Source organism: Carassius gibelio, chromosome B3 (genome assembly GCF_023724105.1).
Source record: "Carassius gibelio isolate Cgi1373 ecotype wild population from Czech Republic chromosome B3, carGib1.2-hapl.c, whole genome shotgun sequence".
Lineage (NCBI taxonomy): Eukaryota > Metazoa > Chordata > Actinopteri > Cypriniformes > Cyprinidae > Carassius > Carassius gibelio.
In genome coordinates this window covers 5,157,986-5,229,802 of record NC_068398.1, presented here as the reverse complement: position 1 = coordinate 5,229,802, position 71,817 = coordinate 5,157,986, and the positions used below count along the sequence as shown (strand labels likewise).

At 40.3% G+C, this 71,817-nt stretch overlaps 4 protein-coding genes and 1 long non-coding RNA gene across 5 annotated transcripts in view; 4 read left to right on the top strand and 1 right to left on the bottom strand.

Moving 5' to 3' along the window:
• The window catches only part of LOC127952505 (trinucleotide repeat-containing gene 6B protein-like), a 14,570-nt gene extending 3,704 nt beyond the window's left edge, over positions 1-10,866 (top strand). The window contains exons 5-20 of the mRNA XM_052550996.1: positions 1-603; positions 683-838; positions 1,898-2,073; positions 2,161-2,235; positions 2,318-2,470; positions 2,600-2,731; positions 2,819-2,941; positions 4,662-4,769; positions 5,569-5,752; positions 6,031-6,150; positions 6,529-6,663; positions 7,492-7,578; positions 7,677-7,880; positions 7,965-8,029; positions 8,230-8,369; positions 8,515-10,866. The exon at positions 1-603 is cut by the window's left edge and continues 1,269 nt beyond it. Coding sequence (XP_052406956.1) covers positions 1-603; positions 683-838; positions 1,898-2,073; positions 2,161-2,235; positions 2,318-2,470; positions 2,600-2,731; positions 2,819-2,941; positions 4,662-4,769; positions 5,569-5,752; positions 6,031-6,150; positions 6,529-6,663; positions 7,492-7,578; positions 7,677-7,880; positions 7,965-8,029; positions 8,230-8,369; positions 8,515-8,926 — 2,873 coding nt within the window. The 3' untranslated portion in view covers positions 8,927-10,866. The remainder of the gene's footprint in view (positions 604-682; positions 839-1,897; positions 2,074-2,160; positions 2,236-2,317; positions 2,471-2,599; positions 2,732-2,818; positions 2,942-4,661; positions 4,770-5,568; positions 5,753-6,030; positions 6,151-6,528; positions 6,664-7,491; positions 7,579-7,676; positions 7,881-7,964; positions 8,030-8,229; positions 8,370-8,514) is intronic.
• A 928-nt stretch (positions 10,867-11,794) lies between these two features.
• Positions 11,795-26,112, top strand: LOC127952574 (transmembrane protein 184B-like). Its single transcript, XM_052551206.1, has 10 exons — positions 11,795-11,951; positions 12,970-13,179; positions 14,055-14,220; positions 15,257-15,347; positions 15,437-15,512; positions 16,294-16,385; positions 16,476-16,645; positions 16,731-16,925; positions 17,262-17,288; positions 24,491-26,112. Exons 2-10 carry the CDS (start codon positions 12,970-12,972, stop codon positions 24,685-24,687), a joined length of 1,224 nt encoding a protein of 407 aa, XP_052407166.1. The 5' UTR covers positions 11,795-11,951; the 3' UTR covers positions 24,688-26,112.
• Positions 17,454-23,488, bottom strand: LOC127952626 (uncharacterized). Its single transcript, XR_008152988.1, has 2 exons — positions 23,094-23,488; positions 17,454-19,107 (listed from the first exon to the last, which is right to left on the bottom strand). It is a non-coding gene; the product is annotated as an uncharacterized LOC127952626 (long non-coding RNA).
• An 8,408-nt stretch (positions 26,113-34,520) lies between the features above and the next one.
• LOC127952070 (interferon-induced very large GTPase 1-like) lies at positions 34,521-49,856 on the top strand. Its single transcript, XM_052550334.1, has 4 exons — positions 34,521-34,620; positions 41,875-41,955; positions 43,273-44,963; positions 45,174-49,856. The coding sequence occupies exons 1-4, from the start codon at positions 34,521-34,523 to the stop codon at positions 49,854-49,856; spliced, it is 6,555 nt and encodes a 2,184-aa protein (XP_052406294.1).
• A 2,782-nt stretch (positions 49,857-52,638) lies between these two features.
• Positions 52,639-58,978, top strand: LOC127952605 (uncharacterized). The gene is made up of 5 exons (XM_052551251.1): positions 52,639-52,753; positions 53,145-53,465; positions 57,560-57,880; positions 58,017-58,139; positions 58,346-58,978. The coding sequence occupies exons 1-4, from the start codon at positions 52,699-52,701 to the stop codon at positions 58,136-58,138; spliced, it is 819 nt and encodes a 272-aa protein (XP_052407211.1). The 5' UTR covers positions 52,639-52,698; the 3' UTR covers position 58,139; positions 58,346-58,978.
• Positions 58,979-71,817: the final 12,839 nt, after the last annotated feature.

Here is a 71,817-nt window from a genome sequence, read left to right as displayed (position 1 = left end):
ACCAGGAGGTTGATGATACTTGCAAGAAGGAGGAAATGGGGTGGAACCAAGGTGGTGGAAGTGAGTGGACTCCATTACCTGAGGGTGGAGGCTGGAATGAAGAAAGAGGCCGTGACTGCAAGAATCAGGATGAAGGGTCATGGGGCAGCCCAGAAGAGTCGGGACAGCGGAGTGGTGGCTGGGGAGGCAGCAGTGTCAAAACACAACAGGGATGGGGCGAGAAGCTTCTTCCATCACAGATACCAAACAAACAACCAGCTCTTAAAACCCAAAATCAAAAACCACAGCAGCAAATGCCGGGATATCCAAAGGACTTGCAGGAACAGGGTCGTCCAGGAGACACCAATGATCAAAGTAAAGGGTCTGGCTGGACCTGTGGGCCCATTCCTCAGGTGCCTTCAGTTGAAGAGCCAAGTGGGTGGGAGGAACCCTCGCCACAGTCCATCAGACGGATAACGGAAATTGACGATGGCACAGCTGCATGGGGCGATCCGTCATGTTACAACAGCAGGAACGTCAATCTGTGGGATAAGAAGACCAACAGCTCACAAGACCAAAATCAGTCGTCTGGAAGACAGGCTGGAGCTCTATCTAAAAAGTCTGGTAAGCAGGCAGCAGTGCATATTAAATTAGTTAAACGGTTTCAAACCAGAAACATCATATTCATTAACACACATTGCAGCTCCTGCAACATGGGCACGGAGCAGTGGTCCCCCCGATCCTTCTGTGGACAGCGATGCATCTACCTGGGGGAAATCGTTTGATGGTTGGGGTGAGTCCAGTGAACAAGGCAAAGGAGGAGAATGGAGAAACTCGCATTCCCATTCTACTAAATCTGGTAAGAGCCTAACTAATTGTACATGCTCTAGGGTTACCAAGACTGCTGTACCAAATGAGAAAAACTATGGAGAATTATGTGAAACCTTTCATGAAAACACATAATTTGTTCATAATCACCATGCATTGTTTATGGTTAAGGCTAGAAGGGATGGGTATGGCACTATTGGGCCCGAGTGTAAACAAGGCACAGCACTTGTATTCAATGTCATCTTGCTGGATCTGAGTCAGCGTCATGGCACTGTCATGAGCGTGTGTCTGCAAGTGATTCAGTAGAGACGAAATGTGCAATAAAGTCGTTATTTTTGTTTTCTTTACACAAAACATATTATGTAATGCTTACTATTATAGTAGTAACCTTGCTGTCTATGGGAGGATCAGAGAGCATATACATCAGAGAATATAAATTTTTGGGGGAACTAACCCTTTAATATACTATAACTTCTGTATACATGACCGTTCTCAAGTGTAAGGTGCTTTCCTTGTTTTTAATGCTTGGATTATTTACCCTGCACATGTCTGCGGTGCATTATGGATCCGACATGGCCACTCTAGTCAATGATTGTGTTTATATCATCTGCACTGCAGCACGTTTTAGAAGCGGCTCAGAAGTGGCTTTCCATACTGCTTTGCTAAAGATACACGCATCTGTGTCCTTTGGATAACAGTAATGGCTAATGCAGTGGCTGCGTTAATCATACTCCTACAAGTATCCTCTACCTTGACTTCTCGCGAGAGAAAAAAAATTACGCTTTAGTCACATAACATTGGTTAATAGAAAAGCCGTCATTTTGCAATAGTTTTTTATTTTGTTTTATCGACATTGATGAAATACCGCAAAAGTTTTGCATACGTCTGTAATGGGAATGCAGCTTGTGATTGGTTACAATGTTGAACAGAAACTTTAATGGCAACGTTTGATGCAATGAAGTAAAGTAAAATATAGGCCTAATGCTGTGTAAGACTTTTTACAATTAATTAACTGACAAAATAATCACGATTATGGATGCCAACTCTTCGAGTGTGCCACTTGAGCTGATCTTTTATATTTACTCTTAAGGCTCAAAGTCTATGCAAGAGGGGTGGGGTGACGAAGGCTCCAATGTATCGCGCCACTCCAGCTGGGAGGATGAGGACAGTGGCACTGGTGTTTGGGGCAGTCGGGGATCTCAAAGCAACACATACAACTCTGGGGGCTGGGGCCAAGGCCAGGGTGCCAGGAGACTCAACACTAAGGTATATTGGGGGCTTTTTTGACCTCGCCAAGACTTTATGACTTGGGGAAACGATCAGCTCCTAAGTAACCTTTGGTTTGTCTCTTAGAGCCCTCTTAAAGGAAACAGTGGGGACTCATGGGTGTCTCCTGTGAATCGGCAGTTTTCCAACATGAACGTTACGGTAAGCTAGTTGTTACCACTGTGCTGGTCTGCTCTTGTGTGTTGCTGCAGCTCTGTAGAAATATGCTCAATATTTGTGTCAGGATGAAGACTCCAGTATGGGTCACGACAGTAGGCAAGACAGGAGAGGAATGAATGATGGTGAGATGCGGAGAGGCGGCAGGACTGGGGGAGCTTTCCGCTCACAGCCTTCCAAAGAGATGCCATGTGGGGAGACCGGACCTTACCTGGACAAGGTACTGAGACACTCAGCTTATTAAGCAGCTTTACCTTATGGAATCCCGTTGCATCTTCCATTTTATGCTGGTTAAGTACTCTTTACTCTGGTTAAGTAACTGTTGCTCCTCTTTGCTGTTGTTTTGAAGGTTGGAGGTCATGGTATGTTTGGTGGTGGTGGGATACCTCCAATGAGAGGTATGCACCAGGCTGGTGTGCACCCCTTAAACCCTTCTCCTGGGATAAGAGCACAAGTGCCTCACCAGTTCCTGCCTCCTCAGGTCAGTTTGTGTTCTTGGATTTAACTCTGGGATAAATGGATGTTTATTAGTGCATAGTCATATCATGGATCCTCTGTCGTTCTTCAGGTTCCTGGGCCAATGTTAAAGCCAATGGCACCACCTAGTGGAGGCATGTTTCCCCCACAGCTTTCCCCCCAACACCTCGCCATGCTTAGTGGCATTCATCCACACATGCAACAGTTTCAACTAGTACGTATCACATTGATTTACTAAACAAGGCAAGGTAGCATTAGAGCGCAATTCCATAAATCCACCGACCGGAGGGGGAAATTCTGCAAGGGATTTACTAACAATGTGCACATAAAAAACACAGACACAGCCAGATAATTTCCATAATGACCAGTGCAGTCTACCTAGAGCAGTGCAAATTAATGTTTGCTTTAAGACATGCTTTTTTTTGTGCATTAAATGATGGCGCAAATACCAGTGATTTATCAAATGTTAGTAAATTGTGTTGCATGATTAATTTCTAAGGGTTATTTCACCTCAAAATGAAAACTATGTCATTACTTACTCACCCTCAAGTCATTCCAAACCCGTTATACCTTTGTCATCTTCGGAACCCAAATTAAGATATCTTTGATGAAATCTGACCCTCCACAGACAGCTATGCAACTGAAATGTTCCCAGGTCCAGAATAGGAGTAAATACATCTGTAAAACAGTCTATGTGACATCAGTGGCTCGATTTCAGTTTTGTGATTCTACAAAAATACTTTTTTTTTTCAAAAATTTGAAGAGTTCCAAACTATTGCACCTTTTTTCACTGTATCAAGTACACATGCTGAGTCACGCAAACAAACCATGTTGCATGCACGCACAGACTTTCAGCAACACACTTTTTAGTGCTGCCCTTGATTTTATAAATTTAATCGCTCATGCGCTACATTATCTTTCTCAACAAGGAGCTGGAAACATCATTGTTTCTAATGGAATTTAAGCCACAGCTTCACTGTGAATAGAGTTAATAGGGAAACACGGCCAGATGGTGGTAATTTATATAATACACAGTCTCTCTCTCTCTCTCTATCTCTCGATCTCGTGTAAATAAACACTTGATAAATGTAACTTTTCTGAAAATAGAATATTGTAGATGAGATCGTCAAACTGCAAGTTAATTGGTGTTTTCAGAAAAAAGTGCGTTTATCCACAGTGGAGAGAGAGCGTGTGCACATGGTTGCCAGGTTGACATAAATAAGTTACATACTTGCAGATATTTCCTTGTTGCTAAATGTTAACTGCAGTTTACTGCTGCACACATGCCAAAATATAGATACAGGGCTGGCATCATCAAATCTCTGCGATGATACGTCGTTGTATTGATGTATCAAATGTACACTAACTAGCACTAATGCATTGTGATACTCTCAAAAATGGTGGAAGACGTAACTCGGGGGAGAAGAATGGGTGAGTAAATAGTTATTTTTGTTTTCTTTGTGCAAAAAAAAAGTTTTATCGTAACTGAAATTGAGCCACTGGTGTCACAAGGACTGTTTTACCGATGTATTTACTATGGACCTGGGAACATTTCAGTTGAGTTTCTGTCTATGGAGGGTCAGAGAGCTCTTCGATTTCATCAAAAATATCTTTATTTGTGCTCCGAAGATGAACAAAGGTGTAATGGGTTTGGAACGACATGAGCGTGAGTAAATAAATAATTTTCATTTAGGGGTAAACTAACCCTTTAATACTCTTCTCCCATAAATTTTGTGTCTAAAAGGGAAACTCCTACAATTGAGTTCGATAAGGTCAGGTTAAAAAATAATGGTCCATGTCTTTTCAGCACTGATTATTTTAAAGTCAAAAGAAGGTTTGCGCTGGTGCCAGCTGTTAGTAAATCTGGCCCTTAGCAAATATAACAAGGCATTTAAAAAGTTTTATTTTGATGTTTTATATATTCTCTACCTCAGGCCTGTCAGCTCATATTGCAACAACAACAACAACAACAGCAGCAGCAGCAGTTTCTGAATCAGAGGAAGTTTCCTCCTCCTGTGAGACAACAGCACGACCCGCAGCAGGTACAGCAGAACCGCTCAACCAATGAACACCACAGTGACCCCTACTGACTCAACCCTGGAAAGCATAACCAATCAGTTTAATAAAGACATTTCTAAGGCTTTTAAATAGGGCTTCCCCCTTATATTCAACTAACCATTAGTGAACCAGAAGAGGTCTCGCTGCAGCCAGGACAGATGCGCCGGTGCAGTCACGGTCTCTTAAAATATTCCCTCATTTTTGGTCATAAAGATAAGAGTAATACACCATTCGAAACTGTAAAGAATCTACGTTTATTTGTGTGCACTCACAATAACAACAAAACATTGTGCTTTTGTAAAATAATGAATGCAAACGTGATGTGCTTTCTGCCGTCTCGCTCTCTGTGAACTTGAGCACGAAACTCCATAACTCTGTGTACACATGCCTTACACAGACATTTAAAATATATCTATAGAGAGTGAAATGTTTACTTTACAATTTATCAATTTAAATGGAAAACAAATATTCTCAAATTCTGTAATTTATATGAAACATTCACACACGCACATCCACTGCTGCAGAAATGACGAGTCTGAGTCGCCAAGTTCATCTCAAAGAAACCAAGAAAGCACTAGTTTGTCAATTAATTATTTAAATAATAATGCAGCTTTGCTGTTTTCCTTGACACATTCATATTCATTTCTTCTGCCGGTGTGCCGTGGCAAGCCTTATGTGCTTAGGTGCTTATTAGGCAATGTAGGCAATTAAAGGTTTATTATAATTTAAATGATTTATTAATAAACGTGCGATTAGTCCTGTAAAACAACTTCTTCTTTGTAGCTGGCGCGGATCATGGCGATCCTACAGCAGCAGCAGCAGGGTCCTAAACTCTCACCACCACCCATGGGAGGAGGACATGTCCCCAAACACCCAGACGCACATCTCCATGCGCTGGGCATGAATGCACACAGACCAGTCATGGGAGGATCTGAGCTGCACAGCAAAGCCCCTGCTGCTTTCACAGGTGAGGTTATTCTTAGTAAAACGATCTTAGTCATGGATTTGTTTCTTACAAGCACACAGCTTTTGGCTTCACAAGATGTTAATTGATGGACTGGAGTTGTGTGAATTGTGAATTACTGTGATGTTAAATTGTCTATTCAATTGATTAGACATTTTTTTTATTTGTAAAATGTAACTACTATTTAATTATTAGAGAAGAAAGCCCAGAATTCAGGAAAAATAAAAGGTGATTTCATAGGGTCCTGTGGTAGGTGTTAAAGTCTCTGTTTGTGTGTTCAGGGCCGGTCAGGCAGGCCGCTGGCTCCTCCTTCTCTCAGTATGATGTGTTGGGCGGCAGCTGGCACAGAAGCGCAGGTGGGAAAGTCGATGCATCTCCTGCCAACCCCACCTGGCCTCCAGGTAACATTGAAACCTTGTTAATTAGTGTTTTGAAATTAATGACATTGTCTTGATTCGTAGGCATAGCCACACTACTGATCAAAAACAGATTTCTTGGTTCTGTGTGTGTGTGCGTGTGTGCGTGTGTGTGTGCGTGTGTGCGTGTGTGCGCGCGTATGTGTGTATACACAAAGTCTGGGAAGTTGTGGCCGAATGGTTAGAGCACAGCGCTCTTTCTCTCCTTCAGTACCATGACTGCAGCAGCCCATAAGAGTCATTGATTTAACGCTCTCATCACATTCAGTCCAGCTCAGCATCTGATGAAAGTCACCCAACATCAGCAGCCCCACAGTGTGCAGGTGTTTGACATTCACATGTATTTTGTGTTGTCTCGCTCAGAGTTTCAGCCGGGCGTCCCATGGAAGGGCATCCAGAGCCCTGAGCCCGAGCCAGACCCCTACATGAGCCCTGCAGGACTGATGGGATCCTCTGTGCTCGGTCACACCGAACATCATCTGCTGCAAGACAACACAGGTACTGAGACCTCATCTCGTCTTCAGACAGAAAGACCTGTGATGACCGCATGAGGTGTTTTTAAATAATACAAGTAAAGTATTTTATATACAATTTTACCTCGCAAAGCTTGAAATGATAGTTAGAAGAATAACATTTGTTTTATTTATTGAACCTTTAGACAGTGTTTTTTTAATACATCAGGCTTTTATGGCTCGTATAGTCTGATATAGTGAGAATATGGAGGGAGAAAAACAGCTCTGTTTCATTCAGATGCAAATGAAGCAAAAATATGCAATATGTGATGATATTTATATGATGAAACTCGTGCAATTTAAATAAGTGAGATCTTTATAACAGTTCAGCAGATACTTACATGAAACAATATAAATATCAGTCATCACTCTATATCTCCAGTAATATGCTAGTAAGATGAGATTTAAATGACCCAGGCATATAATGCAATTCAATGCAATGATGATTGAAAGATGAAGAAAACAAACGTTCCTCAAAAGATCCTGGATGATCAGTTTTGAGACTAATGATTGGAGGATCAAGCAAAGCCGAGATACTTCATTCCAATCCAGATATTTACTTGAGAAAAATCAGTAAAGATTTAACAGAAAAGAAACATGAAGCACCAGCTGAAGGTGTACATTTGTACAATTACTCTAAAAGAGTTTTTACTTGATAAAAAAAAAAAAGCATTCACCACCAATTAGGGGATAGAAGCCATGTAGTATTTTTTTTAATTTTTTTTTTATTCTCTCCAGAGGCCTTTGAAATTGGTTTTGCTATGCAACCTTGTAAAATGTAACCATGTTTGACAGTCTGTCTATCTGTGACCAGGGTCAAACTCTCTGAACACCTGTATGCCTTCACCTGGTGCCTGGCCATACAGTGCCTCAGAAACGCCCCTCAATGCACACAGCACCGGTAACACTGACTTAAATATATTCATTAAGGTTTCAGTGAAAATGCACTAAGGTGATTTGAATTGCAAGGGCAGTTGGTAACGTTTCGCATGTTTCCAGCTAAATACTCCGAGCTGAAGTCCAGTTGGCCACCGGAGCCCATTGGACATGGCAAATCATGGCGGACCAATCGGAACCCTTCTCACCTGCCCCGCCCCCCTCCGGGTCTCCCCAGTCAGAAGCAGCCGTGGTCGGGGGAGGGGCCTTGGATGCCCAGGACTTGGGGGGGCGGAGCCAGCCCAGTGGAGTCACCCTTCAAAACAGGTACTGCAAACACACACGGTCACATTCAGATGATAGGAACAGATGTTTGTGAAGATCAACCTTTCCATGTCTCGTGATCTTCAGAGTGGAGCGATGGAGGAGCTTCCGCAGGAAAATCATGGCTGTTGCTGCGAAACCTCACGCCACAGGTGTGCACAAACACACACATACACTACTGTTCAAAGATCCTGATGTTTTTAAAAGAAGTCTCTTGTAAAAAGTAATATTTCTCTATTATTTTTATGTGTATCACCATCATGCTCATGTTTTAAGGGGTATACGGTATTTGTCAGTGTATTTAGTAAAGCAAAGCATCAGATGTTTGTGATTTCTTGTGGTTTGTGTGCAGATCGACGGCTCGACCCTGAGGACGATCTGTCTGCAGCACGGCCCTCTGCTGACCTTTCACCTCGGCCTGACACAGGGTAGTGCTCTGATCCGCTACTGCAGCCCTCATGAAGCCGCCAAAGCCCAGAGCGCTCTGCATATGTGAGTCACACTGGCACAAACACTTGTTTACTGATTATATATGTGATTTGATATGTATAACCTATAGACATGAATGCATGAACTTTATAAAATATTTTCAAAAAATTGTAAATATGACTCTGTCTGTGTTGTGTCTGCTGTTCAGGTGTGTTCTGGGAAACACTACCATCGTGGCCGAGTTCATGAGTGAGGAGGACGTCGCCCGTTACTTCACACATTCCCAGGCCGCAGGGGTCGCGGGGTCACCCGAGGGCTCGCCCAGCTCTGACCTCATCACGCGAGAGGGCGAGCGGCCCTTGAGCACCGGGGCGGATGGAGACGTGGCAGTGGGCTGGCAGGGGCTGGACGTGACGGCTGGCTCCGCGGTGGAAGCCCCAGGACTCGCCCTCCTCAGCCAATGGAGCAACAACGCAGGGGAGGGGGCGGGGAAAGGCGTCTGGGGGGGCGTGGCTCTCGGTTACCACGGTGGCAGCCTATGGGGCACTCCTCAGTTAGAGGATGCCACAGCCGGGTTGTTGCCAGGCAACCTGCTTGGAGGCGGGACAGACAGTTTGTGATTGACAGCAGTCAGTTCTTGAGTCGCTGGTACGTGGCGTATAAAGTGTCAACCTGCAAAAATAATGATTGTTTCCAAACATGTGGAAGCCCATGCATTGTTACAGTTTTTCAGTCTAGTTTTCGTGAACATTAAATTTGTTTTAACCCCAAATTTTATATATATATATATATATATATATATATATATATATATATATATATATATATATATATATATATAGACATACATTTATTTTGGGGCCATTAAAAAAATCGCGTTGACATTATTTTTAAGGACAGTTAATCATGTTCTCAGCTAGTACTCATTACTGTATGTCATATCTCATTTTCATTCTCATATATATATGTATGATAATGTGTGTGTGTGTGTGTGTGTGTACTAGGTTTTATTATTTTCGATATAAAGGCATTACAACAAATATAATGAAAAATTATTGAATTGGCATGAGAAAATGTGTCTATTTTAGTAAAAAAATAAGTTACCAAAAACAAAGCATAATGCATGGCCTCTGTATGTTTTCATTGTTTTTGCAGTTGTTTCTGGTGACACTAAGCAGCTTTAAGACACTCACATGCAGAGAGCTACATTTCTACTCAAACAATGGACGTGTTGACGGGCTTTTGTATCTGTCCAGTCAGATATTAAACACACACAGGTGCAGTGTGAGCGTCGTAGGGATTTGCTTACAGACATTCTCATCATTGCCAGAGTTAAGCTATCATGTATTTGAATGCAGGGACTGTTCCTTAAGGCCTTCTTAAACACACACATGCGCGCACACACACACACACTGCTCAACTTGAATGACTGACTTCAATTTGATGTTACGTTGGCACACGCAGACACCGATTGATGCTTCGACAGCAGATTTATTGGTTTCATTAATAGCGCAAGAACATTTGAAGCAGGTAGATGCGTTAAACTCGCCAAAAACAAAACAAATAAAACACCCATCTAAGTTTTATTTCACTCCAGAATTAAAATCATGATTGATGACTGCGCACATTTACTCACACATTCTCATTATTGTAGTGTGGAAAGTGTTCAATTTCTCATTACCGTAACAGTAATATTTCCTGTATAACTGCAATACAATTAGCTCTTAATTTTAATAATCTAGTATCATGATAGATAAACACTTTATATTTTAAATAACGTCATTTTTCTGCATTAAAGTAATGAGAATTTGGAGAGAAAATGTTTAAAGTTTGGAAGGCTACATTGCTACTTTGGGATTCAGGAGTGAAATTGCTTCCCTGTGTTTTGGGAGGTTCACGCAGATGGTGTTTTTCGGCTTTTCTGTCGCTCCGTTCCTTATCCAGCGCGGCGTTCCTGTGGATTGGTGTATCTTAAACACATCTGATCTCTCATTCAGACCTTCCACTGTTCCCTTCTTGATCTGTTCGTCAGGTTTGCTGTTACATTTATATGATTCGTATGTTGTTTTTTGCTAAGGCGTATACAAGTTATCTTTAAAGACTTTCAAGTGATCGGACGGACGTCTGTAACGTGTGTATGTGTGCACTTTACTGTTTTGGCCTGTGTTTGTGTGCAGCTGTACATTGTTAATTGTGCACTATACACTGCTGGTTGTGTTTCACAAATGTTGGCATTAGCGGGTTTCTGCTATTGGTGTTTCTCTTGTGTTTTTTAAGCGGACTCATGTAGCCTTTTGTATCGGCTGAATTGCAATAATGATTCTACAAGCATTTTTAAGACATGAACGTGTGACGGCGTTTCTGCCAAACTTATCCGCCTGTCCAGAGTTTACAAACAGCTGAAAGACGTGTGTGTTTTTATGTGTCTGTGCTGTTGTTTTTGTTTTAAATTAAGACTTTAACACTCCTTTCAGTGTTTTGTTTTTTGAGCTTTTACAGAGAAAAAGAAGTGAAGAGTTTATTTAAATAAAAGTGACATGCAGCTGTTATAAACACTGAAGTATCAGACCCCTGAATATTTTTTCTTCCTTTTTTTTTTGTTTTTGTTGTGGTTTCTGGATTCTTTTTGTCATATATGTTACTAACCATAAACAGATTTTGTCTTTTGTCAGTGTCGGTGCATTTTCTGGTTTTCTTTCAATAATTGAGAGTTTCACTCACTTGTGTATAATATATAATTATACAGATTAGTGGTTCTTACTTTTTTTTTTTTAATTATGTTTTGCTTTGTATGATTATAGATGCTCTTTAATCTTTATCTTTAGTAAAACTTACAGTAAGAATCATTTAATAAAACAATTAACATTAAATATTAGTTATAATCTTGCATGAGTTATAAATGTCAAGTTAGGTGTATTTTCAGGTTGCTGACATTTTGTATAATGGAAAATTAGTTAAACAGGCCTGGAATTTATGCAATAATCAAAGCATGCGTCGAAAATGAAAACTGCGCTTTTATTTGATCTCTCTCTAGTACAATATTTTAAAGAAGCTAATGTCTAATTTAATGAAACTAATTGAGTAGTTTAGAATTGGACGATAATAGTTAATAATTAAAGACCATATAAAATGTGCTGTTCGTATTAATCGTCTCTCGTTAGTACAAAAGCGGTAAAGTTGCTGTAAAATGCGTAGCTACTGTATTAATCTAACAAATTGTTTTGCGTTTACACTGAGGGATTATACAAATAGTTTCGGTTTCAGTTTGTTTTGTAATCCACAACAACATGATGAGGATAGGTGCTAAAAAAAGAATGCTTTTACTTGACTGTCTTGTAAAACTTAAAAATAAGTTCCATTTTCCATGTATAGAAGACAGTGGCTTTGTCTTAAATAGTTCAACCAGGTGTCCAAACTGCTACCGTGTTCATATTCGCAGTAACACCTAATCTATTCAGCGTCATCTATTGTGTGCTAAAGACTCATCAGTGCATGCGATGATGAGGCGTCGCCTGGCTGGCTTGGTGACGTCACCGGGAGAGAACGCTCGCTCGCGGACGGAACGCGTCGCGGAGCAGAGCATCATGCGACGGAGTTTCACGTCCTGAGAGGAGACCTGCCGATGAGCGGGATCTACTGAGAACCGTGAGTACCGGGTTCTGATAACGTACATGTGTAGCTTCATGAGATCTGTTTGAAGTCCACATCAGCTGGAGAGAGTCAGCATCAGCATCAGAGCACCCGCTCGCGAGGCTATCATCCGCCGTCATATATAAGCCTTATCGTTTCTATCGACAAAGAGTAAACGTTTTTTATTTATAAAGTCGCCGGTTTATGAGTTCTTCGATTGTGTGATCAGAACTGGAGATCTTTATAAAACCACAAACATCAATGACACTGAAATAACGCGTTGTTCTATTAGTTTGTGACCCCATCATTGTATCTTCATAAATGTCGATTTCTCTCTCCAGACGTGATGATTCTCAACCTAAGATAATAATAAAAAAAAAAAGGTGCAAAGATTTGGTTTTTAAACATGGCGACACCCATCATGTTTAAAAACCAGATCTTTGCACCTTTTTTTTTTTTTAATATATTTTTAGTATTTTGCGGTGGTACACTGTGTACCTTGTGGATATCACAGTATTAAGGCACTGCGTATTGTTTTGACGACATTAACCCTCAGTTCACCTCATCAACCCTCATTGTGTTAATTTAAAGGGATAGTTCACTTCAAATAGTCTCTTTTACGACAGGTAGGCCTAGAGCCACTATGTGAGATGTATGATTGAAATATTCATCTTGTGGAGCACAAACACGAGCTCAGATGTTGTCAGTGTTTCGGTCAGTCGTGATTCTTGTATATATATCAATCAATATTATGGTACCACGTGTGAAATCCACAGATTTGACAAGGTTTGTGTGATTGACACTTCACTACTAGTGAAACCTCTATGGACTTTAACCTTTTCTGGGTTTCTCATCAGCGGAAATCATGATAGTTGGGTTCACTTGAAGAGGAGTGAATGGGAGAGTATATTTACGATGCTGGTGACCATTCAACGCATCATCACAGTCTTGTGAAAAGAGTCGATTTGTTTTGACTAGTATTAGCTCCTCCCCCTGGTGTGTTTTCTGTGTTCTGATTGGTCCTCGTCCGCAGATGGCTCTGCGATGGAGAAGGGGCGTGTCACTATCGGAGCGTTCATGGAATGACTCTCTGGCTGCCATGGCGCCGGGGCCAGGGGTCGTTACGGTGGCCCCTGGGGGTCACAACGGGTCGTGGGAGACGCCCATCTTCCTCATGACCCCCGCCGCTCAGACCATCTCTGGGTTTTTCACCTGGACGGCTCTGCTGCTCACCTGCCAACAGGTGCATTCACAATCAGAAACCTATTCCTTACACCTGACAAACTCCTTCTAGACTGCACTATGTAGTTGAATTACATCGTGAAATATATATTTATGTATTGAAAAGAGAACACACTAGATGTGCTTTTAATAAAACTTGGCAGTAGTAATGCAGTTTTTATTTTTAAATCACTTTTACAAGACTTGAGAAATGTAGAAAAAGGCCTGTGGTGCTCAAAAAGCAGAAAGACTTCAACACCCACAATGCACTGGGCTCAATCCAACTGTCTGTGAGTGGGGATACACAAAGAGAGAAGAACAATCTGTAGTTTTCACAAAAGACGACTGCAGATTTCTGTAGATGATCAATAAATGTGAACATCTCAGGGCAGGCAACACGTTTATTTTTATATTTCTGTATAAATCTATCATATAAATAAATCACAATATTTATTGTAAGCTTCACATTACATAATATATCTGTGCTATCATAGAGGTTCAGCTGGCTTATAATGATGATGAGCAGTTGCTCTGGCAACAGGTGGCATGACATCAGAGAGCAGAGCTGGTTGCATAGCAACAGCATTCGGAGCTGTGTGTGTGGCGTGATAGTTCAGCTTTTATGAACATGTAACAAACACACACACACACACACACACAGAGAGTTGTGCTGACAGAAGAGACAGCTGCTCCACTGACACACAGACATGCTTTTATTCATGTGTTTGACAAACATACAGGAAGTTCTGTTTCTGCTCAGTTTCCATGTTTAATTCATTAGCATGATTGTTGTATGTTCAACACAGCATCAATTAATGCAGCATGCATATTAATAAAGAATAACATGGTAGTAAACATGAAAGTATTAATATCATCTATTGTCTGTGTGTGTGTCAGATCTACATGCATTTGCGCTACTATAACACTCCTAATGAGCAGCGGCACATCGTGCGCATCCTCTTCATCGTGCCCATCTACGCCTTCGACTCGTGGCTCAGTCTGCTGTTCTTCACTAACGAGGAGTATTACGTTTACTTCGACACCGTCCGAGACTGCTATGAAGGTCAGACACGCACATCTGCTCTGTTTACATTACTAATGTTTCTGAATCACCTGAAGTCTGCTTCTGTGAATTCACTGCATAGATTAGCTCATGTTATGCTTTTTTATTTCCTCTGTAGTGTCAGTGATGCCTAACCATTCACTTCTACATTGTTAACACAGTTTCCATGTAGAAACGTTAACTGTAACGATAATTAAACAGTATTGTTCTGGTGCCTAGTGGTTTAAGCCTGTTTAATAACTACATATGACCCTCAAACCACCAGTAGGTGTCTTCATGAGTGATTCATTGAACCATTCAAATGACGATTCATTCATTTAGAAATGAACAAGTGACTGAACTTGCTGATATTCGGGAAAACTGCATTTTTGGTAGCACTTTATTTTACAGTCCTGTTCCTCATGTACATACTATGCACTTATTATAGTAATTACAATAACTATGTAATAACTAGGTACTAACCCTGAACCTACCCCTAAACCTAACCTCACCCCATGTAGTTACCTTGTATTACCAGAACTTTCTTAGATAAATACACTCTAAGTACACTATAAGTACATGTTAGTACACGTACTGTAAAATAAAGTGCAACCGCATTTTTGCTAGTTACATATTGTTCAAACAATGATTACGAAATGATCATAGATGATAAATATCGCACACCCCTAACTGTGATAATTCCTGCAGAAACTGTGGATTATAGTAAATGTTATAAGGCAGGAATATGATCAGGATGTCTGATATTCAGTGTCGTGTGATGAATCTCAGTGAGGAATGTGATGGTGAGATTTCCTTCTCGTCTGGACACGTTCAGTAGAAACAACAGCTGAAGCAGCACAGATACACTGGACTTTGATCTGTTATGTCTGGTTAGATATGAGCCATGTCTCAGATGTTTGAGCTAATATGAGTCAGTAGTCATCATCCAGTAACAGTCTAGCTCATATAGAGACTCTAGTATCTTAAGGTCTTCAGTTGTGCTGTTTGAGATGAATCGCTGTGATGTAACGTAGATTTCACCGGTGTGTTTCTGCAGCGTTTGTCATCTATAACTTCTTGAGTTTGTGTTACGAGTATCTGGGCGGCGAGAGCGCCATCATGGCCGAGATCAGAGGAAAACCCATCCAGTGAGTTCAGCGTTTACTGCTCTTCTCTGTTTCTCTGTCACACGACACATCAGCTGACCTGAGGTGTGTGTGTGTGTGTGTTCATTCAGGTCCAGCTGTGTTTATGGCACCTGTTGTCTGTGGGGAAGAACGTACTCCATCGGCTTTCTGCGCTTCTGCAAACAGGTGCTTCACACACACACACACACACACACACACACAGACACAGACACAGACACAGACACAGACACAGACACAGACACGCACAAGCACACACACACACACACACACACACACACGGACACGGACACGCACACACACACACACACACACACACACACACACACACACACACACACACGCAGACACAGACACAGAACACACACACACACACACACACACACACAGAGAACACACACACACACACACACACACGCACATGCACACACAGACACAGACACACATGTATCTTCAAACATAAACAGACTGATGTATCATAAAGAGTAGTGGAAAAACACTTTTAACGCATATGCAAAGTGCTTAATAATGATTAATGAATAATGATCTGAGAAGTAATAATAAATAATTATCAGTAGAAATAAAAAGCAAACAGATTGCTTTTGGAGAAAATCATTAATTTAAAAACTTTCTTGGTGTTTCACCATCTATTTTAAAACCTAAACATTTCTGTGTTATACATGGTTCAAATTTTATGATATTTATAAAAGATGAGGGTCTTAATTGTTTACCACACAACATTTCTAGAATTTTTTTTACCTTAATTTGGCAACAAATGTCTTTTTGTTGTTGTTAAAGCTACACTATCTATTATCATTATTATTATTTATTTATTTATTTTGTGGAAATAACAATACTAGCTTACTCCAGGCTACTTTATAAAGCAGGAATATTTATTTTTATGAAGTGTATTTTGTATTTTATTCATTAATAACTGTGTGTGTCTCAGGCGACGCTGCAGTTCTGTGTGGTGAAGCCTCTGATGGCCGTGATCACCGTCATCCTGCAGGCCTTCGGCAAATACAGAGACGGAGACTTCAAGTGTGTCTGTTCAGCTCACGAATCAAACACCAGAGACTGACAGACAGTAAATCACACATCTCTCTCTCTCTCTGTGTGTCTGTGTTTCAGCGCGGCCAGCGGTTATTTATACGTGACCATCATCTATAACGTCTCGGTCAGTCTCTCGCTCTACGCTCTCTTCCTCTTCTACTTCGCCGCTCGGGATCTGCTGGAGCCGTACGGACCCATGCTGAAGTTCCTCATGGTCAAATCCGTCATCTTCCTCTCCTTCTGGCAGGGTGAGTCTTCATCACCTCGTCTCATAATCTACACATTCTCTGACCCGACATCTGATTTCCCAAATAAAAATTGTGTTTGCTGTAGGGATGCTGTTGGCGATTCTGGAGAAATGTGGCACGATTCCTCGCATAAACTCTCCTGATGTCAGCGTGGGGGAGGGGACTGTTGCCGCCGGTTACCAGAACTTCATCATCTGCATCGAGATGTTCTTCGCCGCTCTGGCGCTCAGACACGCGTTCACTTACAAGGTCTACATGGACAAGAGACTCGACATCCAGGGTGACTGCGTTTGATAGTGTTTGCATGATTAGTTTAGACCAGATTCAGATTCACACACTCGATTCTGATTCTGTTGGGTATACTTCAGTCTCACACTTGTGAGATGCTTTCACTTTTCACTAGCATGCCATCGAGAGCCTGTGAAAAGAGACTTATTTCAGTGAATTCTTCAATGTTTCTAACTGATCTTTCTCTTTTCTTCCCTCTCTATCATGTCATTCCTCATTCCTTGGTTTGTTTCCATTCTCAAATATTAATTTCTATGTGGATGTGCTGTCATGTTGTCTGTTTTGCTTGTGTTTCTCTGTATTTTGTGTCCATCTCTGTCTCTCTCAGGTTGTGTTCCTGTCTATGGCCAGTACGGTAGGTTTACTCCATTTTATGTTTTCACTGTTTTCATTTAAAGGTGCTGTATGTACGTTTTTGACTCTACTAAAGCATACAAATACCATAGTATGTTAGCAGCTATTTAGGAAACATGTGTGGTGTATTTTGCCGGTTCTCCAAAGAATCGAACTCAGTCAGGGATTTTTCTCTCAGAAGAAAAGACTTTATTTTGCGCAAAACAAAGTCGAGAGCTCCTGGCAAGAAGATCTCTCGTATCCTATTTTGTTTTTGGTTTTATACATTATATGGGGCGGTTCCACATAGTCAACAACTTTATCTTTAGTCTACACATTTCATACATCCCTAGAGGAGAGGCCTTCTGCTTGCTTTACGCAGGCCCTCAATGTATATCTGACCCTGTGTTTCTTATCAGTTTGGTACATTCCAGGGCGTAGGCAACTTTCTATTAGCTTTTAATAGAATAATAACTTAAAACAAAAATGGCTAGATTCACATTGATTGTATACTTGATTAATTAAAACCTTTCTACTAAAAATCTTCCACATATTCTCCCCTTTGAGACTTAATAAGTCTCACATTTGATTATTCTTATCCAGAGTGCTACTCCATAATCCAGTCATATTTTTTACACTACCTAGTGACTAAATAAGTCACATTGTATTATCACCAGTGACTAGATTATGAGATTCCACTCTGAGGGATTACTGGACCAAACATCTCTCTCCTAATTTGACTAGGAGCGAGTAAAAGATCCAGTCTCCCTAACCCCTCTTTTAACAGTAAACATTGTTAAAAGCATGAATGTGCAATTGGTTCAGCACTGGCCGGTGGTTATCACAGTTATGTATAAAAGACATACAAATACATACATCACATCACACATTGAATATCACAAGATTATAAGAGTTGATCTTTGGCTCGGATACCTTATGTATCATAGAGAGCCTTTTCGGTTACCTTCAAAAATCTATTTCCCATCATTTTGACATCTTTGAATTTAATTTGCTTAACTGTGGCTTTGACTTGTGACTTCAATATAGGAAGTATACATTAAAATAGTAAATCTCCTGTCAATAATGCAATTCCTAAAAACTTTCCCTATTTAATTATAAACTATGCTCCCCATGCTCCTAACTGTAAATCAAACCAGTCTTACATTTTATTATCTTTTCCAACAGTTTCTTTATCTACCCTTCTTAGCCTTTTCAATTTGATCAGTACTTCATTAAATGCTCCTTCTTGAGCAGTATTATTTGGTATATAAATACAGCATTGTCCCTCAAACATAACACATACTTTTCCTTCTTCAATTCACAAATAATCTTGAGCTTTTCTATTTTGCTCCTTTCATTCTATTTGTTGCATCCAATTGCTCTATTCTCCCTTCTATCCTTCCTACATCCATATTTCCCTTCTCATAACCTTCAAATTCTTCATCTACCATTACTTTACATTCTTTTTCCACTTTTTCTTTTCTATTTGTTGGCTCATATCTGCACCCAAGTATTTTGATCTCAATAGCAGTCCCATCATTCTCTCATTCCATCTTCACCAGGGAGACTCTTTGCGAGTCGTTGCAATGGTCTTTCCCTCGTTGGCAAGGGTGGGTCGTTACTAGCACGCCCTTCATCCCTCACTTCATGCTGTGTGGAGTTGTTGAAGCTGGTTGGATTATTTTAAGGTTAGAGATGTGAACTCGGGTGTCACTCTGTAACCATTTTGCTGATTAATGCCAGGCTCTCTTGAGATCATAACTGCACCCTCACTGGTTCTCTCTGATGGGGCGAAGCGTTCCTTGGTCTTACTGGAACAGCTGTCACCTGTAAATGGAAAACTTAAGAGTTTTTTGTTAGTTTTATCAAGCATGCTAATTTGCTCATCTTGCCAGTCGTCCTTCTTGGTGTGACCTGTGGAAATGTAATGTGGGTTGAGGGCTGTCCTGGCCCCTTTTTGAGTTTTCAATTTCAATTTACAATTCCAGTGCTGTCTTTACTATTTTTTAATTCATTTCAATTTTATTCTCAACAATTTGCTTATTTAGTTATCTCTTTGTTTTGTAAACTGAGTTCCACTAGATTAATGGATAATTTATCTAAGCCTATGTTGCTCGGTAGCATAGGCCTTTTGACCTGGAAAACACTCAACCCACTGTATTTATTTTAACAGTCAGAAAGACAATATTTCATCCTTTTGACACAAAATCAGCTCCCTGATGTTATGCTGAAAAGAAAGTTAGATGTGGGTGGACAGAGCAAGCTTGCTTTGCTCTGCTCTGCCTTCCCATGTTATACGCTGCGCATGTGTGGCACTGTTTTTCTTTCTGCCACAACAAAGACCTAGGTACTGACCAAGAAACTTAACCAAATTCATCCATGGTCATTATTTTTCTGGGCATAAGTTTGCCCTGTGGGCCCACATTCATATTTGTATACAGCTGTTTGGGCAAATTGATTGAATTGCCTCAGTGTCTCGTCAGACACTCTCTTTCATGCCATACAACACCATCATTCATACTTTTTCACACACTTTCACTCCCCCTTTTTTTTTTTTTTTTTTTTTTTTTTTTTTTTTTTTGCCAAAAACGTTTATTTTCTTCTCCTTTTTTCAAAATCTCATAGATGAATTTGTTTGTCTAATTTAAAGTTTAGTCAAATACTTTTTTGTTATTGCTCATGAGCGACTCTGAGAAGAGGATTGGAGATCTCCGTAAATCTTGGATCCATGGTCATCAACATTTCCATCTTGTTATCCCCAGTGATGACAGCATATTTGATTTCATGATTTTGGATCTTTGGAATAATTTTTTATTCAATATTATTTTATTCAGTTTTACCTTAGAAAATTACCTTTAAACAAAATGGAGTGACCAATATTTCTATTTTTTCGACCATATATATTTTTTCTATTGTTCATCAAGATACCCTTTTTTTTAATTTATTTATTTATTCTCTTTTCCCAAAGCACTCAGCATTGTTGTCAAGTATTCAGTTATGCATTTTCCCCTAGTTGGTTAATGAAACAGCCCTACTATGCCAAATCCAGCTCCATGTTTATCTGATTGGTGAGTCAAGTACTCACTTCTGTCTGTCACAATATTATTTTTTCTTTAAGACATGAGGCTGGACTGGTACCTATTGAAAAGCAGATTGAGAGAGTTAGTTAAAACACAGAATTTAAAGAAATGCTGTGAGACCAGTGAATAATCAAGATTAAAACATAGTAAATAAGATAATGAAATAAAATAATTAACATTTGAAGCAGTCTCTATAGTGTTCATTGAATCTGCAGGACCTGTGCACAGAAGGGATGGAAGTCCTTCTGATGACATCATCAGCCTGGGCTGTTGTACTGGGTCGTCAGTCTGTGATGGCACTCAAAGACCTGATGTTGTGGCGTACGGTCTCTGTTGTTCCTCTGCTTCTTCTCAGTCTGGCTTCTGGTTGCTTTCTGCCAGAGTTTGGCATTTCATAATGTTCTTTTCACCCTCAGGAAAAGTCTCAAGTGAAAGATTCACCTTTTCTTGCTTAAATTCAGTCTTTCTCCTTTCTGAAGTGTGTTCTTCTCTTTCAGGAGGGTATAGCGTCCATCAGCCCCTCCCTCTTCTTCTCTCTGCTGCTGTGTTTGCTGCTTTGCCACTTCTCCAGTTCATTGCTTTCCTTTGTTAAGGCACTGTTCCAGAAATCATCTGAAAGTTTAACACTCAGAGACTGCATTAATCAAATGTACCTATGTAACTTCTGACCAAATTGTTTCTGAGCAGTCAGCTCTTTTTCAAATTTTATATACTTTTAATCCTCCTCTTTCAGTGGTCCCTTAATAAAAACAAAATCATCTGGTTGAAAACAGCAGTTCTCTTATTCTTTGTTAGTTAAGCAAGTTCTTCATTGCAGAAAAATAGCAAGCATTTTTTCTTCTTTGCAAAATGCAGAAATCAGCTACCTTTATTATCTAAGTATACTGCAATAAAATAAAATAAACTTTTATAACAGCATGACATGCGTATGGTAAAAAAAGACTTCAATTATCATTTTTCTTCTATATTTGCATACATGATTCAGCATAATCTGGTATTGGTGAATTAATGTTTCCTAACCAACATAAAATAATTCCTATTATTGTAAATAAAATAATTAAATTAAATTATTTAAGCAACTAGTTCCCTTCCTATTGTAAAATGCCTATGGCTTTTGTATCAAAATGTCTATTAACTTGGTCACCCAATCTTGCTTTCATTCCACATTGCACAAGTTATTTATTTTATTTTTTACATTTAACCAAGCCCAATCTCCGAAACTCTGTAATGGATTAATTTTCATACTGTGTCCCAGGGATAACAAGATATAAATTTTAGATGTCTTCACATATTAGGTATAAAGTTTTAAGCACGTGCATCTTTTAAATTAATTAATCTATTAATATAAGTTATTAAATAATAAATGCATATCTTATTTTAATTAATTTATTATTATTCCTATATTCCACCATATCTGCCATCTCTATATTAGTCCATTTCTTGGAACATTTGTATTTATTTTTCTCTAAAACAACCTTCATACAGTTAACTTTATTGTTTTAGGGCTTCTGCACTTATCCTTTCTGGGTTGCCTCTGTGTTTTCACAGCTGGCTTATTTTCCTCATCCATGTCTAACTGCCCTTCTAACTCTAGTTCTCCTGTTACCTCCATGCTAAAGGCAGATAAGGAGGGGACTCTGCATATATCTTTTCTTTTCTCATGTTATCTTTCTCTGCCTCCTTCAGGACTTTCCTAGCCTGTTTTATACTCTTCAACATATCTTCACCTTCTTTTTTAAACAGCGCAAGTACTTCTTTCTCTTTTTCCCTTTTTGTTTCTCTTTTTTCTTTTTTCATATTGATGCTTTTCATTTTATAGTTTTTTATCAGAGTTTCCATTTCCTCACACAATGCCACATCAAATGTCCCTTCCTTTGGCCATTTTGTCGTCATATTTTTTGTTCTCTTCTGACATTTTTTTTGAGATTTTGTTTATTTGCTCTTTACACAGTGGATTTTTTAATCCTATGATTTCCACTGGTGTGGCTGCCATATCTTTATTTATATTATTACCACCAAAAATCAACTTTTTAGTTTTATATAGTAACTTGGTTACAATCTCTTCCTTTCCTCTCACTGAATTTAACTATTTTTTAACCATTTCCCCCTACTTTTTATTCTTTATTATGTGTCATACCTTTTTGCATTTAGTTTTTTATTGTCTCATGCGTTTATACTTTTTAAATTTTTATTATTATTTAACTGTCTATTTTATTTACTCTATTTTATTATCACTTTTTAGATAACTATTTCTAACAATAATTCTTTATTTTTATTTTTACTTCTCTTTCCTTTTTTGTCCACCCATGTATTAAAACTTTAATGTGGAAACTTCCTCCCTTGCTCTCACTCTCACTGTACTGGGCTCAGAAAATTTTTCTCCCCTTTCACACAGACATCCAAAATGCAAAAATCCATTATAGATTTTGGTTCAAACTTTATTGATACTATTTTCCTCAACTCATTCACACTTTCTGCACTCTTTATTGAGCCAGAGTGCTTATTCTCGCATACTTTTCCCCTTGATTTAAGGGATAATCAGTCATTAATTATCCTTTTATTATCAAGGCTTGTCATACATTAATCCCTCTCAAGTGGATATCCGTTGCGTCCAACTCCACCCAGCCACCCTGAAGTGACAGTCCAAGAATGGTGCGCAACTTTTACCCACCCAACACAGAATTTATTTGTTCACACATTCATTTCGTCCGGACACAAATACATCCACACAACAAAACACAGCTCACCTAGAGCTCCTTAAGGGCCCACCTATTCAGTCCTTCGAGAATTTCACTTATACTTTCTCAAAGCGGTATCCGTGGGACTTTTCCTCGCGATTCCTTAACTAATCTGCTTATCCGTTTATCACTGCCCTTTCCTAGGTCACAGCTATCCAATAAACACAGACCCACAGCATGCAATGTCTTTCTGCCTACACCATTTTTGTTTTAAATCAAGGTTACCTTCCAAGGCTTTCCTATTAATAACCCAAATATGTGCATGCAGTTATTTCTTCTGGAGTAAAACCCCTTTTTCAATTAAGATATCCTATTATTTTTCTAAATTTGGAAGAGCAGATTTTAAGTGTCCTTACCACTCAGAACTGACCAGTCAACAACACACACTAATTATAAAAGCAAAAATGCTTACCTTATTCTATGGTGGCCACCACTGTGTGTGTGTGTTGCTCATCAGTCAGCTCAAAAGCAGTCCTCCACTCTGCTCCTTTCCAGTCCCATCTGGGGTGCCAAATATGTGGTGTATTTTGCCGGTTCTCCAAAGAATCGAACTCAGTCAGGGATTTTTCTCTCAGAAGAAAAGACTTTATTTTGCGCAAAACAAAGTCGAGAGCTCCTGGCAAGAAGATCTCTCGTATCCTATTTTGTTTTTGGTTTTATACATTATATGGGGCGGTTCCACATAGTCAACAACTTTATCTTTAGTCTACACATTTCATACATCCCTAGAGGAGAGGCCTTCTGCTTGCTTTACGCAGGCCCTCAATGTATATCTGACCCTGTGTTTCTTATCAGTTTGGTACATTCCAGGGCGTAGGCAACTTTCTATTAGCTTTTAATAGAATAATAACTTAAAACAAAAATGGCTAGATTCACATTGATTGTATACTTGATTAATTAAAACCTTTCTACTAAAAATCTTCCACACATGCTAAGTTAACATACTTGTTTATCTAAAATACAATGCTACAGTCAGTAATTCTCATTTGAAGATGTGCGTTCTTGGCCTGAATGCCAATCTTTGTTTTGGTTTGTAAAACCCGCCCACTGCCAGTTTACCCAGTTGTATCTCGCACCTCGGGTTGCCAGTTGCAGGAAAACACATTGTATTTCATCTCAATCATTGTCTACTGTGCTCATGTTGGTGTCGTTAATCTGGAAACCTGTATGTGGTCAAGTCTGAGGAGGAGTTTCCGATTGAAAAAACCCCCTCAATATTTTGAATTTGCACTGCAATACCCAGTTCAACCACACGGTGTCAATCCTACATACAGCACCTTTACTGCATAGTTCTCCTTAATACAATTTCTATGAGTCTGTATAGGGAACCTTTCATTTTATTTAATTCATTATTTATTTAATTCACTCCTCACAAACTTTGCTCAGTATACCTGTCTGTGTTTCAGGTCGCTGTGCTCCCATGAGCATCTCCAGCAGTCTGAAGGAGACGATGAATCCGGGCGACATGCTGCAGGACGCTATCCATAACTTCTCTCCGGCGTATCAGCAGTACACCCAGCAGAGCCGCTCCAAGCCGCTGAGCCGCTCCAACAGCTGCAGCAACGAGAAAACTCTGCTGCTCAGCTCCGACGACGAGTTCTGATGCGCTCGCGCTCACTTACAAACAGTGAGATGATGATCACGATGCCTACATAGACAGCATGTTTAGGCGGCATCAGGGCTTCCAGACAGAACGCAGCAAAACTACTCTATGCTACCTACTGTTACATCATTGTGAGAGAGAATACATTAACCCAGTGGTTCTCAAACCTTTTAAATGAACTTAACCACCACTGATCAAATCAGAGCACAAATCATTCTATTAACAGAAGAGGAAGAATTTTCTCAAAGTTACAAACTTATCTTCTCAAAATGTTAGCACAAAAGCGTTTGTTCATCATTCATTGTTCACAGAACATGAAATGATTAAATTGGAAGTTTGTGTAACATTTTTAAATGTTACAACTCGTTCCGGAACGTTCAGAGAACGTTCTTATAATGTGTCTACAATGATAAAGCCTAATATTTCCCAAAGTCACATAACCAAGAGAAAACATTTTTTAAAAACTAGGCATTCATGACATACTCATAACTTAAGAAAATTAGCGAAACATATTCAAAAATACAGCCGATTTTGAGTAATATCATATTTTGATCAATATCAATAACCCAGTTGTTAGGATAAATCATGAAATCCAATTTTTTCCCCCTCATTCTTCTTTAAGCAAATTGTTGTTTCAAGTAATACCTGCATACATTCGACACCGACTCAAAACAATGTAGTATTCATGCCAGACCAGTGTGTGGCGCTGTAATTCTGCCAGAGATACACTCAAATTGGAGAAGAAGCATATAAACCTTGCGTGCTGTATACAAACCAAAAACAACGACAAGACGAACATGGAACAATACTCTCATTACATTATTAATTAACCCTACTACATTATTTATTAAGGTTAGCTAATAAAAATACAGTCGTTCATTGTTCATGTTGTTGTTGCTGTCACGTGATGTAGTGTCTGAATAGGAACCCGGTTTATAAAAATAGCTCAGGCTCCCGAAACTGCTGTCTGTGTAGAGCGTCTCAAATCACTCACTAATGAGGGTGTATAGCTGTAGTAGATGTGAAAGAGTGAGACAGACTGGAGGATGATTAGGAATCATAATGACGTGCCATATAAACACAAACGCTCCTCTCGGCACTTTCTACATGTATATCTGAGGGTAACGTTAAGATTTATTTACATGAAGTATCTAGATTATAAACTGCTGCATCATAAACTCCAGGAGGAACTAGTTCATGACTGAAATGCCTTAAACATCTGTTCCTCTCATGTGGTTCACGCTGGATTGAGAACTTTACCATAGTAAATAGCTGCATATCTTGAATGAATCAGTTTGATGTCTCTCAGTTTTCTTTTCGCTCTTGAATGTTTTCCTGCTGTTTTATTCTGACTGAAATCTCTGATGTAAAGATGAGTGAAATACAGATGGGACACAGATTAAACCTCACAGATGTTTGAAAGCAGCTGTGTGTAGCTTCTTCAGATAATTGTCCTCTTTCGTTTGAGCGTCTTTTGTTATTTTTTTTCTCCCCCAAACAATCTCTATTTAAGCATTTTGAATGAACCTGCCAAGAAAACTAAATGATATTGTTTTAACATAATCCTCTTCTTGGTGAAGCTTCTGTTTTCACAGTTTATAACATGACATATGTATTATTACTTTTTTCAATGGTAAGATATATTATAAAGACGTCTGCTCACCAAGCCTGCATTTATTTGATCCAACGTAGTCCACAGCAAAAAACAGTAATATTCTGAAATGGATTTACTATTTACAACAATGGCTTTCTTTTTGAATATATTGTAAAATATAATTTTTTTATGTGATTTCAAAGCTGAATTTTTAGCATCATTACTCCAGGCACACAATCCTTCAGAAATCATTCAAATATTCTGACTAGAATGTTCTAATATGATGTATTATTATTATTATTATTATTATTATTATTATTATTATTATTATTATTATTATTATTATGTTGAAAATAGCAGAGTAGATATTTTTCAGGTTATTTGATGAATAGGAAGTTTAGAAGTTTGGCTTCTTTATATGTATATATTTTTTTGTTATAAAAAAGTATATACATGCATGCGTGAGGAGTGAGACACGGCATGAACGCCAAGCTCTGAAAAAAAGTTTGAAAGTGACTAAAATAAAAAGGAATGGAAAGAAATGATCGGCAAAGATGATAGAGTGAGGAGCATACAGTTATTGTTAAATGTTTGTCTGGAAGAAATGAACGAGGAAACTGCAGACGGGAGCAAACAGAACAAACGGAATACAAGGTCAAAGTCAAAGATAAAGAATCTGAGCCTACAGGAACAGGTAACCCCTATAAAAGTTATGGCTGGAGTTGAAAAACAAGAACTGTTGGAGTTGATCCGCTCGATTATGAAGGAAGAAATTGCTGTTGCGCTGACCACACTTCAACCACAACTGAATTCTCTCACATTTCTCAGAAATGAGGGTTATGAGCTGTGGAGTGCCACAGGGGAGTTGTTTGGGGCCACTTTTATTTTCAACATTTACTAATGATTTACCTTTAGTTTCAAACAATGCTTCCATTGCTATCTACGCAGATGATTCTACCATATATTCATCAGCGTTTACGTCAATGTATGCTTATTTTGTAAAAATGTATATGTAATAGTGATATTGACCACAGGAAGAACAGCACTCATATGTATACGAGATAGCTGATTGTTGGATCAATAAACAACAACAACAACAACATTTCTATTTCTTCCCAAAACACACACACACACACACACACAAAAGTTTACATAATATATGTTTGTGTCCTGTGTATATCTATTATTTCTATAGTAAATACACAAACGCATGTATATATTTCAGAAGAAATAGGCTATGTCTATATATTAAATATATTTATTTATTATCTAAATTATATTATTATAAATATAGAGTAAATATTTTCTAAATATATATTGTATGTGTTTGTATTTATATATACATAATAAATATGCACAGAACACATTATGCAAACAAAAGTAAAATATAAAGCAGTTATTTGATGCCAGCAGAGTTTCTGATAAGACCTGACTTTAAAAAAGAGATTAAGGTTAAGCATGTGTGTTTTTGTGTTAAAGTAAGTGATCCCCTGAGGATTGTTCTGCTGGGGGAAATGTGTGAGAAAACAAACTTCACATTAGGACGAGCAGTGTTTGACAGTGGAGCTCCTCCAGATGTTCTAGAGAGAGTCAAGATTGAGCATAAGAAAATAGTTACTGTTTTCTTTAGCTTGATCATAAAAACAAGGAATGGGGCTCTATAATGTTGCAATGATTAGAGAACATCCTTAGAGAAAACAGTGAAGAATATACAGATGATACAGAGGGATCATCGTTTGATGAAGATTGGAGCAGATCTTTTACTTCACTCAGAATAAAGGAGAAAAGGCAAGATTTGGATGCAGACGGTGATGGAGAATCAGACTCATACTAAGAAAAAGGAAGTAAAAGGTTTTCTTCATAATATACCAAAAATATCCAACTGTTAGTATTCCTGTTTTTGTAATTACATATTCAGTTGTGTTCTGATACCAGGGGTCTCATATATCAACCTTGCGTATGCACAAAAACTTTGCGTACGCCAGCTTTCACACTCACGGTCGGATGTACTAACAGTGAAATTAACGCAAAAATGTGCGTTCCTCCAAGCCAATTTCATGTCTGGCGTACGTTCATTTCTCATTGTTTTTGTCTGTTCGCGACTCTTACAGGCAATGAAGTGAAGTTGCAAACATTACACAACAAATTGTTCTACAAGTCTATCGCACCACCACCTGTGGGAAGTATTGCAATTAATTTGCAATTTATAAAATAATTGACATATATTGACACACGAGCCTTGTGGGAATATCATATAAATTATGCAATTAAATGAGAACATATAAAAGCATAACGATATGCAAATTGATACAACCCTAAGTCTATGGCAATGGCAGCTTTGGCCTTATTAGAGGACATTGCTAATGGCAGAATCAGAAGAGAACGAGTTTTTAGGGACCACAATGATTTTCTGGCCCAGGATGATGACTGGCTTATCAGCCGTTTCAGATTTCCAAGGGCTATCCTCTTGGAGCTCTGTGCTGAGTTGGGTCCGAATTTAGAGAGAGAGACAATGAGGATCCACGCAATACCCGTTCCCTTGCAGGTGCTGACAACACTTGGTTTCCTGGCAACTGGTTCTTTCCAAAGGTATATAAGGGATATAAGGTTCCCATATGATGCAGTTGACCAGCCAAACAGTAAAATGCAATTTACAGCGATAGCCGGTTTTCCTAATGTTATCGGAGCAATCGACTGCACACACATTGCTATAAAGGCGCCATCTGAAGAAGAATTTGCATATGTGAATCTGAAACATTTCCATTCAATAAATGTGCAGATAATATGTGATGCACAAATGCGCCTAACAAATATTGTGGCAAGGTGGCCTGGGTCAACCCATGATTCATACATCCTTACAAACAGCATGGTTGGGATGAGGCTCCAAGCTGGCAGGGTACGTGTTGGGTGGCTTCTTGGTAAGTGAGGCATTTAAAGTTATGATTCTATCTAATTTTAGTATTGTTTATTTATTTTTTTGCATTTAATTATTAAATAACCCTTCAGGAGGCCGCGGTTATCCACTGAAGACGTGGCTTTTAACCCCCCTCACCAACCCACAAACTGACCGAGAGCGCAGTGATGATGCCCATTCTCGCACTCGTTCAGTTGTAGAGCGGGCGATTGGGCAGCTGAAATGTCGGTGGCGCTGCCTTGACAGGACTGGGGGGGATGTTGTTATACCGCCCCGGCCAAGTTGTGCCGCATTGTGCTGGCCTGTGGTGGACTGCACAATGTCGCGCACAGGCATGGCATACCACTTGGTGAGGTGGCAGCACCGCCAGATGACCCTGACCCAGGACCAATGTATGTGCAGCCCAACCCAAATGGTAATCAGAGACAAAGTTCACTTTTTGACCAATTCCTTTAATAAGTGGCTTATGTCTGTGAGTGCGTCAGTGATACTTTTCAGGTGACTGTTAATTTCTCCGATGGCCATAACGATTTGCTGTTGTGACTCCAAAACAGCATGTGTCAAGACGCGACCAGACGGACGGGCATCAGCACTGGGGAGAGCACTGGAAACGCTGGGCACAGAGGGCACTGGCTGCTCAGGAGGGGCGGACTTCTAGTGCCCCTCCTGAGCAGTGGATGTTTCGGCTGTTGCACCATATAAGTCTAAATAAACAGGCACATGTTGACAGTAATTTAAGTCCGTTCCATTTTTAAGGGGCACACACATTTGCAATAAATGAAATGGATCCGTAAAATCTCTGGTGTACTTTTGGTCCGGTACACTGCATGCATTTGACAATGAAATAGGTACGCTATATGTACCAGAGTAAAAACAAATGAGAAATTGGTTACCTTCGTGGCAGTCCTGTAGTAAATTGGAGTCTCCCACAGCAGCAGATACTACTCCAGAGAGTAAAGTGTCACCCATAATTGAGGCAACTCTCTGCTCAAAGGGTGTAAGTTCATCGACCCCTTTACCACTGCCTGTTCTGCCCACACTTTGTCGGTCCGCAGCAGTTCTCCGTTTAACGTCCACCTTTATATCAGACCATTTCTTTTTAAGCTCATTTATAGTGCGACTTTCAGATCCCACCGCATTGACGGCTTCAGCCAAACTCTCCCATTCATATTTTTTCTTTTTGTTATTAATTCCGGAGGACAGAGTTCCATATAAACTATTTTTCTAGTCTCTACCTCCGATAGTAGCACCTCCAATTCACTTTCTGTAAAGTTTCGTTTCTAGTCGCTTGCTTTAATTAGGGGAGGAGACTGGGTGGGGTGTTGTGCTCGTGCATGTGTTCTCAATTTTACGTTAATTGGGATGTACAAAGAGAATATGCGTGGAATCCTTTGTACGCAGAGATTCATACATCTGTTTTTTTTGTGCGTACACACATTTACAGATTTGTCCGTACGCAATGTTTTAGTATGAATTCAACGCAAGTCTTTGTACATGAGGCCCCAGGTTACTGAATATTAGAAACTTGTGTAACATTCAGCTGTTTTGAGTGGCAGTGGCGGTTCTACATTGCCATTCGCTGCAATTGTAGGCCTAGCAGAATTAGACAGGCACTTTAGTTCAATACAGTTCATTCAGGGAAAGAATTAGAGAAAAACAGACAGTGCTTAAACGCTGACAAAATTTTGAGCTGGAAAGTGATGGGCAGCAGACAAGACTCTCGTCCTGAGAATAATTAAGTGAAAAACATTCCTGAGGGAGTGGGACAAACTATATGTGGAGAATGATTGTATCCTACATCACAAAAGGAAGTACTAGGTGTCAACTTGTGCTCCCTAAAGTATACCATGCTTCAGTCTTTACTGCACCATGAGATGGGCCATTTGGGTAAAGAGATTTTGATCAGGGAACTCCCCTTACGAAAAAAGACATTTATTCAAGTGTGCTATTAGTATACTTCTTTTAAACTTAAGTTTAAAAAGTATGCTTTTAGTTTACTTTTTATGTACTTCTCAGAAATGGGCTTTATGTTCTTCTCAGAAATATACTTAAAATGACATTTTGAAATGACATACTTACAAAAAGTCTAAATATTGTGACGAGTCAGCTGCCTCCTCCCTGATTATCACCGGCACCCCGTCCTAAATCGCCGCCCTTCACCAGGCTCCCGACTGGAGTGGGTGTGTGAGAGGAGGGGCGCTGGACGAGTCAGGGCTGGCGGCGTGTGATGGGGCACACCTGAAGGAAGTGGAGCCTCATTACCGCCGCTGTTTAAAAGCCCAACGCGCCTCTCCTCAGGAGACCGGTCTCTTCCCCGTGCATGCACACTGGTGTCCTCGTGGGTCCAGGAAGGGTGCGTTGAGGGACTCCCGCGCCACCAAGACGTGAGCTGCCGGACCCGCGATCCGGATGGGAACCGCACCCGTATACACGGCCGACGGGCCAGGATGCCGGGCCGTCCATCCCCTACCAGCGCCGCGGCCAACGAGAGAGACGCGGCCGCTAGGAGAAGCCGCCGCCCCTCGCGCCCCGGACCAAGGAGGGGAGCGCGTGCGGCCGCCGGACTCCGCCCCTTGCCTGGACCCTTCCTCCATGAACACTGCCTTACCCACACGAACCCCGCAGCACGACGAGGACACCAGATTCCCTGTTATTTTGGACACTTTTCCCCTTTGGCCACTTTTATTCCCTGTTATTTTATGATTTCTGTTAATAAAAGCCTCTCCGAGGCCTGACGCCACGCCCACTGTGTCTGTCTTGTGCTCCTCCCGTGACACTGGTGGAGAATGCGGGCAGAGCGGAGCCTAGACAGCGCAGTTGGGAAACGTCTGGTGACGTCACTCCCTCTCGCTTGCAAACGTTCGTGAGAACCCAGACTGGGACGGAGGAAAACTGGGGACAGCCTCCCAGCCACACAAGGGGTAAGTGACTTTTCCATTGTCATTTTACCCTGTGGTTGGTTGAGGCTGTCACTAAAACCCGGTTTCTCTGTCCCTGTTCTGGTGCGCTGCGAGAGGGAGGACCGCCCGGAGAGGAAGCCCCGCCCACTCCGACCGTTTGGAGCCTGGTTGAGGATGGTAGCACTCCCGTGTGGGCGGCGCCCTGATGACGGGGATGTCGCTTGGGAGGGGGAATGTGACGAGTCAGCTGCCTCCTCCCTGATTATCACCGGCACCCCGTCCTAAATCGCCGCCCTTCACCAGGCTCCCGACTGGAGTGGGTGTGTGAGAGGAGGGGCGCTGGACGAGTCAGGGCTGGCGGCGTGTGATGGGGCACACCTGAAGGAAGTGGAGCCTCATTACCGCCGCTGTTTAAAAGCCCAACGCGCCTCTCCTCAGGAGACCGGTCTCTTCCCCGTGCATGCACACTGGTGTCCTCGTGGGTCCAGGAAGGGTGCGTTGAGGGACTCCCGCGCCACCAAGACGTGAGCTGCCGGACCCGCGATCCGGATGGGAACCGCACCCGTATACACGGCCGACGGGCCAGGATGCCGGGCCGTCCATCCCCTACCAGCGCCGCGGCCAACGAGAGAGACGCGGCCGCTAGGAGAAGCCGCCGCCCCTCGCGCCCCGGACCAAGGAGGGGAGCGCGTGCGGCCGCCGGACTCCGCCCCTTGCCTGGACCCTTCCTCCATGAACACTGCCTTACCCACACGAACCCCGCAGCACGACGAGGACACCAGATTCCCTGTTATTTTGGACACTTTTCCCCTTTGGCCACTTTTATTCCCTGTTATTTTATGATTTCTGTTAATAAAAGCCTCTCCGAGGCCTGACGCCACGCCCACTGTGTCTGTCTTGTGCTCCTCCCGTGACAATATGTTTGAGCTATACTTGTGCTCCTAAAATCTGTGATTTCATTATTATACAGTAGATGGCGCTAGTACACATCTTCGGTACATAATTTACAAAAAACACAGCTGAAAAAGAAAAAGAAACAGCTGCTAACATGTAACATGATCATCTGATATGAAACAGCATCAAAACTGTAACGTTTTGGAATAAAATGTTGACTGATGAAGAGGTAATAATTTCAGTCAAGTTTTGGGGAGTTGATCGACTCCATCTATGTTTTGATCATCATTCTGAATCCACTTTATAGATTATGTTTAAAGCTTTGGCTCGCACTGGACCGATAGTGGAAAAGCAGCTACTGATCAGACTCAACCCTGCTTAGCTTCAGTGGGCAGCCAGTCTTGTGCTGCAGGGTGATATGGCTGTGGTCTAAAACAACAACAAAAACATGTATTACATTATGAAGTAAAACAGAACTGCTGCTCGCATAGACGAGTTTTGACATGCTCCCATACAACAACACATGATTTTCCATTCTTGTCATGTATATAATGCTGTCTGTCTATCTTATCTAAGAGATCCTACTCATCACAAACACATAGGCAGAGATTCCTTGCTGAAAGAGATTTTTTTTTTTTTTTTTTTTACATGATTAAGTTTCCAAGCAATGGGGGAGAGAAAAATATATCTAAAGATGAAAAGCATATCTTAAAAAAGCCATGAAAACAAAATAATATGTTGAAAATGTTTTATACGTATCGAACTGACAAAAGATTTGAGTAATTTAAAGAATAGAAGAATTCGGTCAGATAAAGGCATAGTAAGCAAGGTTTTTGTCGAACAATATAGTTTTATAAAAAGGCCAGCTATAAAAAAAGATCCACTGTTGAGCAGCAAGAAGGTATTTGAAGCCTAGCATAGAGTGAGTGACAGAAAGATCAATGTTCCTCTCATGAATGAGACAGACAAAGAACCTCTGACTGCAAACGGAGAAGCTTCAGTCCTGCTTATCTGATGATTACTGAACACTAACTATATCCCACGAAAAATACAAATAAATGATTTGAAGAAAATAAGAAATGAACACTTCATTATGGTTATAGGACATTTAATGATGTGGAATTGACCAATGACTTTCATGTGTGTAAGTTCCCTCCTTAACGGGAGGAGTCTATCTGATCATTCATAAAGAGAGAGTCTGAATCTGACCAGTTAGAGAAAGCTGCTCACATCTCAGCGCAGAACGAACTCAACTCACCAGTAAGCTAAACTGAAGGTATAACAGAAAAAGGTAAGTGAAGAATCACGCTAGAATGAATTTACAAATGGAGTTTCTAAGACTAAAATATAAATCAGTAAATAAATAACATTAGCTAGCTATTTTTCAGCCTGTGCATTTGAGACATTTAGTGCAAAGTTATTTTTATTCTTTTTGTTTTGTCGGCATGTCAGCAGCTTTTAATATGTGGGACTTCACAAACAGTAACTGTAACCTCTCTGACATGTTCCCCCCTCATCTGATTGTTTTAGTATGGATCCAGTGGGAGTCAATGTGATAGAAACGGCATCTCTTGGAAGACCCTTCCAGCTGGGCATGTTATATGACTGCAGAAAGGATGCACTAATACCAGGTACCACAAAATAAACTTGTTAAAAATTTGACTCATGGAGAAATAGTCTAATGTCATGCCAAATAAGAGGTGTATATTGTTGTGTTATAAAGCACAAGAAACAATGCAAATCAGATTAGTGTAGAGTGTGTTTAAATTAAATTAAATTTAAATATAAAATGTATGCATTTAGGAGAAGCGACTTACAGTGAATTCAGACTAACAATTTTTACCTATCATTTGTTCCCAGGGAATCGAACCCCTAACCTTGCGCTTGCTTGCTTGCCAACACAATGCTCTTCCACTTGAGCTACAGGAACGCTTAAATTTAACTTAAGTTTAAATTAGAAAACATTATGTCTCTCATATGTTATTGTTGGGGGGGGGGGGGCTCTTCTGTGTTCTTCTGTTTGTGGAAACTTATAGTACAAATATACATTACTCTACATGCTCTAAGTGTGCAATGATTTGTTCCTCATTTCTCTCTTTATTACATTTTTCTGTTTTATGCAACTTTTGTTAGAAGTAGCATTTTCTGAAAATGCTTTTATATTATGTAGTATCTCAGAAGCAGAAACATTTTCACTTCCATAATCTTTACATTTACATTTAATCATTTAGCAGATGCTTTTATCCAAAGCGACTTACAAATGAGAACAATAGGGAGTCGCTTGATGTGCTCGAGGTAGTTGGTCGTACCCAGGAGAGCTATCTAGAAACCACCTAATATATGTTGAAATAAACATTGAAACATTGCCCAAATAGTCTACCTGATACCCGTGTGCAACGCGGAACTATGGAGCGTCGACCATGTTAAATATATATGCTCCAAATATTGATGATCACTTGTTTATACAAAATAGTTTCCTTCAAATTGCTCAGTCATCAGGCTGATGATGGAGGTTGAATATCTTCCTCATTTAGGTCCTCGTTGAGTGACCACTCTCCCCTTGTAATGTCATTGTCCATCCCAGAGAAAATAGGATGAACTTATAGTTGGAGGTTAAATCCCATTCGTCTTAGACAATCGCAATTCCAAAAATGTATTAGAGAACAAATCGATATTTTAACATCTACGAATAAACCTTATTGTTCCAATAGCTTCATATTATGGGACACTTTAAAGGCTTATCTTAGGGGCCATTGTATTGCATATACTAAGGAGTTAATCTAATGAAAAAAATCCAGTTTCCAAATCTTAGCACTTGAAAAAATATACCATAAGGATCAGAATAAGGATGCTTGTAGGGAGTAACTTAATTGAAAAACGGAGTATAATTAAATGAACACCTACCAGGCAGAGAGGGCTATTATTAGTTCTAATCAGCATTATTATGAGCTTGGCGAGAAAGCTCATAAAGTTTTGGCCTGGCAATTAAAACGTGATGAACAGAAATTAACAATATATGCTATAAATACAGGTAACATGGAAACATACATTCCTGTGGAGAAATTAATGATGCATTTAAGCAATATTACATAGAGTTGTATACTTCTCAGGCAAGTACAGATAGAACACAAATGGATTCTTCCTTATCCTCAATTCACTTACCATGTCTTTCAGAGGAAGACATGCTTAATCTGGATCAACCTTTTTCTGCCTCTGAGTTGACTGAAGCCATCCTTTTAATGCCCAATAATAAATCTCTGGGTGAAGATGGCTTCCCATCTGAATTATATAAAGTATTTAAAGATTTGCTTGCGCCATACTTAATGGAAGTACTTCACCAGTCTAGGTCGGACAAGTGTTTTCCTGACTTTTTCTCCAATGCAATAATTTCAGTAATATACAAAAAGATCCACTGAAATGTGCATTCTACAGGCCAATTTCACTCCTTAATGTGGATTATAAATTAGTTACTAAAATTATAACTCTCTCTCTTGATGCCGAGAAGGCTTTTGATCGCGTCGAGTGGTCATATCTTTTTGAAGTACTGAAAAAAATTGGATTTGGAGCTGCATATATTGACCTAATTTATTCACATCATAAATCCCCTATAGCAAAAATAGTTACTAATGGAATCACTTCTGCTACATTTCCCTTGTACAGAGAATGTAGGAACGGATGCCCCCTAAGCCCAGCTCTCTTTGCACTGGCTATCGAACCGCTAGCTGAGGCTATTAGATGCAACCCTGATATAAAGGGCTTTGTACAGTAATTGGTCCTGAAATGCAGAAAATATCATTATTTGCAGATGATATTCTTTTATTTCTAACTGACCCTATAGACTCTTTGTTGAATCCACAGAATGTGTAACAATTATATAGCACTTTCTCTGGATATTAAGTTAATATTGACAAGAGTGTCATTTTGCCATTATCAGGGTTCGACTATACTGCCCTGGACGACTTTTCCTTTAAGTGCTCTCCTACTGGAATTAATTATTTGGGTATTCAGGTATATGGTAACTTAAAGAATCTCTATAAACCTTTAAGATGTATTATTGGGCAGCCCAATCCAGGTATTTAGCTCAGATGTTTGCTAACACCCCCTTTCCCTCTTGGCTTAATATGGAAAAATCTGAGATAAAAGAAGAATATCGTGCCAATATTTTATATACATGGGATAACAAACTGATTAAAACAAGAACTAATAATCCCATGATTATACATTTAGTTCAGACTTGGTATAAACTGCGGTCTCTGATGGGACAGGATAGTTTTCTTTCCCCTAAAACACCTTTACCGGGAATAGATTGCTACCTATGTGTCATCAAAACAAAAATGTTAAGATATTGTGAAGATCGTGTATCCAGAGAGACACAGGGAGAGCGAGAGATCCAATTGCAGATGTCTTTATTATAGGGTAATCCAAATCGTAGTCAGGACCAGGCAAAGGTCAACACCAAAAGACAGTCCAAAATAAACAAACAAAAAGAAAGGAACAGGAAAGGGAACTCGGGAAACGAGAGGACTCGGAGGACAAGCAGACTGGGAAGAATCTCGGGGAACGGGAATGCTGGAAACATGAAGGGTAAGGACTACATACAAACAACAGGAAAAGACTGGTATTTATAGGGAGGCTAGTGACAATAAAGTGACTGCACCTGGTACAATTAATAGGAGTGCAATTACTGTAATGACAGGACAAGACCAGAGGAATTCAGGTGCCTCCACATCCGTGCGTCCGAACCAGACGCCCCCCAGGGCGGAGCAGAAGACCACCACATCTGTGCGGGCGAACCAGACGCCCCCAGGGTGGAGCAGAAGACCACCACATCCGTGCGGCCGAAACCGACGCCCCCCAGGGCCGAAGACCACCACCTCCATGTGGCCGAATAAACAGGAGGATAAGTCTGATTGGGCATGTCTGAAACAAAAAACATGAACAAGTTAAGGGTAGCCTCCGTGGCCACAGCAGGATCAGTTGGGTGCTTAGAGAGTTCAACTGAGACGTGAAAGTCTCATATGTGGTGAGACTCTGGTAGTTCATCAAAGATGTGGAGAGGCTCTGATAATTTAGCAGAAACGTGGGGAGGCTCTGGTAGTTCATCAGAGACGTGGAGAGGCTCTAGTAGTTCCACAGAGAAATGACGAGAATTTTATACTCCCATGGTGTTTCCTTGTTCATGAAGATCAATGGTGACTTGCCTTTGTTCATGAAGATCATTGGTGACTTGCCTTTGTTCATGAAGATCACTGGTGAGTTGAATTCTCCCATGAAGAACCCCGGTGACTTGACTCGGTCCTTGAAGATCACCAGTGACTTGACTCTGTCCCTGAAGATCACCGGTGCCTTGACTCTGTCCTTGAAGATCACTGGTGACGTGACTGTCCTTGAAGATCACCAGTGACTTGACTCTGTCCTTGAAGATCACCAGTGACTTGACTCTGTCCTTGAAGATCACCAGTGACTTGACTTGACTCTGGAAGGTCAACGGAGACTAGCCCTGACTCTGGAAGGTCAATGGTGACTAGTCCTGGCTCTGGAAGGTCAATGGTGACTAGCCCTGGCTCAGGAAGGTCGATGGTGACTAACCCTGACTCTGGAGGGTCCACGAGTACCTGACTCGACTCTGGAAGGTCAACAGGAACTAGCCATGACTCTGGAAGGTCAACGGTGACTAACCCTGACTCTGGAAGGTTGACGGTGACTTGCGTTGATTCTGGAGGGTCCACGAGCACCTGACTCAACTCTGGAGGGTTCACGAGCACCTGACTCGACTTTGGAGGGTTCATGAGCACCTGACTCAACTCTGGAAAATCAACGGGCACCTGACTCGACTCTGGAGGGTCAACGGGAACCTGAGTCGACTCTGGAGGGTCAACGGGAGCCTGACTTGACTCTGGAGGGTCAACGAGAACCTGACTCGACTCTGGAGGGGGTCAACTGTGACTGCCATCTTGTGCAGAGGCGCTGGACAAGCGGCCATCTTGTGCCATGACTCTGGACTGGCAGCCATCTTGGGCAGTGGTGCTGGGCCGGCGGCCAACTTGTGCTGTGGTGCTGGGCTGGTGGCCATCTTGCGCCGTGACGCTGGACTGGCGACCACCTTGTGCTGTGGCGCTGGGCTGGCGGTCCTTCTGTTTGTAGACCCCAGTCTAGAATCGGCCATCCCACCGGGAGAGACAGGAGTGGCTGGGGTATCCCGCGGAAGCCGATGTTGTAGGTAGAACATGAAATCCCAGAAATGAAAAGCATCCAACTGATCCATTTCCATACGAGGCACCGGGTCATCCAGACCGGTCGTGAAAATGTCTTTTAGGGCCGCATCATTATATCTCATACCATCCGCCAGGGTCCAGAACACTTGTGCCATAGCACCAACCTCATTGCCTTCTTGGTGGAGGGTGGTCAATTTGACATATCTTGCCCTTTGTTCCACCATACTGACTGGGGAACGGGTATGAAGTCCCACACCGCTGGATCTCGACATTGATGGAGTCCTTCTGTTCCGATCAGAGACCCAGGGAAACACAGGAGACGAGAGATCCAAGCACAGTGTGGTTTAATGGGTAATCCAAATCAGAATCCAACAAGCAGGGGTCAAAACCAGAAATCAATCCAAAAGGAACAAACACTAGGGATAGGAACAGGAATCGAACTAGAAACAGGAACTCAGAAGACGAAGAAACTCGGAAGGCGAGGAAACTGGGTGACAGAAAGGACTACATGAAGACAACAGAAAAAGACTGGTTAATATAGGCAGGATGACTATCAGGTAAAGACACCTGAGTGCAATTAACAGGAGTGCAATTACTGTGATGAAGGGACAAGGCTTTATGGGAATTGTAGTTCCTACGGTGAGGTGCCCATGGGGAAGTGAGAACACTAGTGGAGACTCAGGTAAACAGAGACCAGACAGCGTGACATTTTTACACCTGCGTCACTACACTCCATCTAGATTACATACATTTAACAACTGTATTTGACCCCACTGCTTCAAATGTGGCACAGAGCGGGGTGGGGGGGGGGCATTTTGCATTCCACCTGGTTGTGTCCTAAGGTTAAGGTGTTCTGGGTACAAGTATATGATAGTATTTCACAATCTGTGAAATTTACTTTCCAATGGATCCAGAGATATGTTTATTAGGCAATTTTACCAACTCTAACCTCCGAAATAGACAAGCTATTAAGCTTACTGAAATGTTGTTAATAATAGCTAAAAAATGTATTGCTTTAAAATGGAAAACAGACAATGATGTGCCAATTGGATTGTGGTTGTCGGAGATTTGCAGCTGTGTACCTGTAGAGAAAGATCACATATTCAGTGAGAAGCAGGGGTGAATTATTTTATAAAATCTGGAAACCCTTTTTACATTATATAAATATAGTACCACATGACTTAATTAGATTTTTTTTTATCTCCAGGGTTTTTTTTATATGAAAGACAGGAAAAGAAAGAATGAAAAGTGCTAGTATTAGTTGGTTAAGTGCTGGAGAAAAAGATGAGTCTTTAGACGTTTCTTGAAAATGAGTAAAGACTCAGCTGTATGAATGGAGATTGGGTGGTCATTCCACCAGCTGGGCACAGTCCAGGAAAAGGTCCATGAGAGTGTTTGTGAACTTCTTTGGGATGGCACCACAAGGCGTCATTCACTTGCAGAGTGCAAACTTATTGAGGGCACATAAGATTTAACTAGTGAGTTTAGTTATATTGGTGCTCTGCCATTGGTCGTCTTGTAGGCAAGCATCAGTACCTTGAATTTGATACGAGCGGCTACTGGTAGCCAGTGTAACCTGATGTGGAGAGGAGAAGTTGGGTGGCTTGCTCTGAAAGGAAGGGTCTAATCTTCCTAATGTTGTATAAGGCAAATCTGCAGGACTGGGTCGTTGTAGCAATATGGTCTGTGAAGCTTAACTGATGATCCATCACAACTCCTAGGTTTATGGCTGTCCTGGAAGGAGTTATGGTTGAAGAACCCAGCTGTATAGAGAAGTTGTGATTAAATGATGGGTTTGCTGGAACCACCAGGAGTTCTGTCTTAGTAAGGTTGAGCTGAAGGTGATGGTCATTCATCCAGCTGGAAATGTCACACAGACAAGCTGAAATGTGAGCAGCTACCATCAGGTTATCTGGTTGGAATGAGAAGTAGAGTTGGGTGTCATCAGCATAGCAGTGACAAAAAAAGCTATGCTTCTGCATGACAGATCCTAATGATGTCATGTAGATAGAAAAGAGAAGTGGTCCAAGTACTGAGCCTTGAGGAACCCCAGTAGCAAGATCTTGTGACTTAGAAACATCACCCCTCCAAAACACGCTTAAGGATCTATCGGAGAGGTAGGACTTAACACACAGGAGTGCAGTTCCAGAGATGCCCATCTTTCTGAGGATGGACAGGAGAATCTGGTGATTAATGGTGTCAAAAGCAGCAGACAGGTCCAGTAAGATGAGTACTGAGGATTTTGAAGCCCGTCTTGCCAGTCGCAGGGCTTCAGTATTCAGGATCAAGTGGACAAGCAGTAGGATGATTGGACAGGATAAGTTTGCAAACGTCCATCTCTGAGAGTGGAGAGAAGGAGGAGAGAGAGTGTGCATTGGTCATTGTGAAGTTATCCTCAGTCTGCGGTGTGGGGAATTGGTCACTGATGGTTCTTGTCTTATTTGTGAAGAAAACTGCAAAGTCCTCAGCTGTAAGAGTCAATGGAGGAGGAGGTAGAGGCGGAATAAGAAGAGAAGAGAATGTTTTGAAGAGTGTCCAAGCATCACAACAGTTGTTCATTTTGTTGTGGTAGTAGTATGTTTTAGCAGTGAAGACATTTGCAGCGAAGGAAGAGAGGACTCACACTGAGGTAGGTAGAGATTCTTGATTTATGCCATTTCCTCTCTGCAGCCCCGAGTTTAGGGCGATGTTCACTGAGAACCTCAGACAGCCAGGGGGAAGATGGGGTGGTGTGTGCTGGTCTAGACGACAGTGGGCAAAAATTGTCCAAGCAAGAGGTTAGAGTGGAGCAAAGAGTGTCCGTAGCACTTTTTGTGTCCAGAGCTGAAAACTGAGAGAGTGAAGGAAGTGAGGATGAAACCACAGAAGATAGGCGAGATGGAGAGAGTGAACGTAGGTTCCGTCGAAAGTGAACTGCATTGGAGTGTGTGCCACTTCAGGAGTAACTGCTAGGTTAGCAGTAATGAGGAAGTGGTCTGAGGTGTGTAGTGGAGCAACTGAAGAGTGTCCACGGAGCAACAGTGCGTGTAGATGAAGTCCAGTTGCCTGATTTGTGAGTCGCTGTAGTAGACACTCGCTAGAGATCAAATGAGGCGAGCAGAGTGTGGAAGTCAGCAGCCTGGGGTTTATCTAGGTGGATGTTGAAGTCACCAAGCAGTACCAGAGGAGGGGGACGATAAATGACCACAAAGTGGATTTTAACAGGGTGGGTTACAGTAATGGCATGTGATTCAAATGAACCGTTACCTGTAGGTGATGGTTGAATATCAAATTTCCATTCTATTGATATAAGGAGACCAGTACCTACAACCCTCCCAGTCATACAAGGAGTGTGGGAACAAGTGAAATTATTTTAGAGGGCTGTGGGAGTGGCAATGTCTTCAGGTTTGATCCAAGTCTCAGTCAGTGCCATGAGGTTGAGTAGCAATAGAAGAAATTAAGTCTGCTTTGTTAACAGCAGACTGGCAGTTCCAGAGACCAACTGGAAAAGAGAGCATAGTAGTAGAGGTCCGAGGGACAGACCATAGATTTGTCGTATAGGCCTTCCTTCGACGTACATTGCGTGCTCACCAAGTGTTAGTAGTGATAATAGAGATCTGAAAGCACATAGTTACTACAAGTGACTTAAATAAGTATTTGAGAACAAGCTATACCAAAAGTAAAGAAAGGGGAGAAAAAAAAGTCACGCAGCTAGAGTCGCGTCTTCACACGAGGGCTGCAGACCGAAACTGGGCAGTCCCATGATAGGCAAATACAAAACCAAGGGCCAATTCAGCACCTATTTACCAGTGTAAGAGACACAGTATTTAAACCAAACTTTCCAAGCAACGACGATCACACAGTAGTCTAATGAGAAAACGAGGCAAAACACTTACAAGCTGCTGTCCTTTTCTGTTGCTCGACTGTTTCTTCTGACAAGGGATTCAAAACAGCTAATTAAGTACTTTCACTGGCTTTCTTTAACTTCACTGAATCAGTAACTTCAGTAACCTGCAGAGTTTATAGATGAGAAATGTTTTTTCTAATAAATTCAATGTTGAACGTTAAAGCACCTTTTTCTTTTTACAGGAATCAGACTTTGGAATAAAGAGCAACTGCAGCAGAATATTTACACTTGTCCTCAAATTAATACAGCATTCAATGTCACAGCTTCAGACTCCTTTCAGGACAAATCGAAATTGCTAAATATTGATGGTGGACTTAAACTGAGTTTTTTAGGTGATCTCATCCATGTTAGTGGAGCAGCAAAGTATCTTAGAGACACAAAAACATCTTTCAGACAGCAGAGACTAACGCTACATTATCATTCAACAAGCCGATTTGAAGAATTGACTTTGAACTATTTGCCTTTTAGAGATATGGCTGATGATGATCTTGATATAGCCACCCATGTGGTGACAGCAATCCTATATGGAGCAGACGCCTGCTTTGTGTTTGACAGAGAAGTTTCTTCAGATGAGGACAAAAGCAAAGTAGAAGGAGAAGTAAAAGTGGCTCTTGAGAAACTGCAGGGTGCTGTTTCAATAGATGCAAATGCTAATCTAAATATGGATCACAGTCAGCAAACTGCAGTCAAAAAATTCACATGTACATTTTATGGTGACTTTCAGCTGCCATCTAACCCAGCGTCTTTTGAAGATGCTTTGAAAGTTTTCACTGATCTTCCAGAACTGCTGAAAGATAACCAAGAGCAGACGATTCCACTGAGAGTTTGGCTTTTCCCTCTTAACAAGCTTAACAAAAGAGCTTCAAAACTTCATAAAGACATCCGCATGGATCTTATCATTAAGATAGAATCAGTGATTGAGAGTTTAAATACAACTGAGATGAAATGCAGTGATCTTCTGAAAGACTCGCCTGCTCAGACGTTTGCTGCATTTCATGATACAATTCTAAAAATGAAGCAAAACTGCTGCATGTACAAGTTGAGACTCATGAAGAATCTCGGCTCTTTGCTGCCAAACATCCGTGGAGACGTGATGAAGGAAACTGCACTGATTGATCTTCTACAGGAACATGCCGCGTCTCCATTCAGAAGACGGGATCTTTCACATTGGCTAAAAGAGAGAGAAAGAGAGTCTGAGATCATAAAAGCAGTCCTCAGACAGCTGAAGGATTATGGTGCACAGGTGGAAGTCAAAATAGATGCCATCTTGATGGATCTGGAGGTTGGGAATCTGGTCAGTTACACATTCACATCATTGAAACACTCAGATGTGCTTTTTCTTCAACAAACTGCCTTTCTGAGTCCGTCAGCACAAGGAGAAACTGAAGAGAAGAGCCTTGATTCCAAGCAAACACATTGGCTCACTCCTGAGATCAAAAAGTCTATGAGGAGTTATTTGGAGATATTTAAGAACTTAATTGATTCAAAGGACCGTAAACCAGCCAAGTTTATTGTGTCCTCAAAGGAAATGGAGGATAATCCTGGTTCCTGCATTCTTCTGTATGAAAATGGATGTGATAAAGCTCTCTGCTTTATTCCTCCATCCAAACCAGCCTGTCCAGTCACTGAAGAGGTCAAAGGTCAGAGTATGGTTCTGAAGGTGGTTCCTTCATCATGTCCTAGTACAGTGGAGCTCAGATTACTGTATAAACCAAAGCAGGACACAGTCTGGAGATCTGAAGCTGTGCTGAAGGATCAACACACAGTTACTCTGACTGATCTGAGAGAAGGAACTGTGTTTGAGATCAAGTGTGCAGCAGTGGGGAAACTCAACTACACCGTATACAGTGATGTGATCAGCGTCACCACAGAGGTAAGATGATCATTCATCAAATATCAGCTGGCAATAACAAGACATTAGGTAAGAAATATGTCAGGTAATTGAACAGAAATATTATAACTTACCACCTTTATGGCAATCTCATGATTTAATCAGTTGCTCATTAGAATAAAGTGCATGTTTTTTTAGAAAATTACAAGGAACCTAGTAGTTGTGTAATAATTTTATTTTTTTGTTGAGCAGAGAAAAAGCAAGAATACTGGAACAACAGGAATCAAAGTTGAAAAGATAGATAATCTATTTCACAGACTTCATCTTGGAGACAGGCACCACAATAAACTGAGTGCTGCTGATGTTCTTCAGATCACCAAACATTCATTACAGTCTCAAGAGTCTTGTGCCGAAGAGAATCTGGTTCAGATTTTCGTACAAAAGCTACTGATGATGGACTACAGAGCAAGATACTTTAAAGCTAAAGAAAACAATGAAAGAGACCACACTCGGCAACAAGACTATGACCCATCTAAAGATGAGGGTGATATTTTTATTGAAATGTCTTTGTCTAGCGATAGAAAAAGTCATTATGAACGAATTCACCCGATGGATGTTCAGATGGCTGTGTTTCATTGTGCTGATGGTTTCCTGAAGCAGATGATGGTGACTAAACTGTCCCAGTGTCAGTACGCTCTGCCTCTGCTTGTTCCTGATCCATTCACAAAACAGACTGAGTTTCCTCTCTGGACATTCAGACAAATCAGCAAGAGCTGGAAGACGAGAAACAACAACAACGAGACCATCAGTAAATCCCAACCAATCTACAAGGCACAAACTCCAATGGTGTTTTTCTTCAGGTTTGGCTCTGTGTCTTCATCCAAGTCTCAGCTGATGAACAGTCTGATCAATGAGAAACACAACACGTTCTTCCACAGGAACTGTCCAGGCAGCAGCAGAACCAGAGTCCTGATGGATGGAGTGGTGGAGATCGCCTGGTTCTGCCCTTCTGGAACAAATGATGATAAATTCACTGACTGTGTTGCCTTCTGTAATCTACACGGGGATGCAGGAGACCATGAGAAACAGCTGCAGATCCTCACTGAAATGGCTTCAGTAAATGTTGTTCTTCTACCACGACTGGACAGGAATGACAGAAACATGAAACAACTTGATGAACTCCATAAGGGCTCAAAGCCACTCATTTGTCTTTTTACTGAGGATGAAACTGCTGTAACTGTGTTGAAGGAAAAATATCGGATTGGTCTGAAAAACAGAAATCAGTCAGATGTTTCTGAAGAGCTCAGAAGAGCCATAAAGAATTGTCTCTCAGAATCATCTTCCACTTTCAGACTTTCAGACTTGTCCAAAAACTCAGACATCAGAGTAGATGAGGAAGAGGATGATGACTGCAGAAGAGGAAGAGAAGCAGCACAGCAGATGATGAGTTTACTGGAGAAGAAAGATCTGACAGAAATCAAAGAAACATTTCTTCCTCATCAGGGGAAACTGGGGCATCAGTGGAGTCAGAAGAACAAAGAACTACATCGACCTCAAAAAGATGAGATAGAAATGGACATCAGTAGAAAACACACAGATTTGAAGAAAATCCGTGAACAGCAGCATGCATCTGATATAAGTGAGTTTGTGAAGCTCTTCATTAAAGAAATGAACACAGGTGCTGAACATGAAATTATATTTTTTGTTAAATGGATTGGAATCCTACTGGATGAATATATCTCAGCTGACCTTTCTGCTCTACATCACAAGTATAATGAAAAGTGGTCAACAGTCTTAACAATGAATGATAGCAAAAATACAACTGTACAAATTGATCTGGAGCAAATATCTGAGGATCTTCAGACTGCAGCCTTTGGTCTGGAGCACATCATTAGGGAGATCGGTCAGATCTATGAATCCTGTTCATCAGTGAAGAAGAACAAGAAAGACCTGCAGGTTCACTTCTCTTCTCTCCCGAGTTTTGCAGCAGAGATGATGATCTCTGGATTTCCTCTGGAGCTGATGGATGGAGATGCTGTTCATGTTCCTGTGATCTGGATCTCTGCTGTTCTAGATGAACTCGTCCAGAAACTGGGAGACCAGCGAGTCTTTGTGCTGTCAGTTTTAGGTATTCAGAGCTCTGGGAAATCCACCATGCTGAATGCCATGTTTGGACTTGAGTTTGCCGTCAGTGCTGGAAGATGCACCAGAGGAGCTTTCATGCAGCTGGTCAGAGTCTCAGAAGAGATGAAGACACAGATGAGGATTGACTACATTCTGGTTGTTGATACTGAGAGTCTTTGCGCTCCAGGACTGGCAGGAAGATCATCAAAACATTACAGTGAATTGGCCACATTTGTTGTAGGTCTTGCAAATCTGACCTTGATCAACATCTTTGGAGAAAACTCTTCTGAGATGCAGGACATTCTTCAGATTATTGTTCAGGCCTTCATGAGGATGAAGAAGGTCAGACTGAATCCCAGCTGTGTGTTTGTGCATCAGAACGTTTCAGACGTCACAGCTGGAGAGAAAAACATGGAGGGAAGGAGACGACTGCAGGAGAAACTGGATGAAATGACAAAACTCACTGCTAAAGAGGAAGAATTTGATTCAGATTGTTTCAGTCATGTCACTAAATTTGATATACAAAATGATGTGAAGTATTTTGCTCATTTCTGGGAGGGCAGACCACCAATGGCACCACCAAACCCAAAGTACTGTGATAATATTCAAGAACTGAAGGAAACTATTGTGGATTTTGCCTCAAAATCACATGGAATGAGGCTGATAGACTTAAAAGTTCGTATTAAAGATCTCTGGGAGGCTTTACAGAAGGAACAATTTATCTTCAGCTCCAGTTTCAATGCTTTGGAGATTGCAGCCTACAGGATATTGGAGCCTGAATACAGCAAGTGGTCCTGGAGTCTTTGCCGTGCCATGATGGAAACTGAGAACAAACTACACAACCAAATAGAAAATCAAGTAATTCATGAGGTTAAGGAAACTGATCTTAAAAGAGAACTGAAAAAGACAAATGAAGAAGTGAAAAAATCAATGTCTGAGTTCTTTGAGAAAGTCAGAGATAAAGATAAACTGATTCAGTGGAAAGCATCATTTGACCTCAGAATTAAAGAACTTCAGGAAAACATTGTGAGAGAAACAAAGAGAAAATTAAATGGGATTCTTCAGCAGCGAGACCTGAAGAAGAAGATCGATGCCCAGAGGACACATTATGAAAATAGTCTCTATGAAAAGAGCAAACAACTTGCCTTAAAATTTAAAGACAAAGCAAATAATGAGGAAAAACTGAAGAAAGAGTTTGATTCATTTTGGGAACAGAGACTGAATAAGATCATCACAGAAATTCCTCCAATCAAAGACATTGACATAATGACAGATTTGAAACAAATCCTCACTGGCATCTACAAAAGTGCTCACCATTACAGTGAAAGATGTGATATTTTTACCGTGTTGACTTATTCTGAATATGTTCTTTTCAGAAAGTCCTCAAAAAGAGTTAAAGAAACACATGGATTTACTCAAATTCTGTCTCCAGCGGATGAAGCCCAGATCAGATCATTAGTCACAGATGTTGTTCAGCAGACAGACAAAATGATTCAGTCATTTAACATTTCAAAGCTGGGCTACAACATCAGCTGCGTTCAAAAACTCACAGGTTACATCAAGACAAGAGTAACAGAACATCAGACAGTACAAATGAAATATGTGTTCAAGATCAATTTCTTCATGGATTTGGTTCTTTCGATCTGTAAGAGAGCAAACAAGAAGATCACTGACCAACACAGACTGTTCAGGGAAGCCAATGATCCTGTAATGTATGTTGAGAAGAAGAGAGAAGAATACTATAGTATTTTCCAGAAATACTGTCAAGGAGCAACATCATCTGCCATTTTTGGTGAGATCATCTGTCAGAAACTGAAAGAGCCCATTGAGCAGAGTGTCTACAAGAAGACTGCTAGAGATCTGGCAGATGAAATGAGATCAAACTGTGAATCTCTGAATGGAAGCAGAGCAAACTGGGAGAAAGACATCCTAAAGACACTGGCAGAAGAGGAGGACTTTGACAAATACATGAACTACATTCATAATCCCAGAGATCACTTCAAGAGTTTCATCAGAGATAAAGTCAGTCGATACATCACTGATCAGTTCAGTGACAGTGTTTTACCAAAGATGAAGGAGAACATTAAACTCCTGCAGAAGAAGATAATAAAAGCAGCTCATGAATCTACTGAACATGTTCAAGAGAAGAGAGGAGATGAATCTACTGAACATGTCAAAGTGAACAGTGGGGATGTTAGTTTGTGGTTAAAGAGTTTCACACAGCATCTCTCAGATGAGCTGATCTTCTCTGAAAAAGACCTCAGTGGAGTCAAACATGATGATGTTGATGTGAAACTTATAGAAGATGTGATGGAGAAAGCACTTCCTGTTATGTCTGAAATCAGTGGGAACTTCAACACGAAGACATTTCCAGTTAAGCTAGACTTTAAATTCAGACCAGATGAGCTTCTGATTGATCACTTCTGTTGGTGCTGTTGGGCACAGTGTCCATTCTGCACCAACACTGTAGAAAACCCTGATGGAGATGGAACTAAAGGGTGGCATTTCTCTCAATCTCAGTATCTCTGTGCTGTTATTTGCACCGAATTAGTGGCATGTGATCAGGATTTCTATGAACCAGATGGAACATTACCTTTGAGAGAACATAGAAGAGCAGGAGGAGTTTATGCAGACTGGAGCATCACCCCTGACCTCTCTGAACTGCCCTACTGGAAGTGGTTTCTGTACAGATTCCAGAAAGATCTAGAAAAATACTATAATAAAACATTTGATGGATATGGTAAGATCCCAGATGAATGGAAAAAATATTCAAAACAAGATGCTATTGAGAGTTTGGGTCAGTGCATATAATAGAGAAGATGAACATTGTAAATCTTCTGTCTCCTCTCAGATTTTCCTCAAGTCACACCCAGAAATTAGTTTATATTAACACCAGCCAACACCTCAATCAACACCACATAGAGGACAATGTTCAATCGAAATGTTCTGTTCTACAGAGCAGGAAATATCCTTAAACGATTTACATTTTATACATTTTAATTGTAGACATTTTTATATATAAAAAATGTTTAGAGGTTAAATTAGCTGTAGATACTAACATGATTAAATGAGTATAAGAAATACGTTTTAACTAAGTTACAAATAATAAGTAAATAACAGTAAAGTTCAGATTATACATTTTTACAGTTTTAAAAAGGATATGTGATGTGTAATGTTATTGGAACCCATATTTCAAGTTAAATAACAAGGACAGTTATCCACACCAGCCAATCCCAGTGGCTTTAGAACATCTCCGCGGAGCCACTGTAGACTTCTGCAGCACATGTAACCTCATCCGAGTGGGGGATGAGTGGAAAACTGCTTTCGCGATACCTACTGGTCACTATGAATACTGCATTATGCCATTTGGATTGGTCAATGCCCCCATCGTATTCCAGGATTTTATTAGATTAGATTCAACTTTATTGTCATTAAACATGTAAGACACAGGGCAACGAAATGCAGTTAGCATCTAACCAGAAGTGCAATAAGCAGTAAGTAGAGAATATACAAGGTCAACAACATATTACAAATGTACAATAAATGTACAGATAAGGGAGTGCAGTTCCTTGGATACAACATCAACCGTAGTGGAATCCAGATGGACGAGGGGAAGGTAGCAGCTATTAAGAACTGGCTGAACCCCAATCACCAAAGACGTTCATACAGTGATGTCCAGAGTGTGCCATCTCAAGAAGCCTTCACCATCTACCATCTGGCAAGCTCCACCCGCTGCCTGTTCCCAACTGACCTTGGTCACATGTAGGAGTGGATTTCATCACAGATCTTCCTTCCTCCGATGCAGAGCCATATAGAGAGAGAGTTGCTACAACAGAAATTCGAAATGTTTGGTTGTCACATGATTCGTGTCGACTTAATTAGTTCCAGGAAGTGCGTTGGCGGCCATTCAAACTGATAGAGTGACAGAACTACGATGTCTGATAATAAGGAATCAATAAATGCATTTATTTTATATATTTATACAACACACTGACATATGTATGTAGCATGAGTATGTAGTTACAGCGATGTTTGTTTTTAAAATATCATATCAGGTCATTTTTGAGGATTAGTGTTCAATTACCGTTATTTTAAAAACTTATTTCAGGCTAACGTTAAGTTATATAAAACGGGTTGCTGTTGCCTTTTTATGTTACATATTCTTCTTTTTTTCACTGATCTCATGTTAACTAATGTCATTATTGATGACTTTCAGGTAGTACAGAGACAGGCTGGTGACAGGTGATTTTCAGCTCGCACCGCACTATGGGTCAATTAACTGTTAGCAGCAGTAATTAGCATGTTAAAAGAAATGTAAAATTAAGCTTATTGTTTATAATTCTTACAATTACATATAGTAATATAATTATGTATTATAAATATATCTATTATATATAGTATAATTCTTACAATACCTTTTCATGTACACAATATATTCAGGTTTAAAACAACTTAAGCATACTCGTATATAAACATGTACACTGCCATTCAAAAGTAATGATGCTGAAAATTCAGGTTGGCATCATGAGTATATTACATTTTAAAATAGAAAACAGTTATTTTAAATTGTAATTATATATTACGAGATTACTTTTTTGTATTTTTATTCAAATAAATGCAATTAACCAATTACAGCAATTCATGAATGCATTTCTAATAAATTTAATAGCATGCCAAGCATTTTGTATATGTCCTTTCTTTCATGTTGTCCTTGCATAGTCTCCAACATGGTTTGCTGTGCTGCATGGGGATGCTCCACTCAGTCAGAGAAAGGTGTGCGAATGTATGGCTTCCCCGCTGACATGGAGAGGAGAAAATAATGGTTGGCTCAAGTCAGCAGGAGCTATTTAAATATAAATGAAAATTACAACAACAACAAATTGTTATGTAATTATACTTAAATTTATTTGCACCGTTTTACATTGAAAATGATTTACTAGAAATAAGGAACAAGCAAAGCCTTGCAAAACCCAGCGAGCTGAGACTCATGGTGAGACATTGCAGGGAGACATCAGTGTTACCTGGCTATAACTGTGCATTTAATGAGATATGTACCATTTGTGGGTAGACAAAAAAAAAAAGTTGTGTGGAAACTAAACTCAAGTCACTCTGCAGGCACATTTTGAGGCAAACCAATTTGTCATGACCAAAAAATTAAAGAGTATGCTGAGTCCAGATGCTATTCCCACAATCTCTGTACATCGTCCTGTGGCCAAAAAGAGGAGGGCCCTGCTCCACGATGCACCCCTAGACCTGTAAACATACAAGAAATGGCTGCTGATTACAGCTATATTATTTCAGGTGATACATATATAATAAGTACAAACTCGTACTAGTTGAAGTAATATTTCTAATTTTGAAGTGATGTGATATATTAAATATTTAAAATTAGCAATATCATGTATTCTGCCTCGATCAGTTTCAATTGTTGTTAACTGAATGCAAGGAGTTCTAGGAGAATGTTTGTGTAGTGATGATGTACACTCACTAGAGTTACTAAATCTGACATCATACATTGAGGAAGTTAAAAGACAACTGCTTAAAAGGAAATGATGAGAAGTTCCTTAAGACTCAAAATAAAACCAGAAGTATAGTAAAGGCTTGCACTTGCTGATCAAGTGAAGTGTGTATCAGTGAGTTCAGACAATCAGTCATGAGGTTTCCTTTCTGTTTCTGTCTTTTCCTCTCTGTACTTCATTTTATTAAGGGTAAGTCCAGATTTATAAATTTTTATTCTGACTGAATTCAGAGTAATTTAATCAGTCATCAATCGTTGAGATTCTGTGGCAGTGCTAAATGATTCAGTTGAGTATTGTGATCTTTGTTCACCATTTTAAACTGAAGTTTTCATAAATCTATACCGTCTCAGGTAACCTGACCATAACATAAAGCTCAAGCTGCATCCCTGCTCAGTAAAGATTATATCAACTAAAGGTTACATGATTATGAACATATGACTTGTGTAAGTTTATTACACTTTAATGCATGTTGTATTATTATTCAGTGATGAAATCCTCTTCACTGTTACTTCTTCCTGATGTTTATGTTAATCTATAAGACTCACATTGATCCATTCTGAAAGGAACTCTCTGTCTGCAGGATGTCATGTTTCAGATCATAGAGAGTGTAAAATAGTAACAGGTTACACAGGTGGATCAATCCTGCTGCCCTGCTCCTGTACTGACCCTCAGTCTACAGTCAGGACATTCAACTGGATCCACTATAAAAGAGAAGGCCAGTGGCTTGGAGTATTTAAAGATGACAACTACAAGAACAGACTGAAGCTATTTAATCAAAGTTCTCCAGCGAATCTGTCTCTGCTCATTTCTGACCTCAGAAAGAAGGATGAAGGGTTATATAGATGTGAGGGTCCACAAACTACAAATATTACATATACAGACATTAACTTACAAATTCAAGGTAAATAAAAAACATTTGTTTTCTATAAATGTGCAGAGTAAATATAATTGTCATTCTAACAGCTGTGAATTATATATTATATATTATCCTAGTTATGCTTGGAGATTTCATCCACCTAGATAAATCTCTGTTTGCTGATTTCCACACTCTGCTTGCCTCTTTTGATCTCAACCGAGTGTCAACTACTGCTACTCACAAATCAGGCAACCAACTGGACCTTATTTATATGCGACACTGCTCCACTGATCATGTTCTGGTTACTCCACTGCACACGTCGGATCACTTCCTCCTCACTCTTAACCTCAACATGGTTCCTGACTCAACACTTACCCCTCCACATGTCATCTTTCGACGTAACCTACGCACACTTTCACCCTCCCGGCTATCTGCAATAGTTTCATCTTCACTTCCTTCCCCTAAACTGTTTGCGTCTTTGGATGCTAACAGTGCTACTGATACTTTCTGCACCACTCTTACATCTTGTTTAGACACTGTTTGCCCCTTATCTTCCAGGCCTCCCCGTAACACCCCTTCTGCCCCTTGGTTATCTGATGTTCTACGCGAACACCGTTCTAAGCTCAGAGCTTCTGAAAGGATGTGGCGCAAATCCAAAAATACTACTGACCTTATTGTGTATCAGTCACTCCTATTTTCTTTCTCTGCTAATGTGTCCACTGCTAAAATCACATACTACCATAACAAAATTAACAATTCGTCTAACTCTCACATGCTTTTTAAAACATTTTCCTTACTTCTTTGTCCTCCTCCCCCTCCTGCTTCATCTCTAATAGCTGACGACTTTGCAACGTTTTTCATTTATAAAATTAAACACATTAATGCACAATTTTCCACACCAAAATCAACCAAGCTCATATCACCAGCAAACATACACTCATTTACATCCTTCTCTTCACTCTCTGAGGCAGAAGTGTCAAAACTCATCCTTTCTAATGACCCTACAACTTGCCCACTTGATCCTATTCCATCTCATCTCCTTCAAGCCATTTCTCCTGCAGTTGTACCTGCACTCACTCCAGTGTTAATTTCGTTGACTAAATATTTTCGTCATTATTTTCGTCACGAATATATTTTTGCGGACGAAAACGAAACGAGAACTAAAATAGAAGGCACTGATGGAGACTAAAACTATGACTAAATTGATTGACATTATCGTCAACGAATAAAGGACGAGACGAAAATAGACTGTGACGAAATTCAGCAGACGGGAGAGATGCGAGGAATTAACAAAGACCCAGCAAAACATAACAGGCGAGACTGCATGAGAGAAGAGAATCAATCAGAGCCTGACTTATTGAGACGTGAAGCGAAGGTCTTCAGTTTTTAAATGAGCTCCCGGGAAGACGGCATTCGAAGAGGTGATGTCTAAAAGAGCGACAAAATGTCCACAGCTCACTTCACGTTTGACGACGAACAAAACAAAACAAACTGTAAAGCACGCGGAGCGCTCATTCGTGGCAAGAACACAACCAATTTGAAAAGACATTTACAGACGAGCCACCTGGACATTTTCTCAAATGTAATTTCACAACGATGTTCTTTTGTTTATTGAGCTAAGCAAAAGTGGAAGACTGCAGTGCGTGGATGTTGTAGCATTAAATATTACGAACTGAAAAGTACTGTAAAATAGCCCCTTCTTCAAATTAGATGAGAGCACAATACTAATACATAATATCATGATAAATACATTTGATTAATACTAATGTTTAGTATATTTTATAATGTTCTACTTGTTGACAATATCACAAATATTTCTATATTAGTCATGTGAAACATGAATGTTCACATCCAATCATTATACATACAAATCTAGCAATATTGTAGTATTTAAAACATACAATATTGCTAGACAAATGAATACCTTATAAAATCTTGTTACTTTTTTTATCCACCCAATTTACTTTAAATGTATGCACTTATTGTTCAGCTCAGCTGTAAGCTTTAAGGTCCTGGACCTAACGTTATTTTTCTTTTATTGATGGTCAATTGGCAGCTAGTTATTGTTTACATTATCATGACAGTGTTTGTTGCTGCATAAAAGCTTTTGAATCGAAATAAAGACACAGTTGTGTTGAAATAAAGTTGAATTTGTGTTTTATATATTTTGGTTAAGTTTGTTTCCTATACCAGCTGTAAAAAAATGTCTAGTAAATCTGTTATTGATTTTAGTCTTATTTTAGTCGACTAAAATACCAAGCAATTTTAGTCGACTAAAATTAAAACAAATCAGATGACTAAAACTTGACTAAAACTAAAAAGAATTATAGTCAAAAGACTAAGACTAAAACTAAATTAAAATTTCGTTTCAAAATTAACACTGACTCACTCACCTCATCAACACTTCCCTTCACACTGGTGTTTTTCCCTCCTCATTTAGACAGGCACGTATAACTCCATTACTTAAGAAACCCACCCTCAACCCATCTCTTTTAGAGAACTACAGACCAGTTTCCCTTCTTCCTTTCATTGCAAAAACACTTGAACGAGCTGTGTTCAACCAAGTCTCTACATTTCTCACACACAACAATCTCCTTGACAGCAACCAATCCAGCTTCAGAAGTGAACATTCAACTGAGACGGCCTTGCTCTCAGTTTGTTGAAGCTCTAAGACTGACAAGAGCAGAATCCAAATCTTCAGTACTTATCCTGCTTGATCTGTCCGCTGCTTTTGACACGGTTAACCACCAGATCCTCCCATCAACCCTACTGGCAAAAGCCATCTCAGGTACCACACTTCAGTGGATTGTGTCTTACTTATCAGATAGCTCCTTCAAAGTATCTTGGAGAGGTGAGGTGTCCAAGTCACAACATCTAACTACTGGGGTGCCTCAGGGCTCATTTCTTGGACCACTTCTCTTCTCTGTCTACATGGCATCATTGGGTTCTGTCATTCAGAAACATGGCTTTTCATACCACTGCTATGCTGATGACACTCAACTCTACCTCTCATTCCATCCTGATGATCCGACGGTAGCTATTCGCATCTCAGCTTGTCTAACAGATATTTCTTCCTGGATGATGGACCATTACCTTCAACTCAACCTTGCCAAGACAGAACTGCTTGTGATTCCAGCAAACCCATCGTTCCATCACAATTTCACCATCAAGTTAGGCACATCAACCATCACTCCTACAAAAAACAGGCAGAAGCCTTGGAGTTATGATTGATGATCAGCTGACTTTCTCAGACCACATTGCTAAAACTGCCCGATCCTGCAGATTTGCTTTGTTCAACATCAAGAAGATCAGGCCCTTTCTTTCTGAACATCTTGGCAGGTCTTCCAGCCAGTTCTATCAAACCTTTACAATTAATTCAGAACACGGCAGCAAGATTAATTTTTAATGAGCCACAAAGAATACGTCACACCTCTGTTTATCAATTTGCACTGGCTTCCAATAGCTGCTCGCAGAAAATTCAAGGCATTGATGTTTGCCTACAAAACTACCACTGGCTCTGCACCCATTTACCTAAATTCATTACTTCAGACTTATGTGCCTCTAGAAGCTTGCTTTCTGCAAGTGAACGTCGCTTGATTGTGCCATCCCAAAGAAGCACAAAGTCACTTTTACAGACTTTTAAATTAAATGTTCCCTTCTGGTGGAATGACCTCCACAACTCAATCCGAGCAGCTGAGTCCTTAGCCATCTTCAAGAATCAGCTTAAAACACATCTCTTCCATCTTTATTTGACCCTCTAACTTAAACACTCACTATTGTAATTCTATTCTTAAAAAAATATAACTACGTTTCTAATCTTTTTGTATTATATTTTCTTTTCATTTATTATGCAATTGTGTATGTGTGTGTGTATATGTCTATGTGTGTGTGTGTGTAAAGACCTCTAACACTAGCTTGCTCTATTCTTTTTTATTCTTTTTGTTTTCTTTTTATTATATTTTTTAAAAGCCCATGCTACATGTACTGTGTTAACCTAACTGAGACTTGTTATAGCACTTATATATATCATTGCTCTTTTTGTTGTTTTTGATTGCTTCCACTGTCTTCATTTGTAAGTCGCTTTGGATAAAAGCGTCTGCTAAATGAATAAATGTAAATGTAAATGAATATGTTGTCAGGGTGTGATCTGGATCAGAATAAACCGGTGGCTAAGGAAATGGGACACTCGGGAGAGTCTGTGGTTCTGCCCTGCTCCTGTACTGAACTACAGGCTAAACCTGAACAACTTACATGGACATTTACTGCACTAGACAAAAACTCTGAAGAAATTTACCCACATGAACAGAGCGAGAGAGACACAGGTCGAGTCAGACTATTAAATGAAATCTCTCCTGGAAATCTCTCTCTACAAATATCAAATTTGACCAAAGAGGACCAGGGAGAATATCGCTGCTCTGTCTCATCTCAACAGCACATTAACATCAGACTCATTGTTCAAGGTAATTATTACTTCTCGTTATTTAGAATCAGTAATTATGTTGCTTTAAAAAAAAAGTTTAAAGAATGACATGTTGCTTTATTACAGTGTGTGCTATTGTGTTAAATTTTGACTGACAATTATTTAATTCCGAACAGAGGAAATTTACTTTCAATCGTTCTGTTTATCAACCCATAAACCTGCAAAACACAGAGAAGAAAGTTCAACCACTCAACACACAGGAGGCATAACAAGAAAACAGCCACAAATCTTGCATTAATGTGAGCAGTGTGAAATGCTAAATTTTGGGTTAAAAGAGTATATCTTGACTTAATTATTTAATCAGTAAACATATTCAGATAAATTAATATACTGATGTGTTTTTTTAATGTTTAATGTGCTTGATGTGACATTTGACACTGCTCTTTCTGTAAAACATTTAAGTTAGATACCATAGAAATGTGTACCTCTCACTCTCTCTTTCTAGAATGAGTTTCCAAGTTCAAACAGCAGACGCACCAGCACAGAGACGCAGCAGAGCACGTGGAGTCTATCAGCACCAAGTAAAAATGACTCTAAATCATAATCTGCATTTTATTTGAAACATCCAAAACTTTCTGATCTAACTTTGTTAACCTATTTTATGGCCTCTATTTTATCTCAACATATCTTGTTTATACCCTCTTTAATTTTAAGATGTGTGTATACTTATGTGTGTTTAGCTAATTTCAAAAAGCTTTTTTGCTAGTTGACTTCAATTATCATGGGAAGAAAAAGCCAGACCAAAAGCAGTGCTTTGGAGTTAAAGATTAGTAGCATTTTCTTCATAATCTCTAAGGCAAGTTTCCAGAAGGCATTGTTATCTTGGTATCATGTAATTCTTTTTGATGATTTAACAAATAGTGCATATATGTCTGTCTTCCAGGAGTTTACACTTTTGTTACAATAAAAAATATTGTCAAAATATATTATAGCTAGATATCATGTCACTGATGCTACTTAAGAAAATACTTTGTATGATCTCTCTCTCTCTCTCCTAAGCTTTATTAGCATGACTGTAACACAATGTTGCCAAAGCATTAACATATATATAACAACATAAATAAAATCCATCTAAATAAATGAAAACATAAAGTAAAGCAGTGTTGAGTTAATCATGTTTAACATCTAACGTTGTGACTGGTTAATACATATTTTGCAGTTGTGTTGCCATCTAAAAGTAAAAAGGGCATTTTCCATGTTTGTCTAAGGCCTGGTTCACACGGGACGATTTTAAAATTGTCGGCAGATTTTCCAAACCTGAGAGACCCCACACACGGCGATAAAAAATCACGGGTCTAACAGTTTTGGTCGCTCCGTGTGTGGTGTGCAGCCACACGGCAATATCAACACATCACACACGAACCGACTTGACTCCCGAGCATTCCCAGGTCAGACGGGAAATCTCGCAAAATCCCTCGAGATCAAACGTGACTTTAGAGTAAACAATCATGGCGGACGAAGAGGATGCAGTGGCCATAGTTTGTGCTTTGTTTTTAACGGGAAAAAAAACATAAGAAAAACAAGAAAAGGCGATGGTCAAAGAGGTGGAGACGACGCGAGCATGGACTATACTTGCTATATCATAATATGGAGATAAGTTGTTGTTTTATCTCATAGAAATGTTGTTACGTACTACACAGATTAATAACCGTTGAAATAAACGTTCATATATTAGTTTCCATGTACTCTGGTGGACTGCAGTTGTGGATGTAGTTATGCCCATCGACTTTATTTGTATTTGTTATATTATATACGCCGGCTGTTTTGATTTTGTTTCCCGGTACTATCACTGCCTCGTCACCTCGCGTTCTGATTGGCTACACGCCACAGTCCACAGGTTGCGTGATTGTTTGTCCTCGGGGGACACCACAAACGAGAAGAAATCGGGCAAAATAAATCCAACATGTTGGATATCCCCGATTTGAGATCGGAGCGGTCCCGACATTCTTCCGAGCAGAGGAGATTAGTCTTAACACACCACACACGGCAGGAATATTTGATCAGATTATTTTACGATAATCGGAGCATCCTAAGATTGTTGGAAGGGCTGAATCGGGGCTAAAATCGGCCCAATTATCCTGCCGTGTGAACCAGCCTTAAGTCTTCCTCTCTCTATTACTAAATCATGGTTACTTAATCTGTATTTGGAGAGGATTTGTCTTTCTTTAAATGGTTTAATCAATAAATAACTAGCAAATTTAGTGGTTCTGTTTAGGGTAGAGTAGCATTGGAGTTTAATTTGAAGGTCAAAGTGTATTTTTAGGGATTCATCATGAGTGTCTTTTAGATTTTTGTCATTTTCTTTAATAATGGCTTGGGGTTGAAGCTGTAGCCAGTGAGGAGCTGCATTTTGTGGATTATCTGAAGAGCAAGTCTGTTTAGAGGATCAGATTCTGGTGAGGTTTCATTGGCGAGGAGGGCTTTATATCAGATTGAATCAGGATAAGATTGATGGAGGTGATGCCAGAACTGAACACATCTCTTCTGGACCTCAATCTATGGACCCTAAAATGTTTCTGATAATTTCTAGTTGTAGTTTTCCTACTGACATTTTATCACAATTTTTCAAATCCATTATTGGTCCCCAAATTTCTCTCCCGTTAAGTAGATTTGGTTTAATGATTTGATGAGTGATATATTTTAATCCATTTTTAAATTTTTATTGGCCAAATCATAACCGGACAGAAGCCCCCTGATGCTGAAATCTCGATGCCAAGGTAAGTGTAGCTGGTGCTGTGTTACCAACGTAGTTCAACGGTCCGATGTTTCCCGAAACCATAGTTCAAATGAACATTCGCAAACTGCATCGCAAACTTGTGTCGATGGAACGACAGCTCTCCACCTGTGGTTAGAGGCATAGTTCGTCGTTAGTTTATATATATAAATTTCTATTTCTTCCCGAAACACACAAACACACATAAAAGTTTACATAATATATGTTTGTGCCCTGTGTATATCTATTATTTCTATAGTAAATACACAAACGCATGTATATATTTCAGAAAAAATAGGCTATGTCTATATATTAAATATATTTATTTATTATCTAAATTATATTATTATAAATATAGAGTAAATATTTTCTAAATATATACTGTATGTGTTTGTATTTATATATACACATAATAAATATACACAGAACACATTATGCAAACAAAAGTAAAATATAAAGCAGTTATTTGACGCCAGCAGAGTTTCTGAAAAGACCTGACTTTAAAAAAGAGACTAAGGTTAAGCATGTGTGTTTTTGTGTTAAAGTGATCCCCTGATGATTGTTCTGCTGGGGGAAATGTGTGAGAAAACAAACTTCACATTAGGACGAGCAGTGTTTGACAGTGGAGCTCCTCCAGAGAGAGAGAGTCAAGATTGAGCATAAGAAAATAGTTTTTAGCGTCATCATAAAAACAAGGAATGGGGCTCTATAATATTCCAACCATAAGAGACCATCCTTAGAGAAAACAGAAGAATATCTCACATGTGAACTGTATCATGATACAGAGGGATCATCATTTGATGAAGATTGGAGCAGATCTTTTACTTCACTCAGAATAAAGGAGAAAAGGCAAGATTTGGATGCAGACGGTGATGGAAAATCAGACACTCATATCTAAGAAAAATGAAGTAAAAGGTTTTCTTCATAAAATACCAAATATATCCAATTGTAAGTATTACTGCTTTTGCAATTACACGTTCAGCTGTGTTCTGACACCAGGTTACTGAATATTAGGAACTAGTTTGACTTTCAGCAGTTTTGAGAGGGTAGCAACATTGAAGGGAGCATTGATAGTTTTTATGCCTAGACACTACATTATCTGAGTCTGCGTGCTCTGCTTCTAACGGCAGAGAGAAAGAGATCACTTTTTTTTTTTCTAGGCCCCTGGGCTACAGCATTACGGTAGCCCACCCTTCCTAGATTTTTTTTCTTCCTTAAAATTATATATGTCAAATTTAGATTTTTTTCTTTCTTATTGATATGCTAGTTAACATACAATTTTCTACTTAAAATATGCATGTAAGTGAGTATGAAAATTCACTATTTGCCATATCATCGGCGTTTGTGAACAGCAGAATTATAGCCTTTACATAAAATAAAATATACGAAAAGAAAATGCCATCAGAACTTTCCTGGCTGAAATGTGAGTTTACAGGTATGATTTCAACACCATAAATTACACAAAATATAGATTATTCATCATCAGTAGATTGAAACAAAAGTTGGCATAAATGGTTGCTATCTGATGATTGCTAACTGGGTTTTTATTTTGAAACGTAGTGCTCATGTTTGATTAATTAAATCATTGCCGTTTAAAGTATAATGATCATATTTAAGTAATAAGGTTACTGTTTTTTCATCCCTGGATTAAAAAATTATACTTTGAAGCAGCACCACTGATGGAACACAGACTGAATCTAAAACCTTCAGCTGACACAAACACTATATCCACACACTTGTAATTTACTGAAGTCGCAATGTGTGAAGTTACAGAAAGTTGTCCGGTCTAGTTCCTTTCACACAGCAGTGTTGTGTTACTTTTTAAGCTGCACATTATAGAGCCCGGCCTGTAATTTAGCCTTCTCAAATCATCACAACATGCTTAGAATAAAATCTATAGATATAAAACAGTTCAAGTATATAACAATGTTTAAACGTTAAACCTAGTTAAATGTGCACTATCTATATAGTGGAAGCTAAAACGCAATCTGCAAGACATGGAGAGCCCAGTGTGATCACTTGCGTTTTTTTCAGTTGAAATGCTGTTATTTTTGCTCATAAAGGTAAGAGTAGCTGATACAACATTTGTATTTGTAGAGGGTCTGCTTTTTTTGTGTGCACTCACAATATCATCAAAACGTTGTGCTTTTATAAAATAAAGAAAACAAACATGATGCACTTCCTGACGCTTTTTGGCTTCACAAAAATTAACCAAAACTCAGCGAATACATGTCTCAAAGACATGATAAATATAACTATAAAAAAACTTTACTACTTCTACTTTACTACTTAACAAAATAAAACGAATTAAAAAATCTTTCATTATAATAATCTGTAAAGATATACTTTTGCCAATGCTTCACAGCAAGCATTAGCATATTGTCCGCATTTGAACGCAGAACTCTTGAGCTGTGCAGTACCCACCACACATACTGCTGCTGCTGGCAGGACACTTATCACCGTCGAGCCGCTCTTGACAGTCGTGGTAACACAGTCTCATGTGGTTTCCACTACCTCTAACATATTTTTCATCACTAATTGATGGATGTCTAAAATATAAAAATAAAAAGAAGCCTTAAACAGGTCCAGCTCACGTCTGAACTATGACTCATAAATTAGAATTATAAATAAATTAGAATAGCTCTTATTCTAGGCTTCTTAACTAGCTAGCACATTGTGCATTTTGCTCACAGTATATCGGAGGAACACCCCAACTATACAAACTGTGTGGGTGAAACCTAAACTGAATCATTAACTACAAATAGTACAAGCAGGGTGTCCCTGCAAATAAGTGTGTAAATTTGTTTAAGGAATGCTGTTTTCACTGCTGCAAACTCCCATTTATACAAATAATTATTAGAAAAGTTTGCCATTCCCAAGTGCAGGCCCCTGGGCTTCAGCCCCTTAATGTGCCCCTGCCAATAGGTCTAAATACCTAGATTTACCATGCAAAATATGCTCGCCTTTTAATCTGTCATGTAGTAGTGACTGAGGCAAATTATCTGTGCTCCAGTTGTAGAGCATTACAATGTGCACGTCACAAAGTAGCACTGAAAGTTGCCTTCCATCTACAGAGCTGCATGGGACTGATTCTTTAGTCCTGCTCCCACAAGATTCTGTCCCGTGCCCGCCCACTCCCGCAGAAATATATCTTATCTGGTCCCGCTCCTGTCTGCAACATCCATGTTTTGTCCCACTTCGTCCCACAAAAGCCTGCATAAAAAAAAGTATACTCGTAAAGTAAATCGAAGAAATTTACATGTAATGGTTCTGTAACATCTAAGCTTTCATTAGTTGACAATGAGAGCCAGTTGCCAACTGCTAATGACACCAGGCCCATTGGTAATGTTGTTTAACATCATGTGACTTCAGACTCTGGTCAGGTCATGACACAAACTGTGGCACTTGTCATCGAAGACACAGTGGTCCATGCATTTAATGATACTGGTGCTGATGTTTCTCTTATCAGTGAAGATTTCAGAATATCTACTCCTACCTTGTGTCAAAGACCATTGGTGAAACAGTTTATATCTCTAACATCCATTTCTGGTGAAACTTTAGATTCAGTGGGTACATTGTCAGCAAATGTCACATTGGGAAAGCGTACAGTGTCACATTCATTTCAAGTGATCAGAAATTTACTTGTACTTGGTTGGGACTTTTTTGTCTATACACAAAATTGTGATTAACATGCAGAACATGTCTCTTCAGTGAGGTGCGGACTCCATATCCTTTATGGGTGTAGATAAGCATTCCCTTAAACGTTTCAATGTGACAATGTGTACCACTACAATTGGTCCTCTGTCAGAGGCTGTAATCAATGGAAAACTTGCATCACCCCACACAGGTTTGCAGCCAAATGGCTACACAGGTGTGTGATCATCATGAAGATACGAAGACAGGGTTTGCATGGACTGTGACAAAGGCAGATAAGGGTTCAATTTATGTGAAGATGGTCAATCCCTCTGCAGATGACATTTCTCTGTACTGTGGTAGACCAATTGTTACTTTCCATTTCATTTCTGAGAGCATTCAGGATGATTTTGTGATCATTGAGAAAAGTGTGAACAATGTAAATGCTTTAAATGTGTTTGTGTCAAGTCAAGTGTCAATGCCCAAGTCACCTGCCAGATCTCTCTAATACTGAGCTATCTGTAAGACAAAAAGAAAAGAATCTGATGGATTTGCTACTTTTTCCAATGTTTTCAGTCAGTATGATCAGGACTACGGTAGAACCAGCTTGATTACCCCCCAAATCAGGAGTGTAGATGATCCTTCAATTTCCCAGCGAGCCTACGGGACTTCTCCTGCTCTCAAGGCAGAAATTCACATTGAGGTACATAAACTCAAAGCACAAGATATACTAGAGGATAGTAGTAGTCCTCAGTCAAGTCCTGTAGTAATGGTGTGAAAGAAAGACAATACCTACAGATTTTGCAAATTGAATTCTGTAACCACTACTGATGCACACCCGCTACCTCGAATAGACGATAGTCTCGAATCTCTTGATGCTTTTTCAGAGTCACAGTAATTTTCTACCATGGACATGTCTACGAGTTATTAGCAGGTAGAATTAGATCCAAACGACAGGAAAAAGATGTCCTTTACCACAGGGGATGGCCTGTATCATTTCAAAGTGATGCCAATGGGCCTTAAAATAGTCCACCAATGTTTCAAAGGCTAATGGAGTTAGTTCTCAGACGGCTGCATTGGACAAAGTTCATCATTTATTTTGATGACATCATTTGTATGGGTAAATATTTTGAGGATCACATGAAAAACCTCACAGACATTTCGACCAGTTTCAGGGAAGCAGGTCTCAAGCTTAAGCCTGCAAAGTGTCATTTCTGCAAGGCATCTGTAATGTACATGGGCTATGTTGTCTAAAAGGATGGACTGTCTCTTGATCCAGCTCATAGTGAGAAAGTAAGAGACTGGCCAACTCCAAAATCAGGTACTGAGGTGCGAGCATTTTTGGGCTAGCTATGGGTGTAGCTATTATAGGTTTTTCATGCAAGATTATGCCTTTAAGGCTCAATCTCTACACAGACTAACCCACAAAGACGTGCGTTTTGAGTGGACTGATTTGTGTTCAGTAGTCTTTCAGCAACTAAAAGACGCTCTGATGTCTTTGCTTGTCATGGCATTGCCTCATTTTGATCAGCCATTTACTGTCATGATTCTGCCCTCGTGTCCTTGATTTTTCCTAGTCTTGAGGCAGGATCATGACAGACCCATGTTTTGTGTACAAGCACATGGCCTTGCCTTTGGGCCATGTGCTTGTGTTGTCTCGTTCCCTTGCCCCGCCCCCCTTGTTATCCTAGTCGTGTCGTGATTGTCCTATCTGTAACACCTGTCGTGTCTTGATTAGTTCCCCTATTTAGATCTCCTAGTGTGCGTTGTCTTTCGTCGGTTCATTGTACCTCTGATGTGATTTGTGTGTTCCTCACCTGTGATTGAGATATTGTATCCTGTGTAACCGTGAGTGTTATTTGTAGTTAGTGTTCTCCTGTTTTGAGTCTTTGTTTATCTTGATTAATCAGTCCTGTTTAGTTATTGTTGTATCTGCCCTAGTCCTGTTTTCCCCCTCGTGGGTTTTTGTTTTCCCTTTTTGTATTAATAAATCCTGTGTGTGACCCGATTCCTGTCTGCACCTGAGTTCCTCCTTGCCAAGACCCTGACAGAATGAACCGACCAAAAAGGAACTCAGCAGGCAGGAGGTCCCCCGAGCTCCAACACTTGTTGGAGTTCCGTCGACAATGTTGGATGTCATCCCCCACCGACAGGAAGGGGGTCACCCTCCCAGACTCGCCCGAGGGGGAGTGGATCCTTCGGAATTATGCCCGGCTGTGGGAGAGCATCTCCCAGGAGGAGCCACAGAGGTCCCCCCCACCTACCCAGCTGCCGGCGATCCCGGAGGGTCGTGTCCTGGCCGTGGCAACCCTGGGGGATCAGTTAGGTCCCTCCCAAGATCCTGAGGCACCTCCCACTACCTTAAGTCTCCCCAACAAGCGAGGGAGACGGTTTTCATGGGAGTCAGCTTCAGAGTCTTCGGCGTCCGAGGCTGCCCTGCCCGAGACCAAACTCCCCCAACCCGCCTCTGACCCAGCTGTAGCCTCTGCACCGCGCCCGAGGAGGAAGAGGAGGAAGAAGGGGCCTGCCGGTCCTGTGACCCTGTCTCCTCCCGTGCCAGCAGCGGTGAGCGCTGGCGTGCCCGTGCCAGCAGCGGTGAGCGCTGGCGTGCCCGTGCCAGCAGCGGAGAGAGCTGGCGTGTCCGAGCCAGCAGCGGTGAGCGTGTCCGAGCCAGCAGCGGTGAGCGTGCCCGAGCCAGCAGCGGTGAGCGCTGGCATGCCCGAGCCAGCAGCGGTGAGCGTGTCCGAGCCAGCAGCGGTGAGCGTGCCCGAGCCAGCAGCGGTGAGCGCTGGCATGCCCGAGCCAGCAGCGGTGAGCGTGTCCGAGCCAGCAGCGGTGAGCGTGTCCGAGCCAGCAGCGGTGAGCGTGCCCGAGCCAGCAGCGGTGAGCGCTGGCATGCCCGAGCCAGCAGCGGTGGGCGTGCCCGAGCCAGCGGCGGTGAACGTGCCCGAGCCAGCAGCGGTGAGCGCTGGCGTGCCCGAGGCGGCAAAGAAGAAAGCCGTATTCAAGTCGGCAGTCGTGAGAGCGGAGGAGAGAGCCGCGGCCGACTCTGCAGCAAAGACTCTTGTACAGTCGGTCTCATCTCATAAGGAGATGCCAATTATCCTAGCTGCTAAAGCCTTTTCTGATTATTTGTCCCGTCTTGTCCAAATTTTAGAAATCCCCGTCAGTCCTGTCTTGTCCCCTGACCCTGTCCCCAGAAGTCCCAAGTGTCCAGCCGTTGTCTCCCCGTGTCCTGTTGATGTGGCCCCATGTCCTGTTGATGTGGCCCCGTGTCCTGTTGATGTGGCCCCGTGTCCTGCTGTTGTGGCCACGTGTCCCGTTAATGTCCCCCCGCGTCCTGTGGTCCCCCCGCGTCCTGTGGTCCCCCCGTGTCCAGTAGATGTTGTCCCCCCGTGTCCAGTAGATGTCGTCTCCCCGCGTCCCGTAAGTCTTGCCCCGCGTCCCGTAAGTGTTGCCCCGCGTCCCTTGTCTGCTCCTGTCATGTCCCCTGTCAGTTGTCCCGAGACCCCTCCCCGCCCCTCACCACCCAGACCTGCCCGTACCCCCCGTCGTCAGCCTTCGTCCTGTCCTCCTAAGATTCCTACCCCTCCCACCCGCCCTGGTCTGTCCCCCATGAACTTTGTGGTCCCGCCCCCTCCCCTTCCCTGTTTGTTTTTTTTGATTTGTCACCCCAACCCGGCCGTTGTGTATTCATGTTTGCCCTTGTTGTTGTTCGTCATGTCTTGTTGGTTTGTGTCTGTGTCCCAGTCTGTCATGTCAGTCATGTCCCGTGTTTGATGTTCCCTTGAGGAGCGTCTGGAAGCCGCTCCTTAAGGGAAGGGTTCTGTCATGATTCTGCCCTCGTGTCCTTGATTTTTCCTAGTCTTGAGGCAGGATCATGACAGACCCATGTTTTGTGTACAAGCACATGGCCTTGCCTTTGGGCCATGTGCTTGTGTTGTCTCGTTCCCTTGCCCCGCCCCCCTTGTTATCCTAGTCGTGTCGTGATTGTCCTATCTGTAACACCTGTCGTGTCTTGATTAGTTCCCCTATTTAGATCTCCTAGTGTGCGTTGTCTTTCGTCGGTTCATTGTACCTCTGATGTGATTTGTGTGTTCCTCACCTGTGATTGAGATATTGTATCCTGTGTAACCGTGAGTGTTATTTGTAGTTAGTGTTCTCCTGTTTTGAGTCTTTGTTTATCTTGATTAATCAGTCCTGTTTAGTTATTGTTGTATCTGCCCTAGTCCTGTTTTCCCCCTCGTGGGTTTTTGTTTTCCCTTTTTGTATTAATAAATCCTGTGTGTGACCCGATTCCTGTCTGCACCTGAGTTCCTCCTTGCCAAGACCCTGACATTTACATTGAGTACAGTTGCATCTAATACAGCTATTGATGCTATTTGAACTTAATGCTGTGCATAGAAGAAGAAAATGTTGTTTGTTTTGGCAGTTGAGCTCACTTCCTCATTCTGTGCTGCCTTACATTCGTTATAGTTTCTTGAGTTATGTAGTCTGTTGTGGCCTGAAAGAATGATATCATGTGATTAAAAGTTTTTTTTTTTTTACGTCTACATAAAGACCAGCACGGGACTTTTGCTTTTTGGAACTCAGAAGCTTAGCAGACTGACAGGTAACTTAATTATATTTAGTATCTTAATGTAGTAAGTTAATAATAACTACACTGTCGTTTTTGTGATTCCACTTGTTTTCTTTTCCTGTCAGTTCCATCCAATCTTCTTGTGCCTGAAGTGCAATCGCAAAGCAGTCATCAGAATCTGAGTGAGTATCCCTATAAGAATATATATATAGCATATACAAGTATACCTGATTGTGACCTTGTTAATATATAACTGCAAACATATTTTGTCCTTTATCTTTGCAATATATATATATATATATATATATATATATATATATATATATATATTAAATTACATTTTCATGTTTTCATTTTAAATTTAAGTTTCATCAGATGTCACAAAACCTGACTCTATTTGTTTTAATTGTCAATTCCAATGTATTTTTATAAAAAAAAAATTTCAACAGAATGTACAATATAAAAATGTAATTACATTAGCATAATAAAAAACCTCTTAATATAATGTAACAGTAGGCCTATTTATGGTTCCATCCAGTTGTTTTTATGCATGAATTGAAAATGTGCATTAAAACATCTGAAAACACTGCAAATTCATAGATGGAGGTAAAGGCTAAGATATGGCTAAAACCTAAATATAAATGTGATGTAAAAGCTGCCCAGAGAGAGATGTTCCTCTATGTCCAGAAACACCCTCTCAAAAACATCTGGATAAAACCAGACCTCTGTCTGTCTTTCTGACCCTCACTAAGACATATTCTTTTGGTATAATATGACATAAACATTGTAAGAAATGATGCAAGACACAGAAATTCACAGTATAGCATGCACCAGAACAAAATAAATACTTTTTGTGACTGTAGCGGGACAAAAGTAACAACTGTTACTTTCTTCCTGACAGGAACTCATGACATTTAAACTCGATTTAATTTTATACTGAAAAAATATGAAAATGCAAACTTTAGGATGTGCTAAAGCACTAAATAACCTGTAGATTGATCATTACTGTGACACATGAAACAAGGAAAACAACACGACTAATTTGAAAAAAAATTATCGCTTCAATAATTTACATTTTTTACTCAAAAACTGTTTTACAGACCTAACTTCGGGAAACGATGAGGAAATTGCGTGATATTTCTCAGCTCCGTCAAGGATTGCATGCTGAATATGCTGTCATAGCTGCGAATGCAAATACAAAAAGAGGCTCAGAGAAAATCGCTTTGTTACTTTCGTCCCACGTTACTTTCGACCCCGCTCTCCCCTAATTTTATGTCAAATATCACAATCTTATTTTACATAATTTTATAATAAAGAAACTATCCCAATCATCATGACTTTACCTACTAGGCATGTACTGTAGATGTCAGATAAAACACTGGCTCTACTGGTCTAGCTTGTTTTTTTTTTTGTGTGTGTGTGTGTTATGTTTCCTCCAAAGCTTCACTTATCACTTATCACTTATTAACCCCCCCCCCCCCCCCCATTCAAGTTTGCTGCTTGCAAGTTTTAGGGTTTGTTTTAGGTCTAATTTTTTCTTCGTGCAATGGACTGTGATTTTTACCTTCATTATTTGATTTATTTATTGTTTGTTTGTTAAGGACTGATTTTATTCTACAGAGATTCGTAATCAATTTGCGAAAATTGGACTTGTTTGCGAGTAGCATGTTTAGAAATTTAGAAAGTCATGCAAACTACTGTTTTGAATTAAAAATATATAAGAATTCTTGGGTCATTGCATCGAATGGGTACCTTTATTTTCTTCTTTTTTTTTACTCTTCCAAATAAAACTTAAATTATATAAAAATAAAATAACCAAATAAAACTTTTTTTTTTCAAAACTGAATCTCATAACATACACATTTAATTATTCAGAACATGTATTTTAATCAGTCAAAATTTGTGTGTCTTTATTTATTTGTTTATCTCTCAAAAATATTTGTATTTTACAGATTTTTTAAAATATTTTTTTAAGAAAAGATGTTTAGTAACCATAACGGAAATAAACATTGGGTAACAGGAGTGTATACAGGTTTGACTACATTTGTGAGGTGGTTAATGTCCTCACTAATTGTGAAACCTGTTGAACACTACTGTCAAGTGAGCCAGACCTCACTGATTAAAAAAACTTATGAATCTGAAAAATCATGTTTCCATTTAAAACTAGTGATTTGTAAATGTTCTGTGAGGGTTGTGTGAATGAGGGCTAAGTACACTGTAAAATATCTTTGTGTTTACAGTTATGTACAGTGAAGGAGGTGGAAAGAGAATTAAAGCAAGATGGAGGGAGAGACACAGAGAGGAGAGTGGAAATATCTCGCTCCTTCCTGTGCAGTCATCCATGGGTGAGTGTTTCTGGCTTCTTAGTATGGCTTCTCTACATGTTCTTCTGCATAAGAAAACCGAGAATCTCATGCATCTTCAAATAGATGGGCCCCAATTACTGTCATTCAGATGAACACCCTTGACTATGTACCTAACACACGTCCACTGCAATAAATTATGTTCTCGTTAACAAGGTTTGGGGGGCGCATCAGATACTAATCAACACAGGTGGACCACAATCTAGTAATCAATTCCCCAGCATAAATATCGCTGACTTACCTCTATCCATTGATGGTCAATCAGCATTGTGACGGTGTGTGTTTAGGGAAAACACAAGGAGAGGTTAAGATCCAATTGCTGGTATTTATTACACAAAAAGGGAATACAAAATAAACAGTCCAAGGAGACAAACAAAACAAAACAAAAGAAGGAACTAAATGAAACGGTACGGGAACTCGGAAGAACGAGAATGTAAGGGGAAGTCTCGGGAGACGAGAACATAGGAATACAGACGGTAAGGACTCAATACAAACAACAGAGAAGGACAGCTATATATAAGGAGACTAATGACAGAGGATTGTCAGCACCTGTGCGATTTAATTGGAGTGCAATTACTGTGAAGACAGGACCAGACTAGAGGAATTAAAGTGCCTATGGTGAAGTGCCT

What these genes read in the sequence shown, in the direction of transcription:
- LOC127952574 (XM_052551206.1), top strand. Translation starts at nt 12,970, where the DNA reads ATGGCTCTGCGATGGAGAAGGGGCGTGTCACTATCGGAGCGTTCATGG. An exon ending in TTCTGCGCTTCTGCAAACAG is followed by an intron (nt 15,513 to 16,293) that starts GTGCTTCACACA and finishes TGTGTGTCTCAG; the next exon opens with GCGACGCTGCAGTTCTGTGT. An exon ending in TACAGAGACGGAGACTTCAA is followed by an intron (nt 16,386 to 16,475) that starts GTGTGTCTGTTC and finishes TCTGTGTTTCAG; the next exon opens with CGCGGCCAGCGGTTATTTAT.
- LOC127952605 (XM_052551251.1), top strand. Translation starts at nt 52,699, where the DNA reads ATGAGGTTTCCTTTCTGTTTCTGTCTTTTCCTCTCTGTACTTCATTTT. An exon ending in TGTACTTCATTTTATTAAGG is followed by an intron (nt 52,754 to 53,144) that starts GTAAGTCCAGAT and finishes CTCTGTCTGCAG; the next exon opens with GATGTCATGTTTCAGATCAT. An exon ending in CATCAGACTCATTGTTCAAG is followed by an intron (nt 57,881 to 58,016) that starts GTAATTATTACT and finishes AATTCCGAACAG; the next exon opens with AGGAAATTTACTTTCAATCG.
- LOC127952070 (XM_052550334.1), top strand. Translation starts at nt 34,521, where the DNA reads ATGGATCCAGTGGGAGTCAATGTGATAGAAACGGCATCTCTTGGAAGA. An exon ending in GTGTGCTGGTCTAGACGACA is followed by an intron (nt 41,956 to 43,272) that starts GTGGGCAAAAAT and finishes TTCTTTTTACAG; the next exon opens with GAATCAGACTTTGGAATAAA. An exon ending in TGATCAGCGTCACCACAGAG is followed by an intron (nt 44,964 to 45,173) that starts GTAAGATGATCA and finishes TTTGTTGAGCAG; the next exon opens with AGAAAAAGCAAGAATACTGG.